Genomic DNA, 72,089 nt, shown 5'->3' with positions numbered 1-72,089 from the left:
TATTGAATGGTGGTGGAGGTGGCGGTGGTGTAGGTGAAGGTGTATGCGACGACGGTGAATATGGAGGTGGTGTGGGTGGATGGGTATTCATGGGAACCCTTTCTTTATCAACTGAACAACACTCTGCGGAGATGCCTATGCTACTTCCTCATCGTCACTCAGAGGAGGTTCAATTAGCAGGCTATATTCAAGGCCTATTTTCCCTTGTTCTTGAATGTCCTTCCACTTTGTGTAGCCCCAAACATCAAGGTAGATGCATAACTCACTTTTCACACAAGAGCATATTAATCCAGGTATTCAATGATTTTAAATACTTACCTCGCAGCCCCTTGAAGAAGTGGCACTTTGCTTCGCTATAACTGACCGAGGTATTGACCGCAAACTCTGTCATGAACCCTCCTATGATACGATCAAGCCAATGATCAACATCGTGCACAATCTTATCTTTAGAGGCTTCTAATCTCGACACTAAATTTGGGGTCTAGACTATTGGACCGTCAAGCCTCCACCTTCCTTGGCCGTCTGCTAATTTTGTGATCCACTCGTACAACTCGACCGGGAAGGAAAAAAAGAATATCTCATGTATTTCTGTGTGTAGGTATCTGTCCAACCACTGTTCTTTCATCAATCGTGGGTTCCTGTTTTCTTGTGTTGCGAATTCATGGATCTTTCTATCCAACTAGTCTTCAATCTCCTTCTTAGTTGGATTCCAGTGATGTGACATCACACATCTCGTTATGCAGATCCCGCTCCCGACAATGGAACCATTTGTTGGCTTGATGGGCCTTGACCCAGGTTTAATGTTAATTAGCCAAGCAAATCCCTACACTACTAGCCCTTTCAGCATCAATCCGTAGAGCACAGATCAAAGTCTCACCAGAAGCAGTATGGGTGGATGCAGGAACCAAGTTTCCGCACCCTGAGATAGTTGTGATGTCGTTTTATACCTTAACCCTTCCTTTGCGTAGACTTATAAGCCTTTAGGGCTTATCAATGTACTTCTCTTATTCGAATTTGAAACCTTTACGAAGGTCTCCGATCGTCCTTTGCGGACCCTAAATAGTCAATTCAGATGCTTACACGCCTCTGTAATTACTCTTACTTTTGTGTCTACCCAAATTAGCTTAAGTATTGGTTAACTTCAACATGCATTATGATTATCTTCACGTAAATAGATATTCTTACTTGCGTTCATATGACAAAGTAAAACACATAGATTCGCGCATCAATATAGCATTAAATCATAAACCCAGTATTCAACATAACATAACCGCAAAAATTCATAATAGAAGTAAAATATCTCATACACAGATATCTCCAAAATAATTCTCTTTATTAATGGTTCAGATCTCCAGTACAAACTCTAACTTCCCTGTGCACACAGCTGCAGGGGTCCGCGCACTCAGCTGCAAACTTCTACCCTAGGCCTCTGCGCACTCAGCTGCAGAGCCTCTTCCTACGCTAAGACTCTTCGCTCTTAGCTCTCACAGACCCATTACATTGATCAATTGCCCAAAAACTTACTAAGAACTGAACTGCCTTAGACTCTTCTAAGACTCCTTTTATACATTCCCATGGTCCACGGACCAAGGGTGAATCTAATCAAGCTGACACAAGCTATCTAAACTAAGGGAAGAATACTTTTTTAACTATTTACATCTTCGTGCTCCGCGACCACAAAATGCAAAGACTTTACATTCTTTATACAAAATTTGGGCCTTTAGCCCCAAAACTTGGGCTTTTAACCCCAAAATTGACCCTAGGGGACTCGTTCCCAACACAAAACCCTTGAGCTTTTCTTGACTAAGGATGCCCCATTACCCAAGAAACATCCTCCCTATCCATCCTCCATTTTCCCTGAGAGAGCCAAGCAGATCATTACAATCATCTCCTACCTCCTTTGTTATTACTCAAATCGATGGGTAGATGAAACCATTATAGGGTTTCTTTCCATTTTCTCCACAGATTCCAAGCCTTCCATCTTGTTCAACTTCAACCAATTCCTTGTAGATTCCATCCATGAAAAATTTGTCAAATTCCAAACTGAGGAAGTATTTAAATATGCCTATGTGTTAGTATATATGTTTTTGTATTTTCAGGGAGACAACCTCAAGCTTACATTACAACAGTTGGATGACGAGGGAAATCAACAATCAGTCATCTTATGGACTACACTAGTAACGAAGGAGCAAAAAGAACACTCATACAAACAAGTCATATAAATGTTTGTACATCCAACACTTAGTCTCCTAAACAACAATCCAGAGTAAAGAATCAGTGAAGAAATCAGGAAAATTTTGCAGTTATCAGACCAAGTCCGAACATGAGATTGGTATCTTTACCAAAATTACACAAAGATAAGGATATATGGGGGTGAAATCGCTCCTTACAAACTGCCAAAATTCCTCTCAATGAGGATTTTTTTCCCTTGAATACATCAAGAAAATGCTCAATGTTGATGAGATTCATTTTGTGTCTGCTAAGAAGAAGTCTCAATTCAAGATCAAAACCCAAATAGGACCTTTCATTTGTAACAACATGGCAACAAGGGAAGAAGTAGACATATTGCTGAAAGAAATGCAATTCAGCCTCAGTTTTACATGGTCATATGATCCATTAGGTGTCATCTCCAAGTTAAGGGTAGAGAACAAATATACAACTTATTTTCATACATCCAGACCAGAGATTGAGAGATACAAGAACCAACTAGAATGGACTGAAAACACGCTACAAGAGGCAGAAGATCAATTGGTGTCAAATTCAACATTACAGACTCCTGTCACACAGGAGAAAGCAGGAAAAAGGAATACATAAGAAGAATCACCTTCAGTACTCATATTCCCAACGAAGACTTCAAAATCATATACAGGAAAAGGACTATGCTCAATTCCAAAGTAAACCTAAGCCAGGATTCATATCAAGAGGATATTTTCACCACCAGAGAGACAACTGTTTCCTCACAAGTAGGTGATTAGACTACACTTTCTCTTACCACCTCGATAGCTTCATAGGATCAACAAGAAGTTATGCAAACCGATACATCTACCATAAAGGAGAAAGAAATGGAGCAAGCTGCCAGAATGGCTATTGTCCCTTTGGAAGATGTACCTCTTACAACAATTCCTACATCTACATCATCTACAAAAAATATAAGGAATACTATAGATTAGTTGGCAAGTGTAGTGGATAATATGTCTCTCCAAACATAAGAAATTAAAATATTGCAGGCTCAAGTTAATGTTTTGCAAGACCAGAAGGCAAAGACTGAAACTTTCCATGCAACAGAGCTACAAAGAGCTCAGAAGCATATAGAAAGATGACAGAAGTCCGCAAGAAAATCCTCCATTGGCCACACACTAGGTCAAGTTAAGGAAATTATATGGACCAATATTATTGAAGCCATGGATGAAATCTGGCCATGTATTAAGATTATATTTGAGCAGAAATAGTTGATTGAGAGAGCTAATCAAACTATTAACAATGAGTTGGGAGATATGCCTACCACAACCAACAACATCATCAAGTTTCTAAATTCCAAAAATAGATATGAGTTGGATGATTTGGGAGTAGATGACAAGACAAAGACAATCTTGGAAGTGAAGAAAGTTCTTACAAAGAAAAATTTGATTATGCAGCTTAAAGAAAAATGTCACAGTTTGGAAATAGCAGTCAACAGGTTTTTCAACAAAATAGAGGCATTAACAAAGAGGGGTCTGCCTTCTTTATTTGTAATTAATGAAAAACTAATGACCAGGGAATATTATATGAGGAAGCTTAAAGGATTTGCAAAGGATACTGCTAAGTTTTCCAACGCTAAAGGTGCTATGACAGGGAGAGCTTTTTTCGAAGTTATCAACAACGATATTTTCATTCAGCATGAGATAAAGCATATTTTCGTGGTAAAGCCCACATTTTCTCGATATACTAAGGTAGATGAGATCTATGTAAGGCAACAAAAATCAACATCCCAGATGAGGAGCAGTGGGATAAATTGTGCGAATTTCAAGAGTAAAGAAAAATACCAGCTACACCCAGCGCAACACCCAAACTGTGGCAACTCAACATCTGTTCTCTGCTTTTTCTTCTGAAGTCTGATTGAAAAATTCTTAAATTATTTTCAATCATTACTGAATCACCTCTTCCTCATTTCATAATTCACTTTAAGGATCTAGTAAACGTAACTAGCTTTCCCTGTGATTATTCTTTTAAACATTTGATGCAATATCCAAATTTATTTGAATCCATAGCCCAATGGAAATGAAACAATTTAATCAGATCAACCAACCAAACCAGTCAACCAAATTCGAACAAACAAATAATCAAGCATAATTATAACTATCCTAAGATCATCTTAAAAAACAAAGTTAAATCATAAAGAGAGATCCCTCTTTGGAGCTGGCAGGGCTAGATCCCAGCTTCAAAAGCGGTTTGATGTTGTCCTCTATAGTTATTCTGCCAAATATTAAAATTATACAACGATAACAACATGGAACAATGCACATAGACTAGTCATGGGTGCACGGGCATGCTAAGATGATATGGTGGGCTCAATGAATTGGGTGCATGATGGATGCACATTGGGTATTCATGGGATGAGTTGGATCAAGAAGTATGGCTAAAATGAGTATGATTAAACATGTAGCTAGGGAGATAGCATGATATAGGCTGACATGGGAGTTTGGTTTCAGGTGTGGCGAGTGGGTGTGCACCCCCACATGCTTGGATGAATTGAAATGCAATGTGAGACAATACGATGAATCGAAAAGATATGCGCTTAGTCGAGATGATGTGTGAAGGGGTAGCCAAACATGTGACAAGGTGAGACAATGCATGGCAGAAAGTGATATGATGGGCTTGAGCAAGGTGAGATGACCCAATGAGTGAGTTGGATGATGCCCAAGATGTCTAGTTGAGATGTTTTTTTGGAAATATGAGTGGGTTAATTCCATGTGGGATGACTCAACTCAAGGGTTTCCTAAGGGTCACAACCCTTAGTGTTCCCCCACCCATGAAATATATAAATAAGTGAATGATGAGACAATTAGAGGAGGAGGGGAGGATTAACACAAGATCATATATCGTGCCATTACACCAAATCACATAGCGAAGGGAGTGAGATGGAAATCCACAAAACCAAAACTTGAGATTTCTCTTGGGTAAGAGATACACTGAAAAGGTAAGTTATCTACCCGAATAATCTCAAATGGTAATGCAATTAAGAAATTCACTTTATATCCACCTACAAAATCAATAACTAAATTGGAAAACTCACAATGTATTGACGAAATGAATACTTATGAAGAAATAATACAACTAGTTCTAACAATAAAACAAGCAAGAAATAATACAACTAGTTCTAACAATAACACATGCAAGAAATAATACAACTAGTTTTGACAATAACATAAGCTATGAGTTTCAAAGACGATATTGAAGAAAATAAAATTACTAATTTCATTACTAATTCTAATTTTATCCAATCTTTGGGAACAATCTTTTTATATTCATATCTTGGATACAAATTTTCAAGCAAATTGTATTATGGAAGGTCTTTCATTATTATTTGATTATATGTATTCTATAAATTCAATATTGTAATCTTGTAGCATTCTTGTAGAGATTAAGGAAAAACTTTGAATATTATCTTTAAGCTTGATGAATCTAAAAAATCACGATACATTCAAATAACAAGAAAATTCTAGGATTAGAGAGCCGGGCATGAGCGTGATGGCGTGCAAAGGTTTCGAACCCTCGTCGTTCACCAGTATCTGAAGGGAAATTTTGAGCTTCAGACTTCGACACCTCACACAATGGGGCCAGATTTTATCAGCAAGTGGGTCGGAACTAGCACTGGAAGCTGGGGAATCGAAGCAAGGAATGCGTATAAAATTTTGTTTTCAGGCAGCGGACGCTCTGTTTTGGCATGCAACCCTTATAGTCTTGAACGATTTATTTTTCAAATACAATTATTCCTTTGTGGGCGATCAACAAAATGCTCTCAAGTTGAAAATAGGAAACTGTCTTGCCTACACTCTATCAAAAGGCTGGCATGTCGAAAAAATGGCTTTCATGGGAGCTAGGGTTCCGGCTACAGCCATTGCAGGTGAGGCTGTGGCGGCTCAGACCTAGCTCATGGCCAAAGGAAAGGAGGGACATAGTCCAGTGAGAGTTAGGGCTCTGATTGCTGTCAACATCGAAGTGGATTTGGCGGTCTAGAACAGGCCCAGGGCTAAAGGGAAAGAGGGACACAATCCTGCGGCAACAATGGTTTCGATTACATTAATCGATGGTGTGGATTTGGCGACGGTCTTATGGCAACATGCCAATAAAGAAACCATGCAGAGGAACTGGAAACAGGGTCTGGAGCAAACAGAAATGACAGTGAAAGAGACGAAAATCTTGGAGCCAGGGAAACAAGACTATATATTCTGGCACGGCTCCATTAGTTCCAAACAAGCGATTTGGGTAACTTTGGGCCCCTCGCAATCTCCATTCAAGTTTTTTCCCAACAGAGCATCTGGAGTAGCTCAGTCGGGACTAGATCCAAGCACTACCACTTTGGGAAGGGAAACAATGGTCAATGGACCCATGTTGCCCCCAGATTTCCCAAAAAACATCGTTTAGGGCCTCAAAACGGCTCCAGAAGTTCAGGATCCGAAAAACTGCTAAAAATAGTAAATTGTGCTACAATTTAGGAAAATGAAAAACTGAAAGAGACAGTTGTGGGGGTCCAAATGGGATAGGTGGGTGGCCACCAACATCCACTTGGATCATTCCTCCCCCCTTAGGAAGCAATGGTCCCCATTGCGTTGATTTCCTCCATCTGCTGAACTTGGTCCCTGGTGAGCTGTTATGCAATCTCAGATGTGTCCAGTAATGGTGGGAAGCATGGTCGAGGGCCGTACACATTGAACACTTGGTGCAGGTGAAGTAGTGGAGGAATGTTGTGCTCCAAAGCATTATTTCCCACAGCCTTAGCAATGGTGTAAGGACCATGTCGGCATGGTTGGAGCTTCTGATGGGCTCTTGTAAGGCGTTCTTTCTGCAGATGCAACCATAATTTGTTGCCCACCTGAAGCTTGTGTGGTACCCCTGTGGGTGAGGAGAAGTTGTTCCTGTGTTCTTTCATGACTTTATTCCTTTTCTGCTATTGTTGCGTGGAGGAACCCTTTTTGGGGGTCATGGATGTGGCAACGATCTTCCCCTTACTTTGGGAGCAAACTAGATAGATGAATTTCCTAGTCTGGGAGATGTGCTTGCTGCCTTTCTTAGCAGTGATCAAAGAGGTGGTGGTATGTGGGGCTACCTCCGATATCCTGTATAATGAATCACCCAAAGAAATGATGACAACGCGAGGCCTTGACTCATACACAGCATGTCGCCTCCACAAGTATGGTTGTCCTAATAGTATATCACAAACATCCAGAGGTGTAACATCACACAATACCTCGTCTGTGAAGGGCTTGATGCTGTAGGGAAGGTGGCACTATTGGAGAACTTTGAGATCTCGTCCTTCATGAAGCCACCTGATACTGTACGACTGCGGGTGTGGTGTAGTCAGTAGACCCAACCACTTCACGACCTCTGCCGAAATAAGGTTCTTTTGGCTGCCACTATCAAAAATGAATTGCAGTGGTGAACCCTTCACCCACATCTGTGAGTGGAAAAGACGTTCCCCCTCCTCTGGACCTTCGGGTTCATTCTTCTGGATCTTGGTGGTGGCAACAATAGAGCTGGGCTCTAAATCAATGATTTGCTTGCCTTTGCTATTCCCCTTGTCGGGTTCTGGCTCAGGGTCGGAACATGCATCTAATTCGGAAGCCTTCAACTCGCCCACTAGCGACTGCTTGGTCTGACACTCACTTGTGTTATGAGTGGGACTCTTGTGGAACTCACACCACTTTCCTGTGTCCTTCTTCAAATTTGTGGTGTTGTTCTTTTCTTGCGGCTTCGACGGGTTGTCTTGGGTCACCCCGCCTTGGCTTTGTCCTTTGGTCTTTGGATTTGCAGATCCAAAGTCTCACTTCTTTTGTTTGAACTTTTTCTTGATTTTGACAGCGTATCGGTACGCCGTGCCAAGCGAGGAGATGTTCAGGAACTCCATCTCTTCCTGGATGTATCTGTGTAGGCAACCACGGTATTTGAGTACCAAATGCAACTCAGAGTCCTTGATACCCAACTGTGTGCAAAGGGTATGAAAACTGTTTGTGAATTCCGGCACATCTTGGTCCCTTCCCTGCCACAGTGTGGCCATTTGATGTATTTGTCCTCATAGCTTTTGACAAGGTAGTACTGCTCCTTGACGGCATCCTAGAATGAATCCCAAGTGGGTGCGGCTGAAAATAGTGAGCCTGTATTTTCATCCTTCTGCTCGCAGTAGGTTTCCCACTAGTCCTTGACGTGGGGGGCTGCTTTGAGAAGAGCGAAAACAATCTTTTCTCGACTAGAAAATTCACGAATAGAAAAATACCCATCTAGCAGATTTAACCGTTTATCTACAACATCTGCGTCTATTTGACCCTCGAAGATGGGGATTTCAAAATTAACTTGTACCTTAAATGGTGTGGTGTTTCCAGAGTAGTTGTTGGAAGCCGATGTGTCACCTTTGGGTAGCCGATGAAGGATCTGTGCAAAGTTGTCCATCATCGTGTTCCTTTGTCGCTCAAGGGCTTCTTCGAGCAAGATTTTGATAGAATCTCCTACCACCTCGCCTTTCTTCTCATCTGCCATGGGAGGTCGTTGGGATTTGCGAGGCTGGTCTTGCAAAGGTTCGACCAGTTCAAGCTAACTCCTTATATCCCAAACTCGTTGGGGACATGCAAAGACAAACAGAGAAAAAGCAGACTGCTCTGATACCAATGATCCAGATTTAAACAGGAACGCAACAAATTACAGAGATAACCATAAACACATATATGCAGCGGAAATAATACTTCATTTCATTAATGTAAAATACTGAAATATGCTTATAAACAATAATGGAAATAAACTAGCTAGGGCGATGGTAGCTTATCTCTGAGAAGAGATGTGGTGGCTACATGCCTCTGAACTATGTTATAATGAGGCTCGAAGGCCTATTTATTATTGAGAAACAATGGAAAACCCTTAACATCCCAAAACCTAACCCTAGAAGATGAAACACCAAATTTTGGGCCCCGTTTGGGTAAATTGGTACATCAATTTCCCGGGGTCGTAACTTTGGCATACGATCTCCGTTTGATGCGTATAATAGCTTCTTAGAAAGATCTATCCGAGCACTACTGCTTTAAGAAGGGAAACATCGGTCCATAGACCCATGTTGCTCCCAGATTTCCCAAAAAACATCGTTTAGGGCCTCAAAACGGCTCCGGAAGTTCAAGACCCGAAAAACTGCTAAAAATAGTAAACTATGCTACAATTTAGGAAACTGAAAAATTGAAAGAGACAGTTGTGGGGGTCCAAATGGGATAGGTGGGTGGCCACCAACATCCACCTGGATCAATAAACCAACTACAAAATCAACAAAACAAGCTGGAACAACACCCGCCCCATACATTGTGGAACAACTGGGTTACACCCTAGAATTAAATATGGATACACCAGAAACAGATGAGCACTGTTCTTCATTTGAAAAACAAGCATTAATTTGCAGATTCAACTGTTTTTGGCCCAAATCTATGGACCTTTTCCTTTGGGTCTTCAGAACCTGGACCAATTCATGTGACATTCATCTCTGTTCCAAAGGGTTCTTCATTGTCAAATTTCATATAATAGAGGAAAGGGACATCATTATGAGGGAAGGACCATGGTTCATGGGATCCACGGGTCTCTTCATTACTCCATGGTTCCCAGAATTTGATCCAAATACAATGGTTGTATCTAGGATGCCGGTTTGGGTTCGTCTTCACAACCTACCACTACATTTCTGGAGCCCTCAAGTCCTGTCTGGTATAGGCAACACCATTGGGTGATTCATTAAAATGGACACAGAAAGAACGGAGGAAGGAATCTACACATTTGCACGCATGTGTGTGGAAGTAGATCTCAGCAAAGGACTGCCAGATCAAATACAACTAAAGTATAAACAGAGATGCTGGACCTAGATACTAGATTATGAAAATACTGCATTCAGATGCAGAATTTGCCGCCAAACAGGGCATCTTCAAATTACATGCCTAGAAGCCAAAAAAGATATGCATAGGAAGAAGAAAGTAGGAAGACAGCCCAATGGATGGCAATTCCCTCCACCAAGCCCTAAGGATGTCCTTGTTGAGGAGGAAGAGAAGGAAAAGGACCACCTCATTCCCAAAGAGAACAACCAGACACATAAGGAACCAGAAACTGACGAATTTGTATCACATGATCTGACGGACTCTTTGCCGGAGAAGATTCCAGACACAATGGATGCCAGCGGAGCCAAAAGAAATCATACTTCAGAAAACTCAGATTTAGATAAGGATAATCCTCGCCTTGTGGAGGACGCTAAACTCACACTATTTTCGTCCTTACCAACTCAAGGGGAGTGGCGAAAGGTCGAGAAGAAAAAAGGGATAAAAGTATAAGTTTCTCCCCAAATGTACATTATTTTCTTCTGGATATTTTCTTTTGAACTGTAGTCTTTGACTTGCAAATGGATATGCGCTTCAGCATCTACAAAATGTAATTTTGTTATTTTTAACAAAATTATGAATTTTCCTAGGGGAAAAAAACAAGAAAATTCTAGTGCATTTGCATGGGAGTACAATGATATGAGAGGAATTAATCCTAATACATGTATGCATGATATTTATATTTCCGAAAATTCCAAACCTATTGGAAAGCCCCAAAGACATATGAATCTAGTCTTAAAGGAACTTGTAAAAGAAGATTTGTAGAAACTGTTGAACATGAAATTTATATACTCTATTTCTGAGAGTCAATGGGTATAACCATTGGTAATTATTCCTAAAAATAATTGTAAATGGCGTGTTTGTATAGATTACCAAGAAATGTATAAAGATACCTTAAAATACCACTTTCCTCTTGCATTCATATATCAAGTTTTAGATATGTTAGTAGGAAAATAATATTTTGCCTTTCTTTATGGTTTTATTAGTTATAATCAAATTCAAGTTGCATGAGAAGATCAAGATAAAACAATGTTCACATGCCCATGAGGGACCTATGCTTATAGCGTATTACCTTCAATGAGTTGTTTTAGCTATTTTATCTTACTTGATTCATGATTAAGTAGAGGTCTATATGGATTATTTTATAATTTATGGCAATACTTTTTGTGGAAGCATTGAAAATCTTGCAAAAATTTCTTATTAGATACAAGGAAACTAATCTTTCATTAATTCTTGAAAAATGTCATATGCTTTTCACTGAAGGAATTATTTTGGGTCACTGTATTTCATGTGCAAGAATCAAAGTTGATCCAACAAATACAAAAGTTATTTCTAAACTTTTAATACCTATTGATCAATTTTTGTTCAAGGGAAAAGAAACCAACATTGGGAGAAAATCTTGCAGGAAACAAAAAAGACTCCTCGGTTTTATAGATGTGGCACTCCTCTCTCAATGTGTAGAATATTATTCTATATGTCTTATAGGGAATGTAATGGATATGTGCTAAATAGAAAACCGAAACAAATCCTCAAATATGGCTCTCAAATAACATATTTTCTTTCGAAGCACATGAATAATAAATATACATAAATAAACACGAATGGGAACACTTTTCATCTATTGGGTTTTCATTCAACAAATATTTTGCCTTCCTTTTAAAATAATGTAACTCTAAGCAATTATGCGTTTAAAGATGAAAGTGGCGTGAAAATGGATAGGTCATTAAAGAAAAAAAATATGTTAATTAAACGATTCATTTCACAGTACACATCCATTCATACATTTATGAGGAGATATAACTAAAGAAAAACAATATTAAATAAGTAAAGAGATGGTCCATATTGTTAGAGAACTCTAAAATAATTTCATGCATTCAAATATCTTAATGGTATTGGTGAACACTTGTGAGATTCTTACTTCTTGTTTGGAAATTAAAGTTCTTGAATCACAAATGAAATGCCTTCCCTGAAATAGCTCTCCATGGGAGACAAAAATAATAGTATAGAATCCATCCCTAAGGGACTGGAAATGGACTCCTATGGACCAAATGATAAAATTTATTTGGAAGAATAAGATAAATTGTAGTCAAGGAACAACTTTATAAATATATAAGACAATTCAAAAAGCTGAATGATAAAAGTCTGGGAAGAAAGAAAGGAAATTGTTCCATAACGAAATATAGGACATCCATATAATTGCGGAAGGATGGTGTACACAACAATCTATTCATACAACACCATATAAATTCATAAATTCAAGATAACACTTAAATAGTTCTTTCAATAAAATCCCAGTGTAACAAGTTCAAAAATCTCTAAGGCTATTAGATAAATTGTAATTAAACTGCATTCATTTTTTACAAGTTTGAGATTTAATTCACCTAGACCTGAAATGTCATGAAAGTTTTCAGAAGAATGGAGAAAAAATAATCAGTCCTTGATTAATCTAGTTGCTCAAATCACATAATAATTACTTGGAAAGAAATATAGAATAAAATATAAAATGGAAGGTAAATCTTGTTAGTTCACAAAACTATTCAAAAGGGAAAAACATCCTTCAATTAAATCCCAACAGAGAAAAAATCCAAAATAAAAAGCTCAGGAGCCAAAAGATCTATTTTTTTCAATGTGCTTGGAACATCCTTTATAATATTATATTTTTCTTGATAACTTCTTTACAATTAGGTTTTTCCCTTTTTTTTTTTAAATTGAAAACAAGTCCATATTTAGAAATATGAAGTTAAAAATTCATCCTCCAAGCTATATCTAGCTTCAAATTTTCTAGATTTCCATTTTTATAAATCATTTTTAAAGATAATTTGGTGAGAAACACAAAAATTTTCACGAATGTTATTTTTAAATTTCCAAAATGATATCTATAATTTTGGCCTTGGAGACCACTCTCAACGTGTTCTTCATTCATTTAACTTTCCAACAAGTTCTTGTTTTCCCAAAACATACATTCGGAACTCAAGTTACGTCCTCTGGAAGTTCATGACTCAACCACCATTGATTGCACAAAGTGACTCAACAATACTTGATCTACTCCACATAAATATTGCATTTTTTATTTACAACTTGGCCCTATTCATCCCACCAGCATTATGAAAGAGTATCAATAATGATTTATAAAAAAATTATCTCCTAATATTACTTGTGTGTGAAGTAAGAAAGGTCACAGGACCTTGTATAGCTCATGCATGATGTAGTTTTCGGTTGTCGTCTCATTGCCCAATCATCGTGATAATTCATTTCCTAGCCATATGTGTCTAATCACTATCTTTAAAGCATCACACCATGATATATGTAGTTGGTTTCCATGTATTATAAGGAGATGTGCCAAACGTACTTAGGATAGAAATAATATGAGAAAAATTAACAATGGCAAGGTGAGGTGCAAGAAACTAGAAAATAAGCTAGGTAAAATCGACTAAATAATAAAACAAGTGTGCAAAGAAAATGAATGAAGGTAAAAACAACTAAACAATGGAGTGTGAAGAAAAGATTTAAGTAGAAGTTAGGGTTGTGTGGAATTAATGACGTGGAGAGGAAAGGATGGGGCGTGGTTTGTGGGGAGGATATGGTATAAAAATAAAATGACAGTGTGAGAAATATTCACGTAAATGACTAAGTAAAAAGAGAGAAGAGGAGGTATGGTACTTACTTCTAAAATAATACTTAGTCATGAAAATATAAAATAGATAAATGAGGTGAATAATACAAATCCTCAAATAAGGCTCTCAAATAACATATTTCTTTTTGAATGACATGAAGAATAAATATATTTCTTTTTGAATGACATGAAGAATAAATATATGTAAATAAACATGAAAGTAAATATTTTTCATATATTGGGCCCACTTTCAACAAATATTTTGCTTTCCTTTTAAAATAATATAAATCTAGGAGCAACTATGACTTTACAAGATGAAAGTCGAGTGAAAATGAATAGGTAATCAAAGAACACAAATAAATGTTAACTGAATGATTCATTTCATAGTATATATGCATACATACATTTACAGAGGAGATATATTTGAAGCAAAACATTATGAAAAAAGTTAAAATATGGTCCATATTGTCAGAGAACTCTAAACTAGTTTCATGCATTCAAATATATTAAGAGCATTGGTGAACACTCACGATTCTTACTTCTTGTTTGGAAATTAGAGTTTCAAAATCACAAATGAAATGCCCACTTGGAAATAGCTATCTTTGAGAGAAAAAAATAATATTATAAACTTCGCTCATAAGAGACTAGAACAAAATATTGTGGACGAAATGATAAAAGTAATCTAGAAGAATGAGAGAATACAACCAAGGATTGAATTTATAATATATAAGACAATTCATAAAGCTTGATGATCAAAGACCGGGAAGAAAGAAAATCAATTTCTCTAGAACAAAATAAAGAACATCCATAGAATTTCTCAAGGACAGCGTAAATGATAATCCATTCACACATCACCAGATTAATTCATAAATGAAAAATAACAACTAAATATTTCTTTCAATAAATTCTCGATGTGACAAGTTTAAAAATTTCCGAGACTATTAGATAAAACAGAATTAACTTGCATTCACTTTTTACAAATTAGGGATTTTATTCGCGTGAACCTAAAATGTCATAAAAGTCTTTAAGAAGAATGGAGAAAACATAATCAGTCCTAGATTCTAGTTTCTTGACACACATAGAATAACCTCATGGAAAGAAATATGAGAAGAAAAGATGAAAGGGAAAGTAAAGTTGGCTGATTCGCAAAACTCTTTCAAAGGAAAAAAATCACCTTTAACAAAACCCTAGCAAAGAAAACTTCCAACATTAAAAACTAAGGAGCCAAAATATCTACTTTTTTTTTTCAATGTACTTGGCATGTCCTTTATAGTCTTATCTTTGTTTCCATAACTAAATAAAGACCCATTTTTAGAAATATTAAGTTAGGAATTCATCCTCCAAGTTGGGTCCACTTTAGATATTCCAAATTTCCCTTTTTATAAATCATTTTTTAAAAATAATTTGGTGAGATGCGCGAAATTGTTCATGATAGTTATTCTAATTTTTGAAGCTGATATATATAATTTTTTCCTTGGATACCACTCTCAATGTGTTGTAGTTCTTTTAGCTTTCCAATGAGCTCTCATTTCCTAAAACAGACACCTAAAACTCAACCACCATTGATTTGCATGAAGTGACTCAACAACTGTTGATCTACTCCACATAAATTTTTGGATTTTTGATTTATAACACTTCCCAACTCATCCGACATGCATTGTGGGAGAATATCAACAATGTTGTATAAATAAATGGGTTCCTCATATTACTTGTGTGTGAAGTAAAATGAGTCACAAGACCTTGCGTATCTCACGTATGATGTAGTTTTTGGCTATCAGGATCATTGCCCAATCATTGTGCTAAGCCATTACCTAGCCAAGGGTAAACTAAGTGTGAAAAGTAAATAAGGGTAAAATAGACTAAGTAATAAAGAAAGTGTATGGAGAAAATGAATGAAGGTAAAAACAACTAATTAATGGAGTGTGAGCTGAAGCTGAGAAATAGGGCTATCAAATGAGAAGATAAACAATAGTCTTTTTCTTTGTGGTATATATATATATATATTATTTATTTATTTTATATTTTTTTCCCAAAAAGACAAGCCATCCTTGTTGGCCTTGCGTGAAGAATATTAGGACTGAATAAAGGCTTATTATTTCATAACCACTCCATTTGATGTGTGACATGAAAAGAAATCAACAGTACCCAAGACCCGAAAATATGTGAAAAGTTTCTTGGGCCATTCAGGTTATTACAGGTGATTTATAGAAAACTAAAAAAATAAATAGCTTCACTATTATTTAAATTGCTCATTAAAGATAATGATTTTTTTTGGAACATTCCTTGCTAGATTTCTTTGATACATTCAAGAAGAAACTTTTTGAAGCACCCATTTTAAGGAGGCCAATTTGTATCTTCCTTTTCATATTTCTACTGATGCTTCAGCTCTAGGAGCATTTTTGGGACAGAAGGAAAATCAATTTTATTATGTCATTTATTTTGTAAGTAAGAATTCAACACTTGCAGAGTTGAACTATACATTATTGGAAAAAGAATTTCTTGTAGTTGTACCTGTTATAAATAACTTTAGGCACTTCATTATTGGTTATGAGACCTTTATTCACACTGATCATCCTACCATCGGATACTTGATGAATAAGCAAATAACTAATGGTAGAATAACTAGGCGGATTATTTTACTATAAGAATTCAATATCACTATCTTAGATAAAACTAAAAAAGAAAACACACTTGCAGATTTTCTTTACAAAGTTCATAACGATGGTGAATCAATTTCTATAAATGATAATTTTCCTAAGGAACATTTCTTTGCAATCTCTATTAAATCTCCCTAGTTTTTAGATATTGGTAATTATTTGGCTACAGGAGTTAACCTAATATTTGTCATCTAGAGAAAAAAAGAAGATCATAAGAATAAGTGCACATATTCTTGGATTGAAGGAGATCTCTTTTTTACTAGACTTGATTTGATCATCTGATGATGTGTGTGAGAAGATGAAGTATATGACATTTGAAAAACATGTCCTGATGAATTTTGTGTAGGACATTTTGTAGACAAGAAAATAGCTTATAAAGTATTACACTTGGGATATTATTGGTCCTCTGTAGGGATGCCAAGAAATAGGTCATGAGTTGATATAGTTTCCAACACATGGGTTGACTAGTACTAGCTGATGAAATGACTCTTCATCCATGGGTACTTATAGAGCCTTTTAAAATATTGGCTCTAGAATTTGTGGGACCTATCACTCCAAATTTAAGAAATAAAAGGTATATTTCAGTATGTATATATTATGTTACTAAGTGGTTAGAAGCTAAACCTCTCCTTAGACACACTAAATAATTAGTTATAGAGTTCTTATTTGAAGAAATATTTACATGCTTTGTTGTACCTAGGGAAATTGTAACAGATCAAGGTGCTCAATTTATATCAAAGCTTCTACATAATATTATGCAGCAGTACCAGATCAAGCATCAGAAATACTATCCATATCATTCATAAGAAAATGGGAAAGTGGATTCAACCAACAAGGTTATAAAATCTATTCTCACCAAAACTATTTAAATTCATCATAAATATTGGGTAGATCAACTTCTAGAAGCATTGTGGTATATATGATCACCTGGCCAAATACAAATAGATTTTCACCATATGAATTGGTGTATGGAAAACATGCTTTTCTTCCGATTGAGTTCTAGATAAAGACCTACCAAACAACAATAAAATTTGGTTTGAATCTTTCAGAAGCACAACAACAGAGAATAACTCAACTCAGTGAGTTAGATGAGATAATACAAGAATCCATTCATCATAATACACTCATTCAAATTAAGAGAATGAAATGGCATGACAATTTTTTGAAGAAAAAACAATTTCAAGTAGGTGACTAGGCTCTTCTTTTTTATTTCGAATTTGAAAATTTTAAAGGCAAGTTCACTGCCCATTTGCTAGGACATTATGATATTGTTGAAGTTTTTGATCATGGGTTGGTGAAAATTAAAACCATTGATAAGGAAGGAATCACTTTTCTAGTAAAAGTTCACTTACTAAGGTTATATCATAAGTCTCTAACTGGAAAAGCTCATCAAGAACCTATTACAACAATTTGAGTTTGATTGTGAATAAGAGGAATACTCCTCCTTTTGTATCAAAATATTTTTTATTTTTTCCACTTACAAAGTGATAAAAAATAATAAAATAATAGTGAAAAAATAGAAATGAAAAGAATATTAACGTGTGAAAATTAGTTTTATTGCATAACTAAACAAGAGTTTTAATTGAAAACTAGGTTACTCGCATTGGAAAATAAAAAAAGGCATAAAGATTTTATTATACTTGATAATTAATTGTGATGTTCTTAAATTCTTATTAAATTTTCTTTATATATTCTTTCTTTAGTTAATTGAGCAGTTACCAAAGCAAAAGCACATAAAACAATGGACACCATATATAGGCACTATACTAGGGAAACCCCCCCCTCTAGGGGAAAACCCAATTAAAGTTCTCTTCCTTTCAATAGTATTTTTGAGACTCTTCACCCTAGACAAAGACAAAACCTTCCCTCCACACCAAGTCAGCCTCCTAGATCTTCGACCTCTTTTCCAACAATTTCGACTATGTAGCAACTTCCGGCATCAGGCAGCTTTCGACATCAGCAAAACTTGGAAGACTTTGATCTCCTAAACTAGGGCACGAAAAAAAGAGACAGAGGCACACAAATTTTGTTTTTCTCCTTCTCCTTAAACTCCACCCAACTCGCACTTCCTTATACTTCTTCTACTTCGCACTTCTTCCAGATTCAAGAGATATTGAACTTTCTTGTGAGAGAGTGTTCTCCAAATGAATTCAACTTGTTTCCATTTATAGGCTTCAAGGGAGGTCAAATTGATGTCCTTAGGTTGAATTGATCTCTTCTAGGCCAACTTGATGTGGAGGATACATAAATTATATTTCACTCAATACTTAACCTTTTTACATGATTCAAAAGCCCAAGAAGGGCCTCTTTAAAAGTATAATGACTATTGAATTAGAATAAATCCTAGAAGTCCTCAATGAGGACTTTGACCTAAAACATGGTGACCCAAGCATGAAACCTAGGCTTTAATAAGCCACAATAATAATAATAAAAATTCGTTTCTTTATTCTTTTGACAAGTATGTTACAATATGACTCAAATACATTTAATGAAGACCGAACCTAGTTACATTTTCCAACACTCCCTCTTAACTAAGGAGGTATTCATCATATACAAGTACAAGGAAGATCTCAACTATATTAACGATGAAGAACTTTAGGCACCATAATGCCATGGACTAGATTACTGATGAGGGAAATATATCCATTGGTCTCTCAACAATTTAGGCACCACAATTCCACGAATTAGATTCCTAACCAGGGAAATATATTCGGGTGGCAATAAGATGGACTCAAGATTTCAACCTCTCTAAGTACCATCAGGATTACTTGATAAAAATCAACCCAAAGATCCAGGTGTGTATCCAAAAACAAATCTCTATAATCAACACCACCATTTCCAACTTCAGGACATAGACATCAACACAAAGTGTCGGCCATATGTCCTCCCATCCGATGCTTCACTCACAAAGCCTTAACACTCCTTGATATAGCAGATCAAGGATGACCAATCTCTTCCAATCAAACTAATTGGTAACCAACATGCTATCAAAACCTTTGAAAGATTCACCTATACAAACACAACCCCAATCAATAATATAATTTCATATGTACATAATCAAATACAAACCTTTAGGGTCTTCTAAACAACTTGACGTTGCTTCTCAAATTTTCATAGTAGGACTATCAACCGAATCTCTGACAACAGATTCCTCAACCATACACTTTCCTTTCTGTTGATGGGCTAAAATTTACCACCAACGATTAAGGTGTCTCCCTAGTGTGAAGTCCCAATTAGACCTCACACCGTTTGGGAGAGGAGCCCCATCTGGTATGTGGGCCCGATTGCCACCATGAATGTTTTCTGATCTTGGTTATCAAAAGAGAAGGTGCCAGAGTGGGGCAAGAATGAACGAAACAAAATCAGTCCAAGATTGACAAATTGTAGAAAGAGGTTTAAACAAGTCACAACAATTATAAGAAGAGATAAATGATGAGGGCGATTAGTGAGCTAAAACCCCATCAGACATAATAAACAAGAACATGTTGGAGGTCAATTGCAAAGTAGTTCACAATAGGTCACTGACATGGAAAGGAACAAGTAAACACAGATTCAAAAGTGAAACATACATGCCACCACTATGTATCAGAACATAACATCTTGTGTATATAAAAGCACACATACAAACATGGTGAGGTACCAAACAGCTAATACGACGACCATGAGCGAGCATGGGAATCAGTGCCAAACATAAAAGAAAACATCTTATTAGTATGTTACAACTTCAAATACATATCATGCAATTGGTCAATATGAAATAGTGGAACATGGGTTGTTCATACCATTCCCCGATGTCAAAACAATAGCCCTACTGCAAACCCACTCTCCTAGCTACCAAGAGCTGAGTGGCCGTAGCTCTTAAGCATCAATCAAATATCTATATTGGCCTCAACTCAAGTGCTAAAATTCCTCTGTAAGTGAGGGATGAGGGAACATTTATAGAGGCCAGGTGACCATTCACCTACCATGACCTTTGGCCTTCCCTCGTGCCCTTTCATCTACCTTCATGCCTCTTGAGATTCCTCACTACTTTCTCATGCCTACTGCCTAGTACATGCTTAATTTCTCTCAGCTTAACTGCTGACATCATAGGAGAACATTTACATTATGATAAAAAGAAGAAGAAGATATAAAGGGTTCTTGTAGACCCTAGAGTGCTTGTCACCAAGGTGGTTGCCAAAGTACAAGACCAAATTGTGTGGTTACTTGGCTGCATAGAATGACATTACGCTTGCCATCGTGTCTCGATAAGCTATGCTGAGCTGACTTATTTACTGGTCAGTCATCCTAGCTACAGGTATTCACACAAGAAACCCTAGATCTCTCCTCATAGGTTGAGGTTGTTGGAAATACTAAGAGGGGGGTGAATCAGTATTTCATTTTCAACTATTATTTTATCAGTTAAAACATTTATATTCAGAACACAAGATGAACAACAAGTATCAATGCTTTTATTAATATAATCTTTGCAATAAAATAGATACAGTATATAAATGGTTGCAATTAGTTCCCAAGCATCAACTTGGACTTTTGTGAGGCTCCAACCTCCAGAGCTCCAACTCTGTTTCACTAAGGCAACAATCTTGGACTTAGGAGCACCAAATCCCAAGGACTTCAATCCTTCCATTTCCCGAGACGCCAGTCCCAAGGACACCTATCCTTCCTAATTCTGAGGCACCAATCCCAAGGACTCCAATCCTTCTTACTTTTGAGGCATCAGCCTCAAGGACTCCAATCCTTCTTACTTCCGAGGCACCAATACCAAGGGTTCCAACCCAATCTTTTCAAGGCATGTTTGATAGTAATGTTCTGCTCTTAAAACTCTTCTTTACTAAGTTCTGTTTGTTTATAGCTTCACTGTAGTCTCCATGCTATAGCATCAATGGAAACCAGTCTTCTTATGAAGGAGTCTTTACAACTCTTCATACTGTCCACACAGAGTCTCCAATAGATGACCTCTGATAATGTCTCCACACAACTTTAGTGAGTCTACTATTAGCTGCACTAAGCTTTGCATAAGAACCACCTTTCTGTTCAAGCATATGTTCTCACTGTCACAGTGAATACTTTAGCATGACTGCTTCCCTGCTGACTACTTCTGCCCTTCGACTGTCTCCTGTCCTGTTGGTCCTTCGACCCTTTTTCTATTCTACTGGACCCCTGCTGCTGCCTTTGTTTCCTCCAGCCTTTTCAACAACATTCAACACTGCTTGTTCTCTATTTTTGTATCTTCCTAATGCCTCTGACTGTCGGTTTCCTCTTTCCTCTGGCTCTTTGGCTTCCTCCTCGGTCGCTGTAGTTTCCTCTGCCTTGCTTGATCCTTCAGCTTCCCTCCTTGGGCGCTATAGTTTCCTCTGCCTATCTAGATTAGCCACTACTTCACGGACACGTTAATATAGAAGAGCATGCCGTATTACAAAGGAAATGATGCTTATTAACCGATATCATAGAGAGCCCTTTTTTTCTTTAATACCATTCATACATAGGACTTTATCGTTTAACGGACATGCCACGTCCCAATCGCAATTGCAATCGGCTTTCGTTCAGGCCTCCTGAACTATCGGGAGCATTTCTTATGAATTTTGGCCTTGAAACTCCATGCAATACAATTTTTCGAAATACACAGGAATATATGAAAAAAAGACTGAAACGTTAAAAGGTTGGACTTCAAATTTATTACACCCGCATTTATAACTTTATTGGGTCTGCTACATATATCGCAATCGGCAGTTGCAACTTCTCGATGGATGATGGCCGATTCACCTGCGGACACGATATTGTATTAAGCCAAATTGTAATGTTGCATCGGGTCCCCAACATATATCGCAATCGACGCTTTCAGGGGTGACACCCCTTTGTATTATTGTGATGGGCAGATGCGATATATCATTAAACCATTTCATAATGTTACAACGGGTCCATACATATCGCAGTTATATGATATTGATATATATATATATATATCTCTATATATATATATATATATATATATATATATATATATATATATATATATATATATATATATATATATATATATATATATATATATATTGCAAATTTTCGTGTTTTAACATGGCAAGACTTAAAGGCCTGCATATATGAAATACACTTAAAACCCGCTTTGAAGCACTTACCCGAACTTCACCTGTTTATACACCCGGGCATATATGTTGTTGGGTCCGCACATATATATCGCAATCGGGGGTTTTAGGTAGTGGCATATAACTGAACCCGCCGATTACAATATCACTGATCTCTACATATTTCTCTGCTCCGACAGTGTATTCCTCTATATGTACATGTTTTTGCCTCCGATAGTGTATATAGCCTATATATATGTGTTTGCGCCTCTGATAGTGTATTTGCATGCATATACACTATATTGCTCCCAATAGCTCCCGATAGTGTATTCTTTGGCATTCTTTGCCATACTTGGCTCCGATAGTATATTTCGCATATACATATATTATATACAGCTCCGCTCCTTTTAACTCTTCTGCTCTTCTTTGGCTGACATGCATTATTCCCGATAAGACTCTTCCTATGCTCTCTGATAGCTCTGTTTTCTCCTCTGTTTGCTCCTCCGATATGTTCTTCTTTGGCATATATATATGACATATATATATGACTCCTCCTGTAGCTTCGATAGTTCTGTTTTGCCTCCTCTGGCATGTTAACTCCTCTTTTGATGAATTCTTCCTCTTGGTTCTTCTTGGGCATGTATTACATGCAATGCTCCTTTGATGTGGCTCTATTTTTCCTCCTCAGGCATGTTAACTCCTCTTTTTATGAATTCTTCCTCTTGGTTCTTCTTGGGCATGTATTCCATGCAATGCTCCTTCGATGTGGCTCCTCTTGCTCCAATGTATTCCTTTGGTTTTGCAATGTCTTTCAATGATTTCCTATGATATTTTGCAATACTCTTAAGCATAAGCAATGCCTTTGATATGCCTCCTTTGTTAACTCCTCCGTTAACAGACTCTTGCTTATGGCTCGGCTATCCTGATGGCCTTGCTCCTATCTCTTCATGGATCTATTCTGCTTCTCCTTCATGGATCATCTAGTATCTAGAATATTTCCATATTGACATCAATGACAACCTAGGTCAACAATCTCCCCCTTTTTTATTGATGGCAATATTCTTCTTCTCTCCCCCTTTGACATCAGTGGCAAAGGAGTACTCTGGGACTCCCCCTATCAAACTGCTTCTGTTCTTCATAAATAGGAGGTCTTCATGGGTCTAGGACTCCCCCTATCATAGTGCTCTTCTTTTTACTCAAGATAGAAGGATTGATGCTCTATCATCAATTAGCACATTATTCCCTCTTCATGTCTCAGAACTACTTTATCATGGCTTCAACAATGCTTAAAGATGCTCCACTTCAATGCTTTCAATCAGATTGAAAATAGCCATACACCAAGTGTCCAAGTCCAGGTTTTATGCTTCAATCCATGTTGTTATCTCCATAGTCAGAATTGAGAGGCTTCATAGTTCGAGTCAAGAGAAAATGCCACTGAAATTTTCTTTCTAACCATCTTTCTTCAGATCTAAGTTCCTTTGTGTTTCTGTGCTTCTCCTTAAGTCAATACCATCCAGTATTCAACATCATTTCATTTGGATGAAATGGTGAGAGGTTGTGCCTCACTGTTGCTATATTTTCTAAGTGACCAGTATCAGCTTAAGTTATATTTGACTGCACAACATTCTCCTTCCTATGAGCCATCTTTTCCTTGTGTTCTTGTACATATCTCTGCATGTTATTTCTACTAGCAGATTTAGATATCCAGTCTATGACTGTCTTTTAAATTCATTTTGCTGATTTTCATCTTCTTGCAATGCTTCAGTTTTGTTATATGCTGCCAACTGCTCTTACTTCAGACTCCATTCCAGATGTATCTGTCTGTTTGAAGATTGCCTCTATTAGTGTCCATAATTTATCTGTTCTCACATTAAATCCCTAAGTCAAGACATTTAGCATTTGTAATATCAACACCATAGTTATTTGCCCTATTTCTCTAGCATTAGATGACTTTCTCTGTTGCTCCAAATACTACTTAGTGATTAAGTGGAAAGAATCTTTAACAACAATCCAAAGAATGGTTACAGGATCATGTTCTTCAATGGAGTACTCCTGAGAAATGATCTTTATTAAATAATTATTGTTAATATAGATTCAACAAGGATTTCATAAGGACCCTTTCACTAATAGCTTCTGCAATAATGATCAAAAATCACAAGCTCCCCCTAACTGTATGCGTCATCTCTTTTGGCAGAGTCTTCCCATCAAATGCTTAGATTGTCAAAATTCAGGCTAGTGACATATGTTGTTGGCTGGAGAATTCAAGGGACTTTCAGATTGTATTTGCTTCCTTCTCCATACTTGTGTAACTTTCTTCTTTTGCATGGTTCTAGCTTCTATAAGAGCCTAATTTAAGTTACAATCACGTGCCATATGACCAATTTTATGACACTTGAAGCATTCTACATTGTATATGAATAAGAATTCATGATTTCTTCCTGTAAAATTGTTCCTTGGAGATTGTTGGGGACCATAATATCTATATTTATGAGATGGTTGGGGACCATAACATCTATCTTTATGATATTCTTTACAATCTTTTTCCATGTGACCAAAGTTTGTACAAGAATAACAATAACCAAAAAATGAACTTTGGTACCTGGGAGATGGAGATTTCCTTGATGTACTTCTGAAGCCTTTCTGCCTTGAGATCCTTTGATGATAACCATTGCCTCTCGCATATTTGACATCATCTACATTTCTTCTTGGAGCAGGATTTCTTCTATTGTAGCCTTGATTTTTCTCCTTGCCTTTGCTGGAATTGGGAGCATCACCATTTCTTTCTGGCTTCTTCACATCCCTTTTGTTTGAAGCATTTTCATTCTTGTTTGAGGATTCACTTGCATACCCGAGACCTGATTTATCAAATGGACATCTGTGATAGTTGAGCATGTCATCCAAGGCCTGAGAGCTCTTTAAGATTTTGTTCATCCCTTCAACCTTTTTTCTGAGGAAGACAATCTCTTCTTCCAATATTTCACACTCATTATTCTTCTTAGCAAGTTGTTTCTTAGTTTCTTCCTTGATACGAGTAGCTTCATTTGCTTTTATTTTAAGGGAGATGATATCTGACTTCATTTTGAAGATTTCTTCATTCTTTGCTTGACTGCTCTCCATTTCTTCCTTGATCCTTGTAGATTTACATGTTTCAGCCTTGAGAAGCTTGATGTTATATTTTAATTTGAAGATTCCTTCATACTTTGCTTTTAGTTGACAGATCATGGTGTTTCTTTCTTTTCCTGCTTCATCAACCTATCCTTCTATGAATTCCAATGCTTCCATGGTCTTTTCATCCCCTTCTGCTTGTTTCCTTGCTTCTTGTAGTTGAGATTTGAGAGAGGAAACCTGTACCGTGTACTGACCAATCTCTTCTTCAAGTTTGTTCAAGATCTTGTGCCTTTGTTCAAGTTGACTTGACAAGGTATCTTCCTGTTTCTTTGCTTTATCCAATTGATTTGTCATGGATATGACTTCTTCATGATGCTTTCTTTTTCTTTGATGAAATTCCTTCTTAAGCTTAGCAAGCTCTTCATCCCTTTCTTGTACTTGAAGCTTGACAAGATCAACTGTATCCCTTGTTTGATCTTGGTCACCAGCTAGTGCTATCTTCTTAAGTTCCTCATTTTCATTTTTCAAATTGTTAATCTCTTCCATGGCAGCCATAAGTTGAGCGAGGAGACTTTCTACAAAATCTTTTTCATTCTCTTCATCTTCTAAGTCTGCTTTGGCCTTAATGTCATCATTCTCATTTTCAGCTTCTATGATGGGTTCTGGACTTCCTTCTTGATTTCCATCATCTTCTTGACTGATGGTCATGGTCAATGCTCCTTTTGAGTGAAGGTCATGAAGTTTGTCCCATATACCCTTTGCTGATGAATATTTTCCTATATTGTTCTTTATAGAATCAGGTAGTCCATTCAAGATTGCCTTAATTACTTTTGCATTGTAGTCCTTGGATTCTCCATCCATCCTGCTATCATCAATCACTGATTTCTAGATTTCAATGCCTTGAGTCTGTAAGAAATTCCTCATTCTTGCTTCCCATATATTAAAGTTCCCATTGAACCATGGAGCCTCCTAAAGTTGATTGTCTTCTATCTTAGTAGTAGAGGGGGACACATCCTTGGGAGGATTGGAGACTTTCTTCCTTGACTTCACCATTTGTGTTCTAAAGATCAACCTTCAAGCTGTTAGGCTTTGAATGAAGGTATTGGCTCTGATACCAATTGTTGGAAATACTGAGAGGGGGGTTGAATCAATATTTCAGTTTCAAATATTATTTTACCAGTTAAAACATTTATATTCAGAACACAAGATGAACAACAAGTATCGATGCTTCTATTAATATAATATTTGCAATAAAATATATACAATATATAAGTGGTTGCAATCAGTTCCCAAGCACCAACTTGGAATTTTGTGAGGCTCCAACCTCCAGAGCTCCAACTCTGTTTCACCAAGGCAACAATCTTGGACTTAGGAGCACCAACTCCCAAGGACTTCAATCCTTCCAGTTCCTAAGACACCAATCCCAAGGACACCTATCCTTCCTACTTCTGAGGGACCAATCCCAAGGACTCCAATCCTTCTTACTTCTGAGGCATCAACCCCAAGGACTCCAATCCTTCTTACTTCTGAGGCACCAACCCCAAGGGTTCCAACCCATTCTTGTCAAGGCATGTTTGATAGTAATGTTCTGCTCTCAAAACTCTTCTTTACTTAGTTCCGTTTGTTTACAACTTCACTGTACTCTCCATGCTAAAACATCAATGAAAAATAATATTCTTATGAAGGAGTCTTTACAACTCTTCATATTGTCCACACAGAGTCTCTAATAGATGACCTCTGATAATGTCTCCACACAACTTTAGTGAGTCTATTATTAGTTGACTAAGCTCTGCATAAGAACCACCTTTCTGTTCAAGCATATTTTCTCACTGTCACAGTGAATACTTTAGCATGACTGCTTCTCTGTTGACTATTTCTGCCCTTCGACTGTCTCCTGTCTTGTTGGTCCTTCGGCCCTTTTTGTATTCTGCTAGACCCCTACTGCTGCCTCTGTTTCCTCCAACCTTTTCAATAACATTCAACACTGCTTATTCTTTGTTTTTGTATATTCTTAATACCTCTGACCATCGGTTTCCTCTTTCCTCTAGCTCTTTGGCTTCCTCCTCGGTCGCTGTAGTTTCCTCTACCTTGCTTGATCCTTCGGCTTCCCTCCTTGGGCATTGTAGTTTCCTCTGCCTATCCAGATTAGCCACTGCTTCATGGACATGTTAATACAAAAGAGTAGGTTGTATTACAAAGGAAATGATGCTTATTAATCGATATCAGAGAAGGCCCTTTTTTTCTTTAATACCATTCATACACAGGACTTTATTGTTTAATAGACATGCCACGTCCCAATAGCAATCGCAATCAGCTTTCGTTCAGGCCTCCTGAACTATCGGGAGCGTTTCTTATGCATTTTGGCCTTCAAACCCTGCGTAATAAATTTTTTCGAAATACACAGGAATATATGAAAAAATGACTGAAATGTTAAAAGTCCAGAATTCAAATTTATTACGCCCACATTTATAACTTTATCGGGTCCGCTACATATATCGCAATCAACAGCCGCAGCTTCTCGATGGCCAATGGCCAATTCACCTGTGGATGCGATATTATATTAAGCCAAATTGTAATGTTTCATCAGGTCCGCAACATGTATTGCAATCGGCGCTTTCAGGGGTGACACCCCTTTGTATTATTGCGATGGGCGGATGCGATATATCATTAAACCATTGCATAATGTTGCAGCGGGTCCGCACATATCGCAGTTATATGATATATATATATATATATATATATATATATATATATATATATATATATATATATATATATATATATATATATATATATATATATATATATATATATTGCAAATTTGCATGTTTTAATGTGGCAAGACTTAAAGGCCCGCATATATGAAATACACTTAAAGCCCACTTTGAAGCACTTACCTGGACTTCACCTGTTTATACACCCAGACATATATGTCATTGGGTCCGCACATATATATTGCAATCGGGGGTTTTGGGTAGTGGCATATAACCGAACCCGCCGATTACAATATCACCAATCTCTACATATTTCTCCGCTCCGATAGTGTATTCCTCTATATGTACATGTTTTTGCCTCCGATAGTGTATATAGCCTATATATATGTGTTTGCGCCTCCGATAGTGTATTTGCATGCATATACACTATATTGCTCCTGATAGTGTATTTGCATGCATATACACTATATTGCTCCCGATAGCTCCCAATAGTGTATTATTTGGCATTCTTTGCCATACTTTGCTTCGATAGTGTATTTCGCATATACATATATTATATACAACTCTGCTCCTTTTAACTCTTCCACTCTTCTTTGGCTGGAATACATTATTCCCGATAAGACTCTTCCTATTCTCTCTGATAGCTCTGTTTTCTCCTCTGTTTGCTCTGTTTTCTCCTCCGATATGTTCTTCTTTGGCATATATATATGACATATATATATGGCTCCTCTTGTAGCTCCGATAGCTCTATTTTGCATCCTCTGGCATGTTAACTCCTCTTTTGATGACTTCTTCCTCTTGGTTCTTCTTGGGCATGAATTACATGCAATGCTCCTTCGATGTGGCTCCTCTTGCTTTAATGTCTTCCTTTGGCTTCACAATGTCTTTTGATGATGTCCTATGATATTCTGTAATACTCTTAAGCATAAATGATGGGTTTGATATGCTTCCTTTGTTAACTCCTCCGTTAACAGACTCTTGCTTATGGCTTGGCTATCCTGATGGCCTTGCTCCTATCTCTTCATGGATCTGTTCTGCTTCCCCTTCATGGATAATCTAGTATCTAGAATATTGCCATATTGACATCAATGAAAACCTAGGTCCACAGAGGTCCTCGCTCTCTTGTACCCTGTAGGACATAAACATAGTTATACACGATGATAATTGAAGAACCACACCATAACTATAACAATAGTTAAATAAATAATCACAAAAAACCGAAATCAGCTATGGACCCCTGGATAGTACTATCCCGTGCTATAATGGAGTCAATTAATGCGATCTTTATGGGGTGTTTCTGGGCTCCAAAATGCTTACAATAGTTCCTGAAAGAACTATCCATATCTCTCCTTGTTATGATCAATCAACAAGACATGTTTTAGGGTGAAGGACCCATAGCATTTGTTATCTTCTATAGAGTAAATGCAATTCTAAGAGGCATATAGCTTCCCGAGATTCAAGATCCAACACTATAATGCATGTGGTCAAATCCCTTGAATTGATGTTGGATGACTATGGAGGTTTCTTCTCAATGCCATATATGTTCATCCACAATCCAAATATTACAATAGTCAAAGGGAATGGCATTCCATAAGAAAAATTGGTAATGTAACTTCCACTATTCCGAATAAAAGACAACTTCATCAAGAAGACTATTGCACAACCCTTCTATAACTCCCTTGTCATTTGGACATTGATAATATCTCCCTTTTCCATCAGTAATGCTATCCAAGAGATGATTTGTAACTAGTGCACCCCTGTAAATGGGCAGAAATTGTTTCTCCTTTATTTACTTCATGATTTCTTTTGTCTCATGGTTGCTGCACATTCTCATCATTATTTTAAGGGAAAAAATGCATAATGCTCATTTTCACTGCCCCACGCAACATCTCGAAATGGTTTGAGAAGACCATATTCAAATCAAATCATGTCATCTTCATGACCCAAGCATGGATCCCGTAGCCTCACAATCGTTAAATCAATCACATTTGGAAATGCGACTTGAAGAAGTTTGACAACCTCATGATCTGTTGAATAAAATGTGACCTTTGGGAGAAAAGTCGATCTGTGAGGTAGTTTGCGACTTATGAAGGTCGCATAGGCGCGTTACAATGAAGTCGCATCTTCTCACTGTTTCCCTGAGGCATAAAAATGCAATTGTGCGACCTCGGTGGAAATGTGACTTACCAGAGGTCGCATAGTCGCATTGCAGATAGGTCGCTCACTCTGGCTGCTTCTTTGAGGCTATAGAGTGTGATTATGCGACTTCGGTGGAAGTGCGACTTACCAGAGGTCGCATAGTCGCGTTGCAGATAGGTCACTCACTCTGGTTTCTTCCTTGAGGCTATAGAGTGCGATTATGTGACCTTGGGAGAGTTCACAGTTTGAAAAATGTGACTTGATGGGAATTTATGACCTGGAGCTTGTAACAAAGAAATTACGACTTGTGGGGATTTCCTTTCCATTCCATATCTTTTAATCTAGGATGGGCCTTCAAGTAGATATCAATGGCTCTATACAACCCATCGTCCACTGGGCGTGCATACTCTCGCATCAATTCAACAATGGTTATGAATTTCAAAAGCTTGAGATTTGCATCTGGTGCTATTTTTGCCAGGTAGTTATCCAACAACTTGGAAACTTTGATGATGGCAGCCTGAGAAGGAGAATCGGCCAGGCCACTAGACTCGTATCCACCCAAGTTTGAATCCACTACATCCTGATTCTCATCCTGCTGTAAACAAATTTCCTAATATTCTATGCACTACATCCACATCAAACCGAGTATCCCCGTTGTGCAAGAAGGAAGGGATTAGCAGATCTTCGAGGCAGGCACATTCGAGCTGATGCCCAATTCTTTTCCCCAGATCCAACTTGCAAGCAACGGTGGTATCAAACATCATAGTAGTACAAAGCAGGCCAAAGGGAAAGGTGATGGGTATGGCATTTTTCTCTGTAGGAAAGAAGCTCACAATAGTCTCCACCATGATTCTCTATTTGTGATGCTCCAAGGCAGCAACAAGGCTAGGCAGCTTTGTCCGAGCAGAGGCATCGCATTTCTTGGAAAGCTCTTTCAGGGCCTATTCGGCATAATGCATGAGCAATGTCCTGATGCTCTCATGCCTTATGCCTATGGATTTCATGGCCAATATTACTTTCTGATACATTTCGATGCCAAGAACTGACAAATCTTCGATCCACCAATCTCCACCTAAACAGTTCTGTTGACAATTATTGCTCTATAGCCTGCCAGAGCTACTGGAATCCAGACGTGACATGATTGATGCCATCTGATCCCTAGAAGCCTTTGAAGTAATTGCATCAACGCATTTGCTTACAATTTTCAGTTCCTCTACAAGGGGAGCAGATTCCCGCAACTGTGTATAACTTCGGTAGATTTTTCAAGGATTTGGGCCACAACTTCATCAAGATAGGCTTCCGTGCGAGCCATTAGGTTTTCTTCTGTGTAGTCCTCAGTCATTTCAAGATATTGGGAAACACAGTGAAGATGGGCCACATTTAATGAGGTGATTTCAAAGTTGATGCCATCGTTGAAACTTTGCTGCTAATTCAAAAGTGTGTGCTCTACCGGGTAAGTCAGGGAAATCTAGCTTTAAAGTATCGCGGTCTCTTGCATCTGCTACTAGATTTTGGGTCCGCCTGCTCCGTGATACCAATGGAAACTTGTGCAATGCAAGGCATCCACCATCAAAATCTATAAGAATGTCACTTGGAACATCTGAAAAAAATCATATGTCCACTTTTTGATGTTGTTCCTTTGGTGTGATTGACCGATTCCTAGAGCTTGTATGGGACTATCTTTCCAACCCGCAACTTATGTTAGAAACCTTTCAAGTCCACATTTAACATTACTTTTTGGGCAAATAGTTGCCTCGTTGGATATGTGCCCGAGCCACCTCTCCTTGATCCCTGTAGAGAAGGTGAAACAAAACAATCACTTTACCCAAACAACATACACATGTATATATTTGCACATGGAAGCATGGAACTTGATGAAAACAATGGAAATAACTCATTAATGGAACATGCATCCCAAGTATCCCAATTTAAGGTGTCATACATTGTATGGTTGAGTGAATTATGCTTTCATTTGGAAATTAGCTCAACATTCAAGCACCTTAACGGGCTTACTAATTACAAGTGATCATGGTATTATATGAGGCCTAAGGTAATCTCCTACTCATAGGATAAACACCTAGGAATATCTTGTTGATACACATTTGAGGGTGAGGACAGATTCAGAACAAGGAATCACATATTCCAAAGTTATCAGGATGCAAGGGAAAGATATAATGCCCATAGACCCTGACACACATGTTGAGGGGAAGGGTCTGCCAGGCGCCTGAGGGAAATGTGCTGTTATGACTCCCACGATGATACAATGTGATGCCGAGGAGAGTGCACCCCTAGAGGCATACAAATTTGGTGACAAAAAGGGGGTGGAACACTCTTCTAACAATCTAAGGTTTTTCCCAAACCCTAATATTTCCAGTCTGACAGAAGCCACATTAAATGCATGCTTGTTCAAATATAGGACCTCCACTGGTCACGACGTGTATCATGCAAAAATGAGCTTTAAAACCATGATAAACTCTTAACACATTAATGAAACCACTAACCTTCAAAGCCTTAATAGCTTGGGGTGAGTGGTGGGGTACCCAAAATTTTGAATATGCCCAAAAATTTGGGTGGTGTTGTAGCGGCTACAACAATTGGCAAACCACTGGTAGAATCCAGTATCTCTATCAACACCCCTGTAGTAGTCCGAGTGTGAATAATGATGCAAGGGAATATTGAACAGATGCTATGGGCACCTCTTGCATTGCCATGACCTTTGCAGATATGCCTTCCCTCGTGCCTCAGCTAGGTCTTGCCAGTTAGTAAACACCCAATTGACAATTCACACATGCCGATAGTTGATGATGATGCAAAGAATAGGGCAGAGGGCTTATTGTATTCAGAATTTTAAAAGTAAGTTTATGGTGTTGCTCCACTGCCAGCGAGCTTGGACAATACCCCGGTGGAGTCACTTCAAGAAATCACAAACGTTGCTCCGCTGCCAGCGAGCCTGGTCAGTACCCCGATGGAGTCGTTGAATTATCTCTCTGCGCAGGAAGCCTTTCTCGAGCACTTACCATTTATTTGGTTTCATTTTCTTCTACATGTGCATTTACACTTATTTTTGGGCGTTCGTTGCGCTAGGGTGGATGAAGGATCTTGATCTAGGTGGCTCCAGAAAGACACACATGAGAAAGATGGCTCAAAAATCAAAGTTTTTGGATTATGCTCAAACTAGAACTAGATCGAAGACCTCATCATCCTGATCATGGTGGTGTGAACGGTTCGTCAAACCGAGCTCGTATGCGAAAGATAAAGCTCTTCAAAGTTTGACATGGCAGGAGAAAGTGGGCCCCACACTGTTCCACATCGCATCCCAGTAAGGAAGTGGGACCCACATGGCAGCCCTTCAGAGATTGACACTTGGCATTCTCTCATTTGTCTCCTAAACCTGCATAAGAGACAAAATCATTTTTAAAATGGTTAATAAATAACCATATAACGAAATGTTTCAATATAGTTATTAAAATAACTATATAATACAATAAAACCATCAAACACATGGTTTCAGGATCGGTGGCAACAAGCTCCACCGAACCCTTTTAAAACAACCTTATCGCAATAATTGCAACCATATATATATATATATATATATATATATATATATATATATATATATATATATATATATATATATATATATATATATATATATATATATATATATATATTATGGGATCGACGGCCACAACCTCCGCCGTACCCTCCACAACTGTCACACCCATATATATATATATATATATATATACATATAACAGAACTCTGTATTAAGGGGTGGGCGTGGGCCATTGGCGGTGGACCTAGCCCACACCCCGAAGCCATATATATACATATATCGCCCCAACCCATAATAGTCATGCCGATGTCTATGTCGAAACATCTGTTAAAGCATCGACTGAAAACGTCGATCGCTGATTTTGATACATCACCGATAACGATATCGACGGAACCCTTGATATCACACCAATTTAATTGGCGCTGATCCTTGCCGACTGCCGATTGCGATAAGCGTCTAAAGGCGGACCCGATAGGGTTTGTAGGGCCGATTTAAAATGTTTTGAAGTCCGACTTTCAAGGATTTTGGTTAGATTTATCAGTTTTTAGTGTATTTCTATTTTAAATAGAAAGAAGGCTATTTGTTACACCAGTCGATGCTTCTAAGCAAATGGCTTCTATTTTGAACAAAACCGACCTCCGATTTTTAAGCGCAGCTTTGATCCAAACGTGTTATAACACACGATGGTGACAGAGAGTTGAGAGGAGCACAGGAAGGTTGTGTAACAGTGGGTGAGGGCAGTATGATAGGAAGCTCGAGAGGCTGCATGGAAAGGCTGCGAGGAAGAGGCCCGAGAGCCTGCGTGCCAGAGAGATCTTGGAACCCCATAGAGCCATAGAGCTTGATCAATCCAGAGCACAGATAGCCATAAGAGTCATAGGGCTTGAAATTCTGGCAGATCGCAGAGCTACAGTGATAAGCCAGAGCGCTATAGGGCCAGATCGCCCTAGAGCTGCAGAGCAAGAAATCCAGAGCAGTTATTCTTCTGTGATCAATTCTTCTTCATGTGATTGATTCATCTTTTGATCAATTCTTCTTGCTTGATTCTTCTTTGTTTGATTCTTCTTGCAATCGATGCTATGAAATTGATATTTAGCAAGCTTCAACATTTTTGATAGCTATGTTTCAGATGTCCACTTTCTTGTGCGAGCATCCATCTTCATACGATCGATGCCTTGAGAGCAATGGTCCAAGTAGCTTCAGCAGTGAGACATCCACTTCTTCAGATGGCCCTTAGTTGTGAGGTATATGATGTGTTCATGTACTTCTTCTTTCTGCATTATGTTGTATAAATCAATGATTGATGTTGATGCAGGATCTTGTTTATTACATGTTGTCATGATTCCTTGCTTCATGTTATGCAGAATCTTCTATGTGATGTACTTGTTGTCATAAATCTTCATGTTATGTTTTGAGATCCCTTGTTGAATGTTGCTGGGATACTCTTGTTGTCGTCATGCATGTGTTTTGTTTTGACATCCCCTTTGTGCCATGTTGGCGGGATGCTCACCATACAGGTTTTTGTGTCATACTGATAGGAGTCTTTTGATTGAGAGTTCTAGTTGTGGAACATATTAGAGCCACTCCTGTGTGAGGGCATTCTTCCTTGAATGATTGAGACAACATCTCTTGTGTACATCATCTTTATTGACAACACTTAATGTAGCAGCCTACACCATCTTGACACTGGGGCCCGAAGACGTAGTCCCTCCTGGACGAACTCCGTTATCAATGCTTATGTTTTCATGTGTTGATGATTGTTATGTTCCTCTTCTTTTCTGCATGTAGATGTATTCATTAATGTTCTTTAAAAAAGCAATTTTAACACATCACAAAAGTAAAAGGTCTTGGAAGGGTCCTTCTTCACACCCGGACCTGGATCAAGTGGTATTGGAGCGGTCTTTACGTGTATGTGAATTGCAGTGTGAACAATGGAACATGCAATGACAGAGGATGAAAGAGAAATGTATGAGACCATGCTCGACATTTCCAAGAAAGTGGAAATTGTGTATGAAACTCTATAGAAAGAGACAAAGGAAAAGGAGCGATTACAGCTTCAGTTGAAAGCCACAGAAGAGGCCATGGATGAACTGAAGCAAAACAAACATAATCTTCAAACAGAGAATGATGAATTGAAGATGCACTTACATGAAGAGAAAGAGGAAAAACAAAGTTTGCTATGATAGCTGCAAGCAAAGGACGAGGCCTTGGAAAATCTGCAGTGTAACCCATATGAGGTAAAAACTAGTTCTCCATCTTCATGTATGTTTCCTGATGATGATTTCGCTGTGTTTGAAAATCACACCACAGGAATTGGCTCCAAACTGTTGAAGAGAATGGGATATGAAGGGAAAGGCTTGGGTGTTAATGGCCAAGGCATTGTCAATCCCATCCAAGTAGAGGAATTACTGTGTCGAGCAGGACTTGGGTATGTCAGGAAAGAAGTTGGGGAAGGCACTGAGACAGTTAGTGAACCACCAACAATGGATGATGAGCAGCCCTCATCAATTCTTTCCAAATTGAAAGAGAAGGTAAAAGATGTTGATTTCCTTTCGGTTTCATCTTCTCATAGTATGATGTCTGTTGGAGATTTGGAGATCCCCATTACAGGGACAAACATGAGGCTCCTTACAAAGACGAGGCACGAGGAGAAAGAACTTGGTGCTAATAACCAAGGCATAACTCAACCTTTGGAGGTTGTGCATGAACATCGATTTGCAGGCTCGAGATACACCAAAGGAGAGTGCTCAAAGGTGTTAGATTCGTCCGAGACATCGTCGAGGAAAGAGTATGATGGGAAAACATCCCCATCATCCCATGGCAGTTTCCATTGTAGGGAGAGAGCGGAGGCAAGCTCTCATCGCCATACTGGCATCAGAGACAACAAAGGAAGGTATAATCACTTTCAATCTTCAAATGTTCATTTTGACCATGTTGTTAATAATGAACGAAGATCAAGGAATCGAAAAACATTTAATTTTTGTGGTTTACCTAACCATACGTTTTCTAAGTGTTGGAAAAGAATGGCAGCACTCATGAGGCGTGAAAGACCCTCTCAAAAGCATGAAAGGAACTAGGTTAAGTAGATATGGAGGAAGACAACCTATTGCAGTCATTGCGACAAAAATGGCCATCAAAGAGCCACTTGTTGGAGGCTCCATTCGGAACAACGCCCTAAAGACAAAGCGTTGGTGCATGAACCAGGAAGAGCAGTTGCCCAATAGGAAAAATCACCTCAAGGAGGTGACCCATTCACATTGATCAGTGAGAAATGGTTTCTAGACATGTTGTTGTTTCATGGTCATTCTTTTGTAAATAATTTGTTTCATTTTAAAGTGTAAAAGTGATGATGTGTTTTCCATCACTTGGTCAACAACAATGATGTCTGGTCATGTTTCAAGTCGTATTTTTAGTTGCAAGTTAAAGCTCTGAAAATGATGTTATGTTTCCATCACTTGTCAAAACAATAATGTTTGGCCTTATGAATGTAAATCATGTGTTGCCGTGATGAGGTGTTTTCCATCACTTTTTCAAGCAACAATGATATGTTGGCCTTGTTGTCATAGCTGGAGTATTACATCCATCTTGATGTAAACTTGACCACCGAGTATGTGTTATAAACTTGGGGCAAGTGTGGGACGTTTGGGTTTTTTTAGTTGATCATGTCATTCAAAGCATGTAATTTGAAAAAAAATATACTACAGGTTGCAAAAGTAGCAAGTGTCGGTTCGTCGCTTAAGGCTTCGAAGAAAAAAGGTGAAGGAGATGGAAGCGAGACCTTTTCAGGACTCTTGTTGTCAGGCCAGGCAGTAACTCTCCAAAGGCAGAAAAACTAATTTGTCTGATTATTTTATAGGTAGGGTATTGTTATATACATTAGGAGTGATTGTTCAGTTCATCTCCCGATGACTGTTCACATTCCTGATTTATTTATTTACAAATTCCCCCAATCATGAAGATTAGGTGTCAACATTCCCCCCCTTAATCTGAAGGGATGTTGGTGAGTCCAAGCATCATTCTGAATCGTTCAAGCTTTTCCTTTCCAAGTGCTTTGGTGAAGATGTCTGCAATTTGCTCATTTGTGGAACAATGACGGAGATGGATTGTTTTGGCCTCAACATGATGTCGAATCAGATGATATTTAGTATTGATATGCTTTGTTTGATCATGGAACTTTGGATTCTTGGCCAACTTTATTGCAGAGGTGTTATCAATCATGAGTGGAGTTGATTGTACTTGTTTTACCTGCAAATCTTCAAGAATTTTCCTGAGCCACACAATTTCTTTCGTTGCTTCAGTTGCTGCCACGTATTCTGCTTCTGTTGTGGAATCTGCTGGAACTGATTGTTTGCGTGATCTCCAGGAGACAGCTCCTGATCCAAGACTTATAGCATATCCTGAAGTAGATACCCCAGTTTCTTTGTTTCCATCGAAGTCTGAATCAGAGTATCCAATCAAGCTGAAGTCGTCCACCTGTGTATACTTGATTCCAAGGTCTTGAGTTCCCTTCAAGTACCTTAGAACTCTTTTTGCAGCAGACCAATGTCCCTCACAAGGCTTTTGCATGAACCTGGAGAGGATTCCAACAGTAAATGAAATGTCTGGTCTGGTAGTAGTGAGGTAGATGAGACTTCCTACAAGCTGTCTATACTTTGTTGCATCCTCAAATCCCTTTCCTTCAATAGATGTGAGCTTTAAGTTTTGTTCCATTGGAGTAGAAAGAGGATTGCACTCTGTCATGCCAAATCTGTTTAAAAAATCTCCAATGTATTTCTTTTGAGAAAGAAATATGGATTTTGGATGTTGGGTTACTTCAATGCCAAGATAGTAATGAACATAGCCAAAATCAGTCATTTCAAAACTTTTCCCCAATTCCTTCTTTATGGATACAATGTAGCTTTCATTTTTCCCTGTCATTAAAAGATCATCTACATATACCACAAGATACACAACTGTTTTTCCAACTTTCTTGACAAATAAAGTTGCATCATCAAGATCAAAATGATTGAAGTTGAGTTTCAGAAGATGCTCAGTTAGTTTTTCATACCAGGATCGCGGTGCTTGTTTGAGGCCATACAAGGACTTCACAAGTTTGCATACTTTATGTTCATGTCCTTTCACAGCAAATCCTTCAGGCTGGGACATAAAAACGTTCTCTTTTAGATCTCCATTCAAGAATGCAGTTTTTACATCCATTTGATGGACTTTCCAACCATTCTGAGCTGCTAGTGCAAAGAGTGTCCGGATGGTGGCCCATTTTGCTGTGGGGGCAAAAGTTTCCTCATAATCGACCCCTTCCTTCTGTGCAAAACCTTTTGCCACAAGCCTAGCTTTGTGCTTGTCAAGTGAGCCATCAGCTTTGTACTTGTTCTTGTAGACCCACATGCAGCCAATTGGTTTGGTTCCAAATGGAGGATCAACCAGCTTCCAAGTGCCATTCTTTATGAGGGCATCATACTCCTTTTGCATCGCTTCTTTCCATTCATCATGAGAAGAAACTTCTTTGAAGGAAGTTGGTTCAAAATCTGTAGACAAGTTCAATTCACAATCATAAGTAACATCCATATCAACAGGTGAATTAGAGTCATCTACATCACCTCCATTTTGTCGGTTTGAATTTCTGGTTCCTGTTTTTCCAATTTCATCAAGATGAACACTTTCAAGTGTCTTTGTCAGCCACTTTGGGGGACCTTTCTGAGATGGTCCAGGCTGCTCTATTGATTGAGTTGGGACTGAATCAAGATTGAGTCTCCCAATTCTATCAATTACATCACTTAAAGCATCATCCGTTGTTGGAGTTTCATGTAGAGGAGATTGTTCTTCAGAAGAAGATTCCACATGTTGTTCTAGTATAGGAATACCCCCTTCAAGATGTGGAATCTGATTATCAAACTCTTGAAATGATTTTGTTTTTGCGAATCTATCCAAGCGATCAAGTTGCCGCTCAACAACATTGTCAGATTTGGATGATTCAAGAAAAATTACATCTCTAGATACAACAAACTTTTTATTTACTTCATCATAGGGACGGTATGCTTTGGAGGTGTTTGAATACCCCAGGAAGATACACTTACGACTTCTAGCACCAAGTTTGTTTCTATGTACCTTTGGTATCAAACATAATAGGTGGAACCAAAGATCCTGAGATGTTTTATCGAAGGAACATGTCCATACCACAATTCATAAGGAGTCTTGTTTCTTATAGCATTAGATGGACATCTATTCTTTATATATGCAGCACATAGAACAGCATCAGCCCAAAACATTATCTTTATATTTTTGAAGAAAAGCATGGATCGTACCATATTCAAGATTGTTCTATTCATTCTTTCAGCTACACCATTCTGTTGGGGATTATAAGGCACAGTTGTTTGATGTTTGATCCCATGTTGGAGAAGATAGTTTTCAAATTCATTTGATGTATATTCTTTTCCATTATTAGTGGGAAAAGACCCAATATGAGATTGTGCATCATTTTCAATCCATTTATGAAAATTCTTGAATGTTTGAAAGGCATCAGATTTGTTCTTCAATAAATAAACCCAACACATTCTGGTGTAATCATCAATAAATGTCATGATATATTTATTTCCATTTGCAGAAGGAACAGGCATTGGATCACATAAATCTGAATGAATGAGTTCAAGCTTCCTATGTGCTCTTGAATGTGAATCATGAAAAGACTGTTTACTATGCTTTCCTAGAATGCAAGCATCACATTGCTTATGTTTCCTAGGAATTGTAGGAAAACCAGCAACACCATTTTTCTTCAACAAGCGGAGACTGTCATAGTTTAAATGTCCAAATCTAGCATGCCATAATAAACTTGATGGAAGTGTACCTTCTTCATGATGAGAAATATATGAGAAATGTTGTGCATGAGCAGAGGTTCCTTGCAGTTTGAGAAGCCTTTCTTCTTCTATTCCCCTCATGACAAGTGAGTGGTCAGATGCTTTTCTTACCTCAAGCTTGCCATCAAAAATATGAATGGAGTGACCTTGCTGGCGGATGTGGACCAAGGACAAAAAGTTTCTCTTGAGCTGTGGGAGACATAAAACATGATCCAGAAGAAAGTCAGGAAGACCAGGCAATTTAAGCCTGATTGTGCCAAGCCCTGATGGCTTGATTTTTGACTGATCTGCAAAGTATACTGCTCCATCAACATTGTCAGTGAAATCTTCAAAAAAATCTTTTCTATGAGTCATATGACAGGTTGCTCCTGAATCAAGCAACCAATCATTTTTCGAAGAAGCAAGTGAAGCATTAAAAAAATCTTCATTTAATCCAATGTTACATTGTGCCAAAATATAGTGAGCGGATTCAGGTGCTTTACCTTTGTCTGTATCATCAGTTTTACCTTCTTGCTGGTTTCTTTTCTGCTCAATTTTGTCCCATGGTAGCTTGCATGTAGAAGCATCATGTGATCCATTTCGTTTGCAGCGAATGCAATGCAGATCTGCCTTTTCTCCTTGAGAATGTCTGCCCCCCTGCCTCTGAAGTATCTTCCTCTTCCTCTTCATCCACCTCTTCCTCTTGTAGAATCTTGAGCAGGATGCTTCTCTTTATGAGCAAGGCACACAGTCTCTTCAGAAGATTCAGGGGATGTCGTCTTTCCAAAGGCTTTCTCTCTTTCAACAAACTTTTTCACAAGAGAGTCAAAGGTTATATCTTTAAGATTTCCATTTGCTTTTAAAGACTCAAGATAATTGGAGTAAGTAGGATAGAGTGCCTTGAGAAAAGAAATAAGAGGGATATCCAACTCAACCTTAGTGGATTTGATATCATGCATTATAGACTTTACTTCAGATGCAAGAGCAAGAGGATCATTATTTTTCAGTTCAAGAGTGAAGAGTTTAATCATGAGCTGAACAACTTCAAGTGCAGAATGTGAGTCATAGAGTTCTTTCAGCTTTTGTAAAGATTCAAAGGCAGTTGAATATGATGAAATATGGCGACTCACCTCTTCATTTACAGATGCTGCGATTAATGCATAGGATTTACTGTTCTTGTTTTCCCAAATGACGAGCTCTTTGTCTGATGTAGGCTGCACTGGGTCATTGTCTCCTTCTCCGACACACACACTCCTTTCCACAACTCATTGAAGATGAGGGTGTGTTTTATCATCCGAGACCATTCAGGATAGTTCTCATTGCCAGTGAGAACTATTCCTACCATAGAGATGATTGAATGCATTTTGTAAAAAATACTTCTGCTGATAAAAAAAAAAAAACTTCTGCTGATAAAAAAAACTTCTACTGATGTACAGAGAAATTGTACTTAAAAAGGCATTCTCAAAGGATTTCAAATCTCTTCCTTACGCTACAACTTTATGCACTATATTTTCTTCAAATCCCTCTAATGTTAGATAAAAGCATCCAACATACCATGTCATGGGCATTTAATATCAACGCATACCCATCACAACTTATAAAGCTGCACTAACTATATTCCATATTTCATATAATTTCATTGCATCAATGTGTATGCACAGTATTCAATAGTGTGAGCAAACCACAATACCCAAAATTTTACCCCAAAAATCTAGGCCAAAGGAACTCCCCAGAATCGCAGTGACTATGTGTCGAAACCGCAAAAGGAGGCCCAAACTGATAAGGAACAAAATGTTGGAGGCAGAATAAATCGTAGCTGACGAGTGCAGAGATTATGGTTTTACATTAGGAGTGATTTAGAGTTTTACCGCATTTTCTCATTTTTGCGTTGGAGAGAATCTCGACATTGGGTTTGAAGGGTATTCTTACAGCTTAAAAGATGATGCCAATCTTCGCCAGTTTATTACCACCGTCCAATCGACTTCTCTGCCTCTATTAGGATCAACAAATAACTCGTTTCTAGCTCCTTTGAATTCTTTGCCAAGTTATTTGTCTGATCTCGTTTCTAGCTGGCGAGTCGAAACCATCGTTGCAGCCTGTCACATACGATACCATCGCCTTCTTCCTCATCCGCTTCAAATCTTCAAGCAGCTACAACTCGTTACATAAATCACGATTCACCACCGGTGAGGCAGAGAGACGCCATCAACATGCAGAACGAAGAAGGACAGAATATCGATCTTTACATTCCAAGGAAATGCTCTGCAACTAATCGACTGATAACTTCAAAGGACCATGCATTAGTGCAATTAAATATCGGGCACCTGGACGAGAACGGGATATACACGGGCCAATTTACAACCTTTGCTCTCTCTGGCTTTGTACGAGCACTGGGGGAATCCTCATTCAGAGTGGCGAAAAAATGTTTGCCACAACAGTGAGGTATTTTGCAAAGAAACCGAAGCTCACGACCCTCTTACCGTTACAGGCACCAACGCATATCTGGGCATGTCAGGCCATGGACAGAGGCAGTGGCAAACTATTTCAGGACAGAGGCAGAGCAGTGCTTAGGACAGAGGCAGTGGCAAAAAATGAAGGGAGTTACAACTATTTTTAGAACTGGCTCTAATACTATGTGAGACCAGGCAGTAACTCTCCAAAGGCAGAAAAACTGATTCGTCTGCTTATTTCATAGGTAGGTTATTGTTATATACATTAGGAGTGATTGTTTAGTTCATCTCCCGATGACTGTTCACATTCCAAATTTATTTATTTACAAATTCCCCCAATCATGAAGATTAGGTGTCAACACTTGTGATGTAGACAGGGTATAGATAAAGATGCATATTATTTTTCATGCTTTTGAGTGATTGTTTAGTTCATCTCCTGATGACTGTTCACATTCCTGATTTATTTATTTACAAATTCCCCCAATCATGAAGATTAGGTGTCAACACTTGTGATGTAGACAGGGTATAGATAAAGATGCAGATTATTTTTCATGCTTTTGGAGGACCAAAAGCTCCTCAGTGGGGAGGATTGATCTAGGTGGCTCCAGAAAGACACACAAGACAAAGATGGCTCAAAAATCAAAGTGTTTGGATTATGCTCAAACCAGGACCAGATCGAAGACCTCATCATCCTAATCGTGGTGGTGTGAATGGTTCGTCAAACCGAGCTCGTATGCGAAAGATAGAGCTCTTCAAAGTTTGACATGACAGGAGAAAGTGGGGCCCACAGTGTGCCACATGGCATCCCAGTAAGCAAGTGGGACCCACATGGCAGCCCATCAACCATTGACACTTGGCATTCTCTCATTTGTCTCCTAAACCTGCATAAGATTTTTAAAATGGTTAATAAATAACCATATAACAAAATATTTCAATATAGTTATTAAAATAACTATATAATACAATAAAACCATCAAACACATGGTTTTGGGATCGGTGGCAACAAACCCCGCCGAACCCTTTTAAAACAACCTTATCACAATAATCACAACCATATATATATATATATATATATATATATATATATATATATAATGGGATTGGCAGCCACAACCTCCGCCGAACCCTCCACAACTGTCGCACCCATATATATATATATATATATAATAAAATAAAACTCTGTATTACACCCTGAAGCCATATATATACATATATCACCCCGACCCATAATAGTCGCGCCGATGTCTATGCCAAAACATCCGTTAAAGCGCCGACTGAAAACGCCGATCACTGATTTTGATACATTGCCGATAACGATATCGGTGGAACCCCTGATATCGCGCCGATTTAATCGGCACCGATCCCTGCCGACCACCGATTTCAATAAGCGTCTAAAGGTGGACCTGATAGGGTTTGTAGGGCCGATTTAAAATGTTTTGAAGTCCAGATTTCAAGGATTTTGGTCAGATTTATTAGTTTTTAGTGTATTTCTGTTTTAAATAGAAAGAAGGCTATTTGTTACACTAGCTGATGCTTCTAAGCAAACGACTTCTATTCTGAACAAAACCGACCTCCGATTTTTAAGCATGACTTTGATCCAAATGTGTTATAACACATGATGGTGACAAGGAGACGAGAGGAGCGCGGGAAGGCCGTGTAATATTGGGCGAGGGCAGTATGACAGGAAGCCCGAGGGGATGTGTGGAAAGGCTGCGAGGAAGAGGCCCGAGAGCTTGTGTGCCAGAGAGAGCTTGAAAGCCAACACAATGCTTGAACCCCATATAGCCATAGAACTTGATCAATCCAGAGCGTAGATAGCCATAAGAGTCATAGCGCTTGAAATTCTGGCAAATCATAGAGCTGCAGTGATAAGCTAGAGTGCTATAGGGCCAGATCACCATAGAGCTGCAGAGCAAGAAGTCCAGAGTAGTTATTCTTCTGTGATCAATTCTTCTTTATGATCGATTCTTCTTCATGTGATCAATTCATCTTTTGATAAATTCTTCTTGATTGATTCTTCTTTGTTCGATTCTTCTTGCAATCGATGCTGTGAAATCCATATTCAGCAAGCTTCAACATTTTTGATAGCTATGTTTTAGATGTCCACTTTCTTGTGTGAGCCACCATCTTCATACGATCGATGCCTTAAGAGCGATGGTCCAAGCAGCTTTAGCAATGAGACATCCACTTCTTCAGATGGCCCTTGGTTGTGAGGTATATGATGTGTTCATGTACTTCTTCTTTCTGCATTATGTTGTACAGATCCATGATTGATGTTGATGCAGGATCTTGTTTATTACATGTTGTCATGATTCCTTGCTTCATGTTATGCAGAATCTTCTATGTGATGTACTTGTTGTCATAACTCTTCATGTTATTTTTTGAGATCCCTTGTTGAATGTTGCTGGGATACTCTTGTTGTCGTCATGCATGTGTTTTGTTTTGACATCCCCTTTGTGCCATGTTGGCGGGATGCTCACCATGCATGTTTTTGTGTCATAATGATAGGAGTCTTTTGATTGAGAGTTCTAGTTGTGGAACATCTCTTAGAGCCACTCCTGCATGAGGGAATTCTTCCTTGTATGATTGAGACATCATCTCTTGTGTACATCATCTTTATTGACAACACTTAATGCAGCGGCCTACACCATCTTGACACCGGGGCCCGGAGACGTAGTCCCTCCTGGACGAACTCTGTTATCAATGCTTATGTTTTCATGTGTTGATGATTGTTATGTTCCTCTTCTTTTCCACATGCAGATGTATTTGTTAATGTTCTTTTAAAAATCAATTTTAACACATCATGAAAGTAAAAGGTCTTGGAAGGGTCCTTCTTCACACCCGGACCTGAATCAGGTCCAGACTTATTTTACGAGCAAGAGAGGTTGTTTCTTATTTGATAGAAACTAAGAGATATCCTGATTTAGGGTTGTCATCATGCCAGGCTTCCACATCTCATTTCCATTCAGCAATTGAACAATGAACACAAGTCATTGAAACAATCAAGACCATGTTGAGCACAAGTTTAAGGTTATGGGTATAGGTTGTTTAAACTAATTAGGGTTCCTCATGAACAATCTGTTCTTATTTTCCTTGTTGATAAATTGGGCTCGCAAGGGAGATATCCAGGATGAAACTTTGATGACTGGCTCCAAGAGAGGCTACTCATTGGTGTAACCATCACAACTTCACACCATCATTAGGGCTAGGGTTTTGGTTCTAGGGATATCAAACAGGTGTGAAGAGGTCGAAGCAATGCACTTCAAGGCTGGAGCAAGGGAAAAAGGTGCTAGAAAGCTATTCATGGCAGCACATGTTTGAAATCTTCAGGTTCATGAAGGCTCGTGTGGCGGTATGCAACATAGGCTAGGTCAAAGGTGAGTGTGTGCCAAGCAAGAAAGAAAGTGTATGATGCAACGCAACAGACACAATTAATGACGCAATGTAATGTTATGTGTAGAAGAGATCAACTAATTTAAATTAAAAGACCAATGCAATGCATATGCAAGATTTCATGAATTCCATTCGACAACAAAAAAATACAAGGACATGAGTGCAAAAAGAAACAAGCAGGGAACTAACTACCTATAATAAAGAAAATGAAGCATGACAAATTTAAATCATAAAGCAAATTCTAATCAATTGACTAATAAGAAAAACTAAAACCTAACTAGTCTAAACCCTAAATCCTAATTTAACCAGAGCATAGGTCCGGTTATGTGAAATCAAACTTCCAATGTAGCCACTGCAGCAGTTCACAACTTGCAAAAACAAAGATGACAACAATTAGAATTTGTGGAAAGAGTTGTGCAAAAAATAACATGCTTACCTGTAAAGCATGCACCACAGAAAGAATATCTCGTCCACCTACAGGGAAACATGTCAGAGAAGACCTTTCAAGGAAAATTGCAACCCAATCCTGGTAAATCGAACCACAAGCGTGAAATTTATAGTCATCCAGCCATAACATACATCCGTTTATGCTTAACCCTAAATCCAATGCAAGTAAGGCAAGATGTTGTCAGCTAGTAAAGGAATCTGCCAGATTAATCTGATCTGCGACCCTATCATGATGTAGAGGATGATCAACTTGGTAACCCTCAAAAGAGGGGCCTCTGTCAGGTGTCACTGAGATCCTTGAGGATTCAAAGACAAAAACCCTAATTTCAGAAACCCTAGTTTGAAATTGTTCATAGACTTCGTCAAGGACGTGAGGACCTAACATAACCATTAGCGGAAGCTATTGTGCCTCATCGTCCTGGTCAACCTCTGAACCTTCAAATGAAACACCATCAAATATTTGTAGCTTCATCAGGTTTGTATGTGAGTGCATATAGTTATTGTTGGCTGTGACTGGACAACTATCAGTGAAAATATTTTGGATTGGATCCATCGTCTAAATATTGATAGATTTGCAGCTCGACCAATGAGATTCTTTAGATTCCAGAGAATGAACTGAATCAACTGCAAGAGTGTCAGGCAAAAGGGAGATCAGGTGATTGGCACCTTCCCATATAGGAGATTATAAGGTATTTTTTGATTGTGTATGTTGATAGATTGCATTGGCTCAGAGAAAATAAAAAAGACTCGAGACAATGGCCAGAGCACTCCCTTCAACAAACAAATTAGGATATAGAGGTTGATGCACATCAGTTGAAATGTGATGGAAATATTTTCTTAGAGAGACATTTCTCAAATAAGAGGATTTCCAAGATGAGCTCGCATCTGGCAAGAAAATGTTATGAGGAGCGCGATGTGCAAAAACCCTAATTCGACTTGGTTTAGGGATCTCATCAGGAACATGGGAACTTGACATAACCATCAGAGAAAGCTGAAGTGCCTCAACTTCCCGATGAGTCCCTAAATGTTTGAAAGGTGGGTTATCAAATTCTGGGGGCTTCGTAGGATCAACAACCGGATAAGTAGGAAAATCACCAGAGGCGTGAGTGAATATATTTCTGGTAAAATGAGAATTGATGAAAAAGGGTTCAATGAAAGACCCATCATGAGATGGGCAAGATGCATGGCCCTCTTCTTCACCTATTAAAATTGTGAGTTGCAAAGATCAGGTATAAGGGGTTCAACATCTGCATACCTTGACTGTGAAACATTACCCCCACATACATGATTGCAATCAACGCGAGAAAGATAGAGGTGTGAATGATCTGAAGTAACCGCCGGTGCAGTAGACCCATGGACTAAATTAGGGTAGAATGGATGCACAGGGTCAGATGAAGGAGCACCGATCGGACCCAAACTCACATCCTGCCCATTTATGTTCACCAAAGAGAAAGACAGATTTACAGGCCTAATATGTTCCGTGGATTTGATAAGACAGTCAATGTTACTTGAGACAAGACCAAAGCCATCATACATAGGTGAATGAGATCCCGGGATATAGCGTGATGTATGTTGAATGGAATCGATCAGAAGAGATGTTATGTGATTTTAAGATTTAATACCAAAAGAATGTATGAGGGATTTAGAGGCGAGACCATCAGATCAGTTTCCCAGAAAGCACTGCTCATTGTTTGAACCATTTACGGTTACAATATTATTATGTAACAAGTCAAGAGGATGATGAGAAATTCCACAAACAGTAATCTCTTCCTTGGGGGTTTGAGGTTGTTCCAGATTCAAAGAGATCGGAAAAATAAAATTACGGGTAGAATCTTGACACTTTGTAATCTGAAAATTATGATGATACTCATGCGAAATAGGACTTGTTTCTAATCGAAAATGTTGTAAAGAAATGAGAACAAATTGTTGAACATTTATATTCAAATACACCTAGTCGACATCACTTTCAGGAAATTCAAAGAAAATATGCACATATCTGAAAGAGAAATCCTCTAAAGATTCCTCAGGTTTCATCCTAAGCTCATTTATCGTCTATAACACATCTTGAAAATCGTACCTGTCAAATGCTTGTTGGAGATTACCGACGAGTTCCTCGAATGAATGAATGGATGCTGCTAGCAACATGTGGCACCATTGCTTGGCGCGACCTTCAAGGGTGAGGGAGAAAAACACACAAGCGAACTCTTCATCGTCGATCTCAAAATATTCACAAAACTCAAGGAAATCAGAAATGTGATCGATTAAAGGTGTTCCATCTTCACCATCAAAATTTAATTGAGACAAGTGATGGAGTTGCTCCTAGGGGATGGAAAATCGAAAAATAGACAAACCAGATAAACACCCCGGGAGCAAGATTCTGGTCAGAGCCATTAACAGATATGAGACTAAACTGCAGGCTCCAAGGGCTCAACTTGTCATCTGGCCCTCCTTCTAGCGCCAATTTGTTGATGGGCCAAAATGTATCGCCAACAACTAAGGGGTATCCTCGATGTGAAGTCCCAATTAGACCTCACACCATTTGGGATAGGAGCCCCATCTGGTATGTGGGCCTGACTGCCACCATGAATGTTTTCTGCTCTTGGTTATCAAATGAGAAGGTGAAATAGTGGGGTGAGAATGAAGTGCTCGGGCAACGAAACAAAATCAGTCCAAGATTGACAAATTGCAAAAAGAGGTTTAAACAAGTCACAACAATGATAAGAAGAGATAAACGATGAGGGCGATTAGTGAGCTAAAACCCCATCGGACGTAATAAACAGGAACATGCCAGAGGTCAATTGCGAAGTAGTTCACAATATGTCATCGACATGGCAAGGACCAAGTAAACATAGATTCAAAAGTGAAACATACATGCAACCACTACGTATAAGAACATAAGATCTTGCATATATGAAAGAACACATACAAATATGGTGAGGTACCAGACAACTAATACGACGACCATGAGTTAGCATGGGAATCAATGCCAAAGATAAAATAAAACATCTTATTAATATGCTGCAACTTCAAATACATATCATGCAATTGGTCAATACCCAATAGTGGAACATGGGTTGTTCATACCATTGCCCGATGTCAAAACCCTAGCCCTACTGCAAACCCACTCTCCTAGCTACCAAGAGCTGAGTGGCCCTAGCTCTCAAGCATCAATCAACTATCTATATTGGCCTCAACTCAAGTGCTAAAAGTCCTTTGTAAGTGAGGGATGAGGGCACATTTATAGAGGTCAGGTGACTATTCACCTACCATGACCTTTGGCCTTCCCTCGTGCCATTTCAACTACCTTCATGCCTCTTGAGCTTCCTCACTAATTTCTCATGCCTACTGCGTAGTACATGCTTAATTTATCTCAACTTAGCTACTAACATCATAGGAGAACATTTACATTATGATACAAAGAAGAAGAAGTTGTAGAGGGTTCTTATAGACCCTAGAGTGCTTGTAACCAAGGTGGTTTCCAGAGTACAAAACCAAATTGTGTGGTTCCTTGGCTACATGGAATTCCATTTCAGTTTCCATCGTGTCTCAAGCAGCTATGCTGAGCCGACTTATCTACTAGTTGGGAATCCTAACTACAGGTATTCCCACAAGAAACCCTAGATCTCTCCTCATAGGTTGAGGTCCTCACTCTCTTGTACCATGTAAGATAGAAACCATAGTTATACATGATGATAATTGAAGAACCATACCATAATTATAACAATAGATAAATAAATAATCACGAAAAAACAAAATCAACTTTGGACCCCTGGATAGTCCTATCCTGTGCTACAATGCAGTCAATTAATGCAATCTTTATGGGGTGTCTCTGGGCTCCAAAATGTTTACAATAGTTCCTGAAAGAACTATCCATATCTCTCTTTGCTTTGATCAATCATCAAGAGGTGTTTTAGGGTGAAGGACCCATAACATTTGTTATCTTCTATAGAGGAAATGCAATGCTAAGAGGAAAATAGCTTCCCGAGCTTCAAGATCAAACACTATAATTATGTGGTAAACTCCCTTGAATTGATGTTGGATGACTATGGAGGTTTCTTCTCAATGCCATATATGTTCATCCACAATCCAAATATTACTACAGTCAAAGGGAATGGCATTCCATAAGAAAAACTGGTAATGTAACTTCCACTATTTCGAATAAAAGACAACTTCATCAAGAAGATTGTTTCACAACCCTTCTATAACTCCCTTTTCATTTGGACATTGATAATATCTCCCTTTTCCATCGGTAATGCTAGCCAGGAGATGACTTGTAACTAGTGCACCCCTGTAAACGAGTGGAAATTGTTTCTCCTTTATTTACTTCATGATTTCTTTTGTCTCATGGTTGCTGCACATTCTCATCATTATTTTAAGGGAAAAAGTACATAATGTTCATTTTCATTGCCCCACGCAACATCTCGAAATGGTTTGAGAAGGCCATATTCAAATCAAATCATGTCATCTTCATGACCCAAGCGTGGACCCCACAGCCTCACAATCGTTAAATCAATCGCATTTGGAAATGCGATTTGAAGAAGTTCGACAACCTCATGATCTGTTGAATAAAATGTGACCTTTGGGAGAAAATTCGATCTGTGAGGAAGTTTGCGACTTATGAATGTCACATAGGTGCGTTACAATGAAGTCAAATATTCTCGCTGCTTCCCTGAGGCATAAAAATGTAATTGTGCGACCCCGGTGGAAATGCGACTTACCAGAGGCTGCATAGCCATGTTGCAGATAGCTCGCTCACTCTGGATGCTTCTTTGAAGCTATAGAGTGCAGTCATGTGACTTCGGTGGAAGTGCGACTTACCAGAGGTCGCATAGTACTGTTGCAGATAGTTCACTCACTCTGGTTGCTTCTTTGAGGCTATAGAGTGTGATTATGCGACCTTGGGAGAGTTCAAAGTTTCACAAATGTGACTTGATGGGAATTTATGAACTAAAGCTTGTAATAAAGAAATTACGACTTGTGGGTATTTCCTTTCTGTTACATATCTTCTAATCTAGGATGGGCCTTCAAGTAGATATCAATGGCTCTATACAACCCATCATCCACCGGGCATGCATACTCTCGCATTAATTCAACAATGGTTATGAATTTCAAAAGCTTGAGATTTGCATCTGGTGCTATTATTTCCAGGTAGTTATCCAACAACTTGGAAACTTTGATGATGGAAGCCTGAGAAGGAGAATCAACTGGGCCACCAGACTCATATCCACCCAAGTTTGAATCCACTACATCCTGATTCTCATCTTGCTGTAAAAATATTTCCTAATATTCTATGCACTGCATCCACATCAAATTGAGTATCCCCATTGTGCACGAAGGAAGGGATTAGCAGATCTTCGAGGTAGGCACATTCGAGCTGACGCCTAATTATTTTCCCAAGATCTAGCTTGCAAGAAACGGTGGTATTGAGCATCACAATAGTATGAAGCAGGCTGAAGGGAAAGGCAATGGGTATGACATTTTTCTCTGTAGGCAAGAAGCTCACAATAGTCTCCACCATGATTCTTTGTTTGTGATGCTCCAAGGCAGCAACAAGGCTAGGAAACTTTGTTCAAGTAGAGGCCTTGCATTTCTTGGAAAGCTATTTCAGGGCCTATTTGGCATAATGCATGAGCGATGTCCTGATTTTCTCATGCTTTATGCCTATGTATTTCATGGCCAACATTACTTTCTGATACATTTCGATGCCAAGAACCGACAAATATTCAATCCACCAATCTCCGCTTGAACCGTTCTGTTGACAATTCTTGCTCTGCAGCCTGCCAGAGCTATTAGAATCTAGACGTGACAGGCTCGATGCCATCTGCTCCCTACAGGCCTTTGAAGTAATTGCATCAACGCATTTGCTTACAATTTTCAGTTCCTCTGCAAGGGGGAGCAGATTCCTGCAACTGTGTATAACTTCTATAGATTTTTCAAGGCTTTGGGCCACAACTTCGTTAAGATAGGCTTCCGTGCGAGCCATTAGGTTTTCTTCTGTGTAGTCCTCAGTCATTTCAAGATATTGGGAAGCACAGTGAAGATGGGCCACATTTGATGAGGTGATTTCAAAGTTGATGCCATAGCTGAAACTTTGTTGCTAATTCAAAAGTGTGTGTTCTGCAGGGTAAGTCAGGGAAATCTAGCTTTAAAGTATCACGGTCTCTTGCATCTGCTACTAGCTTTTGAGTCTGTATGCTCCGTGATACGGATGGAAAATTGTGCAATGCAAGGCATCCACCATAAACATCTATAAGAATGTCACTTGGAACATCTAAAAATAAATAAATAAATAAATAAAAAACATATGTCCAGTTTTTGATGATGTTCCTTTGGTGTGATTGACCAGTTCCTAGAGCTTGTATGGGACTATCTTTCCAACCCACAATTTATGTTAGAAACCTTTCAAGTTCACATTTAACATTACTTTTTGGGCACACGGTTGCCTCATTGGATATGTGCCCGAGCCACCTCTCCTTGATCCCTACAGAGAAGGTGAAACAAACCAATCACTTTACCCAAACAACATACACATGTATATATTTGCACGTTGAAGCATGGAACTTGATGAACATAATGGAAATAACTCATTAACGGAACATGCATCCCAAGTATCCCAATTTAAGGTGTCATACATTGTATGGTTGAGTGAATTATGCTTTCATTTGGAAATTATCTCAACATTCAAGCACCTTAATGGGCTTACTAATTACAAGTGATCATGGTATTATATGAGGCCCAAGGTAATCTCCTACTCATAGGATAAACACCTAGGAATATCTTGTTAATACGCATCTGAGGGTGAGGACTGATTCAGAACAGGGCTGGACCTTCAATCACATATTCTAGAGTTATTAGGATGCAAGGGAAAGATATAATTCCCACAAACCCTAACACACATGTTGAGGGGAAGGGTCTGCCAAGGGCCCTAGGGAAATGCACTGCTATGACTCCCATGATGATACCATGTGATGCCGAGGAGAGTGCACCCCTAGAGGCATGCGAATTTGGTGACAACAAGGGGGGGAACACTCTTCTAACAATCTAGGATTTTTCCCAAACCCTAATATTGTCAGTCTCACGGGAAGCCACCTTGAATGCATGCTTGTTCAAATATAGGATCTCCATTGATTGCGGCATTTATCATGCGAAAATGAGCTTTAAAATCACGAGAAACTCTTAATGCATTAATGAAACCACTAACCTTCAAAACCTTAATAGATTGGGGTGAGTGGTGGGGTACCAAAAATTTTGAATATGCCCAAAAATTTGGGTGGTGTTGTAGTGGCAACAACACTTTCCTACTTCCTATGTAGCAACATATTCTCTGAAATTCATTCTTCAATAAAAACCAAGCTATGACATCCCTCTCAACTAGGGAGCATCTCTTTATCCAGACTCCCTCTTAATATTAGGGAGATCTCTTCTTCTTTTCTCATTGGAGAATATTTTTTGGCTTCCAACCATTTCATCAGATTTATCATCATCCATCATGCTTATCACATCAACGAACATCTTCACCATATTGAAGATTGTGTACCTACCCAACTTAGATAGCAAGTACAACCAAAACTATAGAATCATGAAGTTAACTATATCAAAATTACGAGAGAATTTCAACTTTATACATATCAGATACCCAAGCTTAATTACAAACAAGATACATATACTATTTCAACATCTTGCACGGGACTTTGTCATAAACCCTAGACTACTTCATAACACCTTTAATTATATCTAAGGTTTCAATGTTTCTTCCAAAGGTATGACATACCTTACTACAACACATAACAAACCCTAGAAACAATTCAAACAAATATAGATCAATAAAGTATCTAAAACCTTTCAAAATTCATATGTTAGACTTCCACTAGGGTTTCATACAAATCCTAGATTTCATACAAGAGTATTAATCAATCAAAACCAATCACAACTTAGTCATCAACATGACCAACTTCCACAAGGGTTAGTTGCAATCCCTAGATTTTAAATCATCCATCAATCACAACTAAAACTCTGATTTCAACGATCTTACACAAATCTCAAATTATCACATTGTCATCAAACATCATATATTTTTACTTCTACTAAGGTTTAACTCCAAAACCCTAGATTTTCACAATATCAACAATCATTATATAAATATATCTCAAATTTTTATATTACACATACTAGATAATTTAACTACTACTAGGGTTTAGCTGCAAAACCCTAGATTTCCAAATATCATAATCCTAGAATCTCATATAAGGACTTATATTAAATCATAAGACTTATGACCATCAACAACTCGGTCAACACACATATCTAGGAATTCATTATCATGCATAATCATATCATATGTCCGACAACATTAATACATTAGACATATAATGACCTAGACCAAGCTAGGGTTTCAGACAAATGTAAATATATATATACCTAGGGCTTCATTCCTAGGATCTTACTTTAAACACATAACAAAGTTTTTTCTTTTAGGCTCAACAAACCCTAAAGATCTAGGGTTTCATAACTTAGTAAAGCAAACCCTACTATTCCAACACTTCAAAGGTTCAAGATCTTAGGTAAACATCATTCAATCCTAACAAGTTAAGATTTCATGATCATATCGAAATCCCAAACATGACATCATCAAAAAGAACTTCAAATAACATTTCACAATAACCCTAAGCAGTTTAAGGTTTCACACATTTTCAACATACCCTTAGGTTAGGGTTTTCTCGAGAACCTATCTAGGGTTCTATAAAATCAATTAAGAATACGCGTGGGGTATATTTATCAATTGACGAATCACCCAGAACAAGAATCAATAAGATTCAATATAGCTAGACACAACAATATTAGTAAGAGATTGTCAAATTAATAAACATTTACGATACATAAGTCAATGTTTTTTAGTTTAAGGCATAACTTTTTTCTTGAAAAACCTTATCTTGGATGGCTTTCTTCCATACTCCTTGAGGATATAGCAGATGCCTTCCTAATCAATACAATAGACGGGAGAATGGTGATTATATTTAGTACAATCAAAACTATATGAATACAAGAGATCAAAAACTAAAAGGAAATGAGATACTTATATTTGGGAGTTATTGGGGGCTCCCTCCAAAGCTTGAGGGATACCTATAAAATTATAAAACAAAAGAAAAATCTTTTCCAAAAACATGTTAAAACATATAAATAAAAAAATAAAAAAATATAATATCTAAGATTAAAGGCAAAGGACTTAATAGCGTATATCCCTTATATCATATTCTTCGGGTTTTACTTTCTTTGGGTCTCCTTCAACAATGTTGGCTTGATCTCTTTCTCTCTTCTTGTTTCTTGGGTTTTTGGGACAGTAACTTCTGTAGTAACCCTTCTTATGAAAATGATAGCATTCTATCTTGGACATGTCTACTTTCTTCCTCAATCCTTTTGATTTATTTCCTTTGTGTTGATAAATGTAGGACAACTAGAGAGATAATGAATTCTTCTTGAATACATGTATTCCATAGTTCTTCAAAAGTAGGGGCTTCCTTTTAATTGTTAAGACTTGCAGCAAATGCACTCCAAGTAGGTGGTAATCCTAATAGAGCAGTAATCACAAGTTCTTTGTCTAGAACAATTTCATCAATGGCCAAAAGGTCATCTTTGATTCTTGCTATATTCACAAAGAAGGAGGCCATTATATCTTCTTTAGTCATCTTTGTGGTCCTCAGTTCATTCTTCAAGCTTTCCACTTGACCAATGTTCTTAATAGTGAACAATTTTGACAAGGCTTCATACATTTCCTAAGCATGATTGATGTTGGCTATAAATGGGACAAGATTGTCCTTTATTCCTTCTACTATTAGAGTCATGGCTACCAATGCCAATTCTTTGAACATTACTTTTTCAGCATCACTAGAGTCATCTATAGGCTTCTTTACTTTTCCTTTGGCCAAATCAAGTACTTTGTTCTTTTCAAGGATGAGGTCAATCCTCTTCTTCCAAGACTTGTAGTTTGAAGCTCCTTCAAGTTTGTTCTCTCCCTTGACTGGGTTATACATGTTCTTTGAATATATTAGACTCCTTCCCTGAGATAATCCTTTTGAATGGTTCCTTGATTAAGTGCTTGAGACTTCCTTTTAATTCTTTCTTCACCAAAGCTATGATACCATGTTGGAAAATCAGAAAGGCAGAAATATTTTCTTATACTTGATAATTACTTGTGATGTTCTTGACTTATTAAATTTTATTTATATCTTATTCCTTTAGTTCATCAAGAAATTACCAAAGAGAAATCACATAAAACAATGTACACCAAATATAGGCAATATGTTAGGGAAAAACCCCCCTCGAGGGGAAAACCCAGTCAAAATTATCTTCCTTTCGATAATATTCTTTGAGACTCTTCACCCTAGACAAAGACCAACCTTCCCTCCACACGAAGTCAACATCCCAGATCTTCGATCACTCTTCCAGCAACTTTGACTATGTAGCATCTTCTGACATTTAGGCAGCGTTCAACATCAGGCGGTTTCCAGCGTCAACAAAATTTGGAAGAATTCGATCTCCCAAACTAGGGCACAAAACAAAGAGAGAGAAGCACAAAAAATACGTTTTTATTCTTCTCCTTAGACTCCACCCAACTCGCACTTCCTTCCCCTTTTTATTCTACTTCACACTTCTTCCGGCTTCAAGAGATATCGAAATTTCTTGTGAGAGAGTGTGCTCCAAATGAATTCGACTTGCTTCTATTTAAACGCTTCAAAGGAGGTTGAATTTATGTCCTTAGGCTGACTTGATCTCTTTTAGGCCAAATTGATGTGGAGGATACATAAATTACATTTTACTTAATACTTAACCTTTTTACATGATTCAAAAGTTCAAGAAGGGTCTCTTTGAAAGTATAATGACTCTATTGACTGAGAATAAATCCTAGAAGTCCTCAAGGGGGACTTTGACCTAAAAAATGGTGACCTAAGCATGAAACCCATGCTTTAATAAGTCACAATAATAATAATTACAAGATGAATCAAATACATTTAATGAAGACCGAACCTAGTTACATTTTCCAACAACTAGAAATCAAAGTTTAGAACAACTATAGAATCATAGCTACAAAACTGTTTAAGTTTTTGAAGATTGATCAATACTTTATTTTTTAGCACCTTATTAAATCTTGTAGAGGTTGACATAATTCAAATTTCTTACTATTCTGTAAAGATATCAAATTTTTATCAATTCTAGTATACCAATTTCAAGATGCAGAGTGTTCATATATCCACAATTTTTTAGATCAACGTTTTTGTAGCTTCTGGAATCTAACTATCAAAATGGAAAGAGAAAAAATTATTTTCAAATAATTTCATGCATATCGTCACGAAATTATTTATTGGTAAAGGAACATTTCAAGAAAATTATCATCAGAAATAGAAGGCATTTAGAGGAAACAACAACATTGGCACTTTCTCCAATAATTTTACTGTTTCAAAAAGCTACAACTAGAAGGAAAAATTTAAGAAATTTTCGAGGTAATGGTTTTAATTCTTTTAAACAAACCATTTTAATTATTTTATGAATATATATCCTAAAACCTTCATTCAAATACTAACCCTCTCCTTCACCTTGCATTTCTCCATCATCTCATTTGAGTTTCACATGTAATCTTGCCATTGTGGCTTAATGACTTAGCTGATAATAATATTTACGACATATTGTCTTAATCATGTGATGTAAACCAAAATTATGTTAAGATGTGATACTAATCACCCCCCATCCTACGATTTAATGCAACATAATGGAAATAACTATTTTATCATGAATCCATAGAGTTCGGAGAATGCATTGTTTTTAGCTTTGAATTCAAATCTAAAAAACATCATTTCCATAAGTTGCTTTGTCATTTCTATAAGTCGTTTTTTTTTTCCTTTCGAGGAAATATTTGAGAAAACCCACCCGAAGGGATCACATCTCACTGGCTTATTAACAGAGTTGAACCACAAGGGCATCAAGGAGAATTGACCCTGTGACCTCCCACTAGTGAGGTGCTTTAATGACAAGAACTTGACCAATTGAGCTAAACCTCAGGGCTATAAGTTGTTCTAGTTGGTTACATAAATAGGGATATAGTGCGAAGGAAAGAACTCTTAAATTTTTCCACTTAGGGCTATGTTGAATAATGGGTCTAGTGGTAAGAAGCTAAACTGATGAGTCCGAAAGTCTAAATGCAATTAAATGTTTTGAAGATCAAGATAGCTACCTTTCTTACAGAAGTTCACAAGGGGAAACCGTAAAGTAGTAATGGAGTTTGCAGAGAATTTTCTGGTATCTGAGCATAGGTGGTGTTAGCTACCTATACCAATAGGTTTCATATTTCATGATTGGCAAAGAAAGTTCCAAATATGCTCTGCTTTGATGATGCAAAGATCCCATATTTCCAAGAGAAGACAATGTGTGTATATAGCTTGATGTGGACTCAATTTTGATGGATGGTCCAACAGCCTAATCTGGATCATGCCATGTTTCAATTTTCTATTGTAGATTAGAGAAGGAAGTCTGTCCAAACTGTTTAATCTTGGCAGACCAGTAGCTTAGGTAGAGAAAGTAAGGTTCCCAACTGCTTAATCTGGGACCTTGGAAGCAATAAGGGTAGCCTTAGATAGAAAATCAAAAGAAAAAGCCAAGAAAAAAGAAAAGGCAAATAAGGGTCTGCAAGTCTAAGTGCACCCTCCAAGAAGAAAAAAAAAATGCTAGGCAAGTAGATGGGTAGGCAGATGGGGTTGCAGAAATGTCATTCCTTACAATTGAATGTGTGCTAACCTATTCACAAAGGAAAATCAATGGATTGAGAAGGTCTTCTTCTCCATCATGTTGCAGCAAAGCAAAAAAGTATGACTAACTTCCCATTTTCCCCTTTCCCATTCATTTACTAACATCCCTTCATCAGTTGAGATTCATGGAAGAATTTGAGGTTTTATGCTGGTTCTTATTCCTTTAAAAGCCACATTTCTTGTCTAAAATTCTTTTCATTTTGATCTACTCCCTAAACTAAGTGATTTCCAAATAAACTTAGTGATTTCACTCCTCATTCACCTTTTCATCCATATTAACCCCTAACCTCTATTATCTAAATCCCCTATGTTACCCTTTCCCTACTATTATAACACTATGGTGTATAAACCCCAAGCATTGTATAAATATCCCTCCCCTTGGCATTATAGCCATATGTTCACTATCAGGGATTAAATTGACATCTGGTCAGTTTAAGAGCCCTATGCCGTACCCCTCTTTCCCCTTCAAGAAGTCATTTGACCCATTTAACCCCTTCATATGCTAAAAACCTTGTAAAAACCCCATTACTGTACCCCTAACCCGCTTCGTTTGCAAAATATCCACCAAAAACCCACTTTTTCATTTTATCCAAAGTTCTGGCGCTATGCGCATTTTTACAAAATACATTGAAAAACCATGAAAATCCGCCATATTCCAAAGGTTTCCGCCGGGCGCAAATCCCAAAAGAAATATTATTTTAATCCCGCCCGCGTCCGTATCGTCCGGCCACCTCAACGATCCGTCGACCGTCGGATCAGGCCCTTTTCATCCGACGGCTCTCGTGCATATCGGACCGACCCCGACGTCCGAAAGATACCTTCCGATATCTGTCAGAGGGTGACGTCAGGCCTCTGCCACGCGTCACCCCCACATCGTATCGGAGGTACCTCTGACATCTCCGCTTCCGTATGGAAGGCGGTGCGATATGAAACCGCTAACCACCTCCAGTTTCGGTGAACCCGCCTGCCAACGTCATCGCCGTGTCAGCGCCCCGTCCGCCATTTGCTCCACCTGTCTGCCACCTCACCATCCCCGTGGACCTCTCTTATGCCGCCACGTTACCCGATGACGTCATGCTGACGTCATCCGACCTTGACCCCACCTGATGACGTCATGCTGACGTCATCCAAAAAAAGCGCCAATGTTCCGAAAAATCCATATTTTGGCCAAATTTTCGCGTTTTTCGCACTTTTGCCAAAAACGCTGTTGCTTTCTCTGCATGGTTTTTTACGTTCAAACCGCGCACCAACCTGCTGAACTCAGCCTGGAGATCACCGGCGCGCCATTTCCACCTGCATTCGTGACCATTGCTCGCTATATACCAGGTATTTATCCTTGTGAATCCCTCCTGCGCCTGGTTTGTCTGTGATTTACCATAAAAAGCTTAAAACACTGAGAAACTTATAATTCACCGGCAAATCCCCTGTGCCTGGTCCCCATTTGCACCTGTAAGGTCGAAAATTACCAACTGAGCCTTGTTTGCCCGAGCTTTGACCAAAAAACTGCATTCTGTTCGCGCAATCGCGAACTGGTAACCCAAACCGTACCAATTTGCTGTAAAAGAGAGATTAAGGTTAGACATTGGTCTTATCCATGCATTAAGCAGTATTTCAATTGCTGCAATTGACCATATATCCTCTGTCCTTGAGTAATTCACATTTCTCTGTCAAAGTAAACTCTTTGTGTTGCTCTGCATAGTAACACCAGTCTATAAACAACAGAAATCCTTAAAGTAACCATGGATCCACCAGTAGCCCCGGTGGCATTGAACGTTGCTCCATTGAATGCCCCTCAGAGAGAATTGGAGTGGCAGCCTCTAGCAGACCTGGATTATCAGATATCCGAAGAAATGTTGATGCACAACAAGTACCACATTCATTTGCTGAATGAGTTGAGGATTAAACATGAAGCTGGAACAGATGTATTAGGTATTTGGGACTCTTTTCTCCCTATCTTCAAGCTCCCACAGGTCAACCAGTTTCCTGAGCTAATTCACCTATGTGCTGAATGCTATGACCCTACTCAGAGGGCAGTGCTTGACCCTTCAGGCTCAGCTGTTTTCTATATCACTCCTGAAGCCATCAGAGAGATGCTGCAATTCAAAACTCAGAAGAAATTGGTTCCTTTGTCACTGAGTGATCTGATTAAGCAAGGAGCCAAGTTGACAGATGCTCAGGTCACCAAATTAAATCAGCTGTACATTGACTCTGACTCTGTGAAGTATCCTCCTATCAACCATGTATACCTCAATCAACTGGGCAGAGACCTAGTAGATATGATCAGTCCCATTCTGGGCTACAATTCAATTGAGTTTGTTGATGAAACTGTGCTGGTAATGATGCTTATGTTTGCCCCTGGCAAGTCTCCGATCTGCTATGACTATGCCACCTATATATCAGACAAAATACATGAGCAATTGATGAACTTGGCAAGAGAAAGGGTGTTCAGATACACCTCCTACATCTACCATTTGATTTTGTACTATCAACACGAGAAATTTCATTTTGCTATGAAAAGAGTGGATGCACAAGGAAACCCAAGGTCAGTAGTCTATTGGTCCTCTGCCTTCCACTGCAGATCTGAATCTCCATACACTTACTGTGAGTTCATAGATCTCTTCATCCACCCAGCCATGTCTATGCTGATGAGCTCACCTCCTCCAAGACTTACTGATGAGATGCAAAGGGTCCTTCAGTTGTCCAAATCATACAGCATTGGGGACTGGTACTTCTACCAGAACCACACGGTCATCAGGATATATGGGTGTGAATTGCCTCCCTACAGATTGCCCAAATATGTGCCCATGAGATTGTTTGCCCTGGAATACTTCAGGCAATTTGGGAATGCTGATGTGCTGCACTTTTCAGGCAGAGGCAAGAAAGCACAACTCAAGGTCAGGAACCAATTAGGCCACTTTATCTACAACAAAAGGGAGGAAGGTTGGAAAGAGGCGGATAGCATGTTAGAATCCCTTGGCTTGCAAACCAGTTTCCTTTGGAAACCTTATGACCCCAATCACTTCATAACTTTAAGAAGGGTCAAGTATAGGCTGTCCGGTTATGATCATGTAAGGATTCCTCACATAGAAAAATATGCAAATCAAGTAAAATGGAGAAGAGGAACCTTAGAGGAGGCTGTCACACAAGAAGAGTTAAATCAAAGAGCAGTAAGAAATCTGAGAAAGATGGCTGACCTTGAACTTTGTTCACAGGTGTTTACTCTTCCAAGCACTCAAGTGGGAACAGCTGCATCCTCCTCCACAGCAAATCAGCAAGCAGCTAAAGCAACTGAGCCAACCTCTACCAAAGGCAAGGAAAAGGAAATGGAACCAGAACAACCACCTCATGAGGAGGTACAGCAGCAACAACAACAGGTACAACAGCCACCAGAGGAGCAGCAAGAGAAAGAGCAGCCACTGCAGCAGGAAAAGGCAGCTGAGGCCCCAATTTTAACTGAGCAGCAGGCTCAGAACACTGTGCCTCCCAGGCAAGAAACTACCACTGAGGCCTCAGTCCTCCAAACTCCACAGAAAGAAGACATAAGCAGAAAAAGGGACAGAGAGACTCCCCTAACCACATCAATAAGTCATGGGGAGAAAAGGCACAGAATAAATCCCCTTTCAGAGGAAGAAGTGCCCATAGGGCAATCTTTGGGCATGGGCCCACCAAGTCTGGAGGCCTCAGCAAGTTCCTTTCAGCAGGAACAAGAGAGGATAGTGGGAGGAGAAGTCAGCTCCTCAAGCCAGCAGAGAGAAGGTGAACTGAGCATCAAACAACAGTTCATTGATATAAAAAGGAGGAATGAGCCAATAAAAATACAGCTATATAATCATTTGTTAAAAATGGCTCCCACTAACCAGCAAAGACTAATGTCTGCATATGATGTTAGTGAAGGCAAAATGATCATGAGTCACTTCATGCCAACTGCATTGCAACCACAGTCCCCTTCAGACTACTTGAGGACCAATCTTGAGGTCCTTGCCAAGGACATCCACCCAATGGACAAAATCGAATTGCATAAGCAAACGGGTGAGATGGTGTATGCCTCCTTGGCAGACAAGACATTGGATAACTACAGGCTAGAAAATAGCCTAAATAATACAGCTACCCAACTTGAGTTGGAGAGAGCATCCTCTCAAGCAAAGGACAACAGGATCAGAGCCTTGGAAGATATAATCATAGAGATTGGGCATAACCCCAAGGACATCAAGGGCATACAAGAAATATTGAAATTGAGGGATGCAGACATGGCAGCTTTGAGGAAAAAGATCAAAATCCCAGCAACAATTCACCCTCAAACAGATGAAGTTTCCCAGCTGAGACATGATCAAGATGCCACAACTTTGCTGGTGTCTTTATATAAACAGCTGATCCAGACTCAAGAAAAGTTGGGAGAATCAGAGGCTGCACAGGCAGCATTGCAAGCATCATTACAGCAAAAGGAAGGAGGTCAAACATCTCAGCCTCCTCCTGAAATAATTAACCTTGAGGAAGCTCCTCCAACTACTGCTCCCCTCACTCAACAAACAGATCAGGCAGCACCTTCTACCTCAGCATCAGCGCCAACGACAGATCAGGCTCCAAGCCTGGACATGCAGAAGCTCAAGAATGAAATCCAGGCCCTGGAAGCCCAAATGGCAGAATTAAAAGAGGCCAGGGAAAATTTGGTCAAGTTGAATGAAAGATATGACAAATCCAAGCAGACTGTAGCAGAAAAGGGCAGGGAAATAAAGGCCCTTAAGGATAAGATAAAAGAGCTGGAGAAGGAGCTCACACTTGATAAAGTGACAGCTGAGCTCAAGACAGTGCTATGGGCCAACATTGGCCAATCCATAACTGATCAATGGCAATATATTGAGACAATTCATGAACAGCTGGAGCTCATTGCAAAAGCACACAGGGAAATCCAGAGATCAAGGGCATCTCTAGGCAATATGCCTGAAGTTGCCAACAGGATGATCAATGTGCTTAATAATAGAACAAGTGCTCAGTTAGCAACTATGGGGATTTCCAACAGGACTGAGACTATTTTGTTAGTAAAAAGGGTCCTGACACTAAGAAACCTGGTGCAGACATTAGAAAGAAGGACCCAAGACATGCAGACAGAGGTCAACAGATTCATGGACAAATTTGTGGCATTGCAAAACAGAGGTCTCCCTGGCTTACTGAACAGCGCAGGAAGACTACTTACACATGAGCAGTATGCCAAGAGGGTCAACACATTCGCCACAAATCAGATCACTGAAAAGCCCAGCACCTCAGAGGAAACAGGGCCAGCTACAGGACAAACTCTCTACAACAGGGTAGAGAATTTATTCTTTATAATGAATGAAATCAAACATCTGTTTGAAGTGCCTCCCAATTTCTATAAATACACAGAGGCAGATGAGACTTTGGATGCAATTCTCAGACATCAATTGCCCACACAGGAATGGTGGACTAAGGCAATACAGATGATATTATAAACCAGAGCCTGTAAATCAAGTTTTTGTTCAAATTTACAAGTTGGCATGCACAGGAAAACTTAGTAAAATCAGCATGCATGAAAAGGGAAGGGCTGAGCCAACTCAGCAGATCATATTCGGCCAACAAAGCAAGATTGACAGCTAAACAGGTAACAGGGCCGAAAAGCTACAGCACGACAGCCATAAAGGCACATTTCCAGCATTAAAGCAGAACGTTCAGACCGACTCAGTGGCCTCCAAAGGTCAAAGTTTCTCCTGACAGATATAAAGAGCATTTATTTTGTAATCAATGATGTAATAACTTTCTTATCTACTATCTGAAAAAGTTGGTGAACGTATTCATTTCTCAGATGACTCAACGCTTCAGATATTTTGTATGAGCGTTTGTATATATTCCCCCTCGCATAAGTTTGCAGGGGTTGTTGTTGATTTCTCTTCAAGAGTTTCTTATGCTGTATTTTTCCAGACTATTAATACAAAAGTTGATGGAATTTCCAAAGCTCTGCATTATCTGAGTCGTTGTGGTGTTTTGCTGAATGTTACAGGATTCCTGCGTGTTTCATGGCACAATAAGTCTTCTTCAAACTCTCGTTATGTGTTTTTGTATCTTCTCATAGCTCATTCATATTCTGTGTTTTACAATTAATGGCAAGGAAAAAGAATAGTTCTAGGATTTAATCACAGATTACCCTAGACTCAATCTATGCCATTATAAATGTTTTCTTCAGTTACAGTTATAAAGGTGTAATTCTTAATTGCTGCACTTTCAAACTGTATGCTTTCACAGTGATTGTTGTTTCAGGAATTCAAGTTTGCTCCTGTGCAACATATCTCTTTCTCACACTCAGCTTAGTGGAAGATTCTTAATTGCCTTTCACTGGTTGAACACACATCACAATCACAATTTCATATTTGTTCCATGAGATATTTAAATGGCCCTGTAATTCCAGTAACTCAACCCAATATTCAGTCAACCTGTAGTCACAGACTCCATTGCCCAATGAACTAATACTGCCTGAAAACTTACACCATAGATACAGAAGACATCCCTCAACCAAAACATAAAACAAAACCCTGAACATAATAGCTAGCCTAAAATACTATCAAAACAGAGACAAATCATAAAGAGAGAGCCCTCTCTGATTACAGTTTGGCTAGAAACTGTAATCCAAAGATTGGTTAGTGGTTACCCCGGCCGTATTCCCTTGGGAGTCAAAGGGAACAACCTGGGTGTTAACAGGTGGAAGATTTGTGGCTACAAGTTTCAAAGGATTATGTAGCTAGATCTACTAAATTACCTATTAATGGGGAAAAATGGTTCAAAAACAACAAGGCGAATGATAATAGCTGGAAGCAATTGTTATGCAATATTTTGTCACACTCCCACTCTCGTATCTTGAAGTGTCATACTTTGTGTCATCAATGTCGCAAGTGTTGCAAAGTGATGAAAGTTGTCGCAAACAATGTATTCACCATAAAACATGTTTGGAACATCACTGAAGAAAAGGAAGAAAACTTGCTTTGAAAGCATTTTGAAGAGTTTGTCAAAAACCTTGTTTTGCAAGCCCAACACTACTTTTATCAAGAAAATCTGTGGTTTTAACCTCTGGTATAACACATGATTAGCGCTGCCATCACTACTTTTACCAAGAAAATCTGTGCTGGTCCTCTGCAGGCAATTTTTCTCAAAATGGAGGAGAAGCTTCTCTTACTAGAAAGCTCGAGAATGATGACGTGGTTTCAAGTAGATGAATATTGGAATGAGATCTACCATTCATGGCCCTAGATCGTACTTTCATGGATATTTTCCTTGAGATGTGGAACTCCTCCCTCTTTTCATGGATCCTCAACTCCATTCCCTTCCCTATAAATGAATTTCCCACCATCCACTAATGGTGGGCTATTGGCTAATGATTGGTTGCCTTCTTAGTGCTAAAATATGCCCAATTTCTGCCCATTTTGCTAGGGAAAAAGGAGTGCTTGAATGTTAAGGCTAGTAATTGGAAACTCACCTAAAGGAGGCTTCCAACATCAAGGCTTAAGTGGTTGCAATGATCCCTTTACCATCTATTAATAATACATTATGTGTTTTCTTTCCATAAATGTGTCAATTATTGCTCATTTAGTGTAATACTCCTTGATCTGTTACATGGTTTATATTGGAATGAATTTTTCTATGTATGCATTTGTTGTCTCCATGTGATCTTCCTTGCAGGTATTCATCCATAATGGTGAAGAGGAGATTGAAATTGGAAATGAAAGAATCAAGGATGACACCAACGGATGTTAGCATCAGAGTGAGGTAGGTCATCTATCCTCCTTTGTGTTTTCTGGTATAAACTAGGAAAGTTTACATATATTTGTCTTCGTTTGTTGCTAGATCCTCCCATAGGACTAGAGGGATCGTTTTTGTCTGCATAAAGGATTGTATGCACACCAAAATGGTGACTCCATTAGGGAGTACATAACCCTTCAAACTTCCTTTTGTTTTTGGTCTCGTTTAATAAGTTTGGCCAACCTCTTAGTGATCAATAAATTTGATAGATTGTGGATCCAAATTCTGAGTGGTGTGTGGTTTAGAGTGTCAAATCTAGGTCTCTATTCAACCTTTTTTGTTTCTTACTAAGATTTTCTCAGCCATAGTGTTTTTTTATGCAAAACAGAGCGCTTCTAGCACATATTTTGCTTCTTATAGTAGCGCTGAAGACCTTGTCAATGTGGATTTTGACCATTAAAGTAGCGTTGGTCCAAACAATGAGATTTTAAATGGTTTTTGGTAGAAGATCTGGAATGTCTTGATGTCTAAAGTCTTTCTCCTACTCTATGTGCATAGAATTTTGACTTATTGTTGTTAGATTCTTTGTGGTTTGCAAAAGTCTGTTCCATGTTTAAGTAGAACTTTGGTTGAATCTTTAGTTCTTTGGGTAATCAAATTTACTATTTTTCTTCTTGCATGTGTTGCCGATTCACTGTCTGATGATAATTTTTAGTTATTTTGGAAACCAGAAAGAAATTGCATTTGTTAAGTCTTCATCTCGAAATTGATCATTACTTCTGGAAATTGCATTAGATTACAAAACATTAGAAATTTGTTTTTGAGATTTTCATTGAGCATATATTACATTGCTTGGTGTTGAAAGTTGATAACTGCATATTCATTCATTTTAAAAGAAAAAAAATTCATGTAGGTGAGATTTAGTGAATTAAAATTCATTTACTTTTTTATCGTTGCATTGGAGTTATGGAATTGAAAGATCTAGTTAGGAAGCTATTGTTGGTTTCATATTTGATTATTGCATCAATGTTTGCACTTCTTCCCTACACTAGATAACTTTCATTGAAATGAAAAGAGTCTTTTTGACATATTAGTTGCATCATAGGTGTGTTCAGGTGACATCGATTTTTTAGCCTTGAAACCGAGACATAATTCAAGAAACCTTTAAAATTTATCTCAATTATCCTAAGGAGCATTTGGAACATTAATGAAAACATCTAGAGGTCTAGGCTAGAGACGTGTTCCAACATCGTTAAACATAGGAGATGTCATTGTTTTCCAGTGTTGCATCCTGGGGGTGAAATCCCGTTCCATGTATGTAAGTGTATATGATCATTCTCCACACACCTTCAGGTATATCAGACGATGCTCCACGCATGAAAATTATAAAGGAACACTCTCATCGAGCTATTACGCATTAGAAAACACTACTACATACTGCACTCCCACGCACTGTTGATTATATTTTGGGAGTCCCCTATAGGTTTCTATCCATCAATAGGTAACTTAGTCTGTCGCCTTGTATACTGTGATACACTGAACACAACATTTGGGGAGATTGGCTTCCATACGTTAAGTCCTTGGTTCACCAAGGTGTATATTGTAGTTCATGGTTGCTTAGTAAACCCTTTTGCCTAGTTACCCCTTTCTTTTGTTTGTGTCTTTAATTTCTAAAATCAATTAATTGACCACAGAACAACATCCTTCCCGTGGAAATACTCCTTAGTAGATCTTAGGTTGAGACTAATGGCAACAGTTCCTGAGTCCACCAATCAAGGAAACCCCTTTGACGGGAATCCTGGTCCTTTTCCTTCTTTTGGAAATATTGGTTCTCCTTATATGGCAATGTTATCCCTTCCCAGCTTTACCATTGGTTTCCCAGTTTGGTTATTTTCGACCCTGTGAAGCAGGAAAGTGTTCCCTCTGCAGGCAGAGGCAACTCCTCTAGCCCTAGAGTGGGTCTAGTCACAAACAAGGACAAATCAACAACAATTCTCCTTAAATGATTCAAGTTGGAGGCCTACCTCAACCGGTGGTCGATGGAGTTCCGTTGCGTCGCTCCAGCTTTTGCTTCCTTCTCCTAATGAGTAATCAACCTGAAACAAAGCAAGGAAATATGACAAAGCATGTAACTGGATACAACAAAGAACTATTTACCCACAAAGTCAAGAAATCATGAGCTATCTAGTACATTGCATACGAGACATAGGAAAACATCATTGATTGTATTAAATATGAAATAGAGTAAGCTTACAACCCAGGTATTAACGTCACAAGCCTTCTCAGGAGGGTCCAACCAGCATGTTCCTCAAGCATTCACCCTTGAAGATGGATCTCCCAATACAAGTCTCTCTCACTCACAAGTTTCACACAAGATCAAAAGCACTTCACAACCTTCCTCAAGCTCTCAAACAATCCCACACTTGTCACACCATCTACCTATCAAGCTCACAACACTATCAGCAACACTCCAAAGACTAAGAATTCCAAACTAGCAGCTCATAGCAATGGTGAAAGCTTAAATAGGAGAAGGAGTCTCCATGAATGGTGGGAAGATGAGCTTATCTCCAAGGAAGGTAGCACAAATGATGGAACAACCATGCCAGAGAAGGGAGGGCGACATAAACAAGGCCAACAACCAGGTCTGGAGTCATCTGGAAGGCCGGCTGTTAGAACAAACTCGCCCAAACTGGATCATCGCGGGTACATAACTGTTATGCCACGCTGACATCGCTGCTATATAACGGAGAAGGTCATGTCATCGCGGGAAAATAAAAGCAACAGTCGCGCTGGCTCATGAAATTCGACCATCGCGGGAATCACGTGTACTTCCGCGATGGCAGCGCATATGGTCTGTTTTGGAGTGCTCATCAGTGCATTTATTTTGAAAACAGTCACGATGATGCAGAAACTTTGGCAAAGTGGGTCATTTGGCAACATCAGAGAGCATGAGCATGAATGACTTTGGACTCATGACACAGTCGGAAGACTGGGATGAAGACAGTGACGAATTACTGTGTAATAGATGCCCGCTAAAGTATGAAGCCCGAGAGAGTGGGAGGGGTGAAATGCTTTACGAAACCGACTGAACTGGAACACCATTTGGAAGAACTTGCATGCAAGTACAATTGATATCTCTGATAATGAATTACATGTAGTCTTGGCATGGGTGCAACCATCCAAAAGACATACAAAATAGGTCTATGGTATGGACACAGCCACCCAGCTAATGAGACCATGATGATAATAAAGGTATGGTCGCAGCCATCCATGAAGACTCAGGTATGGTCGCAGCCATCCATCAATGAGTCATGTAATCATAAAACCAATCCACGCAGCTCGAACATTTGTAAGCTGAGTTCGGGGTCTTGAACCCATCCGATCATAGTGTTGGGCGATTTAGTTGTCTGCTAAATCCCTGTCATTTAATTTATCAATCCGGGGAATCGTAAACTTAGAAGCAAACCAATATATATGGGACCTTAGATGAAACAGGTGTAAGAAGTTTGTTTAGAATGGAAATGCATATTACAAATCTAAACTATCAGATCTATTCTATGAAAGCATAAAAATAATGTTTGATCAATGGAATTATTCTACTTTAGAAGATAGAGAAGAGTCTCTTGTTCAAGAGTCCTGGTTGTCCTTCTACCATCTTTCTATAATAACATTGCCAAACACCTAAGAAAGCAGGAAAGAAAGCATGTAAATGAAAGCAAGTAAATATTGTTTTCAGTTCAGTTCTTAATGGAGAAGAGTCCCCTAACTTAGGAGAACTTGATTTCTCTAGATACTGAAAGGGAATCAATATTCACATAAATGTAATCTAGGAAAGCATAAGAGAAAGTAAATCTTATTTCAATTTAATCTAGCTCATGAAGAAGGGACTCCTAACTTAGGAGTTCCTGGTTTTCCTTCTCACATCAAACTAGCTATTGAAAGGAGATCAACCTTCACACAACAAAACATGGCCACAACATGAATTCATACTAAAATTATCTACAAGTATTTACAAGAAAGAAATAAGATGAACATCATAATTAAGATTAGTATATTCACAACATTATTCTACAACAAAGTGCACTTATCTTAGTATGGGGATCCTTCCATTCCTCAATGAGCACACATGAACAACTATCACACCTTAAGAATCAAACAACACTCATAACTCATGATTTGGAGAAAATGGTATTATTCATGTTGAATGAACATAAATCTAATGCTAATGAATAACTGATAATTGTTTTCTCTCCCTCCTCCTCCTTCATTACATGATTTGGAGGATGCTCCTCTTATTTATACATGAATTAGGGATATCTACTCAATAAATGTAGATCCCTTAAATATCTACTAAACCCACACTTGTCTCAACTTATCCCTAAATACTAGATACAAATCCCATGACACATCAAAATCTCCATGATCTTTCTCCTTGGAATATGGTCCACCTCTTGAGTTGAAATTCGAATTTGATCTT

The 72,089-nt window shown here is 38.6% G+C and overlaps 2 pseudogenes; both read right to left on the bottom strand.

Moving 5' to 3' along the window:
• Positions 1-30,700: 30,700 nt before the first annotated feature.
• On the bottom strand, positions 30,701-48,614 carry LOC149197569 (BTB/POZ domain-containing protein At5g48800-like; annotated as a pseudogene).
• A 3,432-nt stretch (positions 48,615-52,046) lies between these two features.
• LOC149197568 (BTB/POZ domain-containing protein At5g48800 pseudogene) lies at positions 52,047-56,761 on the bottom strand (annotated as a pseudogene).
• Positions 56,762-72,089: the final 15,328 nt, after the last annotated feature.

The sequence above is a fragment of the Pinus tabuliformis genome, chromosome 2_2 (assembly GCF_031772625.1).
Source record: "Pinus tabuliformis cultivar Carrire ecotype Pingquan chromosome 2_2, CPIR1, whole genome shotgun sequence".
Classification (NCBI taxonomy): Eukaryota; Viridiplantae; Streptophyta; class Pinopsida; order Pinales; family Pinaceae; genus Pinus; species Pinus tabuliformis.
This window is presented reverse-complemented; position numbering and strand designations above follow the sequence as displayed.